General features: G+C 40.3%; 2 protein-coding genes across 2 annotated transcripts; one reads left to right on the plus strand and one right to left on the minus strand.

The window, feature by feature from the left end:
* The first annotated feature begins 4,212 nt into the window (after positions 1-4,212).
* Positions 4,213-30,347, plus strand: Spata9 (spermatogenesis associated 9). Its single transcript, XM_051182767.1, has 5 exons — positions 4,213-4,371; positions 4,535-4,623; positions 10,881-11,108; positions 22,894-22,989; positions 29,945-30,347. Exons 1-5 carry the CDS (start codon positions 4,311-4,313, stop codon positions 30,254-30,256), a joined length of 786 nt encoding a protein of 261 aa, XP_051038724.1. The 5' UTR covers positions 4,213-4,310; the 3' UTR covers positions 30,257-30,347.
* A 3,703-nt stretch (positions 30,348-34,050) lies between these two features.
* Positions 34,051-36,190, minus strand: Rfesd (Rieske Fe-S domain containing). The gene is made up of 3 exons (XM_051182769.1): positions 35,989-36,190; positions 35,858-35,892; positions 34,051-34,356 (listed from the first exon to the last, which is right to left on the minus strand). The coding sequence occupies exons 1-3, from the start codon at positions 36,158-36,160 to the stop codon at positions 34,093-34,095; spliced, it is 471 nt and encodes a 156-aa protein (XP_051038726.1). The 5' UTR covers positions 36,161-36,190; the 3' UTR covers positions 34,051-34,092.
* Between the last annotated feature and the right edge of the window lie 35,899 nt (positions 36,191-72,089).

A 72,089-nucleotide genomic window follows, 5' to 3' on the forward strand; every position in this document is an offset into this window, starting at 1 on the left:
TGTGTGTGTGTGAACACATGCGTGCATGCATACATATACATGCAAGAACAATTAGTGGAAAAAGAGGTCATTAATTTGAAGGAGAGAGGGGCAGGGTATGTAGGACGGTTAGAAGGGAGGAAGGGGGAGGAAGAAATATTGCAACTGTATCATAATCTAAAACAAAACAAAGAAATTGTTCAGTATTAAATTATTGAAAAAATTGATAGCAGTGGGAACAATTTATTTAAATTAGAAACAAGCTTGTTTTGCTTATCAATCCCAGTTCCTGAACCCTCCCCCCTCCCTTCTTCCCCCCCACCAACCTCCATCCCATCCCCTTTCTGCTCCCCAGGGAGGGTGAGGCCTTCCTGCTCCATCAAACCCACCTCTGCCTTCCTCTTCTTAGTAACACCCCCCCCATACTACCAATTTGCTTGGGAGATCTTGTCCCTTTCCCCCTCCCCAGGGGACCATGTATATCTCTCTGAGGGTCCTCCTTGTTTCCTAGCTTTCCTGGTGGTGTGGATTGTAGGCTGATAATCCTTTGTTCTATGTAAGAACCTTAAAAAATATTGGTGTGGGATGTTTTGATTGCATGTATTTAAATGTGTCCTGTGTTCTGGTGCCCTTGGAGTCCAGAAGAAGGTCTTGGGTCTCCTGCAATTGGAATTCTGAATGACTCTGAGCCACCACATGAGTGCTAGGATTCAAACCCAAACCCCTTGTAAAGCAACTAGTGCTCTTAACTGCTAAGCTCTCATTCCACCCCATGACTCTCGTTTTAAATCAGAGAATTGTTTTATAACATATGCAGTTCACCTTTACAGCTTCTGGCAAGCAAGAAATGAAACATTCATCTCAAAATATGAGCAAGCCATTAATGAAAGGAATCATTTTCCTAGGTTCTTAGGAAACAGAAATGCCTTGTTTCTATTTCTAATGGAATGTGAGTTCCCTTGGTACAAGGATCTCTCTTTCAACTCCTCCTCCCCTCCCCCAGTTCTGAAAACAGTGATGGTAGCTGGCACATGCTCAGTTTAAGCCACACGATTTAAGTGAAGCCCTTCTGGTATTTGCACTGATACTTGCTGAAGCACAGGAAGGCAGGTTTTATTCAGGATCCTAGTGATAGACATGGGTCAGATATTGACATGAAAATTGGCAGACACAACCTCATGTTTTCATCTGCTTTGATGACAGTGTCTTCTTTGTTCTCACTGTGAGTACAAGAGAACCTCTAAGATTCATACTTTTGTTAACTTAAAATCAGAAAAATAAAAAAGCAAGGGAAAAGTTAAGGAAAGGTATAAAAGTAAAATTTGTGGATTTTCTTAACATTTTTTAATTCAGTGATAATAGATCTTGTGGGGGAAAATCGGTGGACTATAAAAATTAAGTAATCGATCAGTTTGTTATTATTCATTTTGTTCTTTGATTAGAGACTATACATCCCTTTGTATAACTCAGATATTCATGAAAACTATGCATGTAGTTTTTCAGAAAGAACCCTTAAAGTCTGGGAAGTAGAGATTTTATAGGCCATATTCTCTGATCTAAATTCCAATCAAAAACAAGATCTCAAATGTAATTACTTGGAAATCATGGAACAGTTATAATAACCCTAGGAACAAACAGAATCAGAGGAAATTTTGAAAAGAACTCTTTTTTCAAAAATTCATAGGGATTTCCCTTTGAAGAAAAAGCTAAGAGTAAGATGACTTTATTCAAGAAAAAAAGAAGAAGACAAATATTGAAGATAAAAATAACAGAAAAGCCTGATATAGTTCTATGGAGCCCCATGGCAACATACTTAAAACCCTTGCAGTAGAGGAGTTCCTAGAGAAATAAAAATCAACAAAACTACCCAAGAAAATGTAAACACATATTGCCATGTATGAATGCAAAAGCTGGAAACTGAATTTTAATGGAAATATAAAGAAAACAGAGAAGTTAAAGCAGTTCTAAATAGTTCAGTGTTATTGTTCCAGACACTACTGCAAAATACGAGACACGGGAATTTGTATTCACAAAACGTGGCACTATTCTGTTAAATAATGAGACAGCCGTGGACCAACGTAGATGCAGACACATTTGTGAAATGTTTAAGTCACACCTTACCCAATAAAGTGGAGCAGGGTGTCGAAGGACCATTCATGAAAAAAGTGTCAGTACTAGGTAGGCCAGGACAGTTTCTCTTTTAAGACTAGCAAGTTGAGGAAGAAAGTGATCACATCCACTGATGATGAATGAAAGCAGAGAAAGCTCAACTAAGCTCAACATTGATTTCCAGGAAAAACAAAACAACAACCAAAAAACAAAAAAACAAAACAAAAAAAAAATCCAACAACAACACCAAAACCAAGGCCTGGAGGGTCATAGACGGAAACTAAATACGGTGGAGATCATTTCGGTTACCATTTGTCCTAGGTTTAAATGTGATAAATGCATGAGAAATGTTTTTGGTTTTGGTGAGTTAATTCTCTGGGATGCCTGGGGAAGTGTTCTGATGAGAAGAAACTTCCACAAACCAACTGTGATCTTAGGAAATACAAGTGAAGGCAGCTGCTGGGAGTGAGCAGAACACTAGGGACATCAGAGACAAGGTAGGCTGCTGGGTGCTCCTCGGAGGAAGACTCTGGCAGCCAAGTGTCCAGACTGGGCAAAGAAAGCATCTCACTCTGACTCCCGGATTACACTGTTAGTCATCAGTGAGTAAGGTTTCCTGTAGTTCTTGCCAATTGTTCTTGTTACCTCACTGGCAACAGGTCTTATGTGTGTATGTTCTTACTTTTCCTTCTTCTAGAGCACACTTGATATTTACTGTCTTTGTATATAGTTTTGTATCAAGCCTAAATCTTCTCTTTAGACTAAAAGGGGAATTGTAGTGAGCTATCCAGGAACCCTTCCCCCCTTCCCGGGAGCGGACAGGAAATAGGGAAACTGCAATCGATTCCAGAATAGCTGGGGAGGAGGGGAGAGCAGCGAAGATGCCCCACCCTGGGTGAAACCCAATTCCCCAGGTCCCATGAGAATCCTTTATTCCACTCTGACACCAGAATATTGTGTGGGAAAATAAGATTCTGGGACACAATATATGCTGATTAATGTTTATTCAGGGAGAAATCACTTATACCAGAAACAGATGACTGCTGTGGGTTCCCGCTCCAAGGATGCTCCCGGATACTCTCTGTCTCCAACCAGGAAGTAAGAGAGCGAGCTGGGATCCAGGACCCCAGACCTAGACCCCACCTGTCCCTAAGCCCCAATGGGTGTGGTCATGCAGATGGAGTAGATATCTCACTACAGTTTTCCTTCTGGTAATGCAATGCACTTTTCAAATGTGAACACATACTTACGAATTAAGGCCATGAGGGAGGAAAGAGGATGCTATTTGGCTAGAAGTGGGCATGTGTAGTGGGTTAAGGGCTGAGAAAAGTATGATAGCAGGGATCTTCCAATGAGCTCTTCCACAGTTTCTATAAACAAGCTTCCGTTGGCCACAGCCTCAAGTTCTTTGAGGACAACCATCAAGCTACTATTAAGTAAAACAAGACTGATTTTTAACTCATCCGCACTAACAATCAAATTGACCTGTTATTTAGTTCTTCCTTTGTATGGTGAGTGAGGGGCAATGATTTCCTAGGTGTGCAAAATCTAATGAAGACAAAGTTTTGCCTGATATGACCTATTGATCTCATCATTTGGGTAAAGATGAATGTATTCAGACGACTTTCCAAATTAATGGCTGTGTGTGCATGTGTACATGTGTTCGTACGTGAGTTTGTGCATGTGTGCATGTATATGTGTGCCTGTGTGTATGTATGTGTGTGTGTGCTCTAGTGTGCATGCCTTCGTGTGCATGTGTGTGCATTTGTGTGTGTGTGGGTGTGGGTGGGTGGGTGTGTGCATCCATGAGTGAGTGTGTGTGTGTGTGTGTGTGTGTGTGTGTGTATGTGTGTGTGTGTTTGATTCTATCTAAAGTATTTCTTTTAAACTATATTCCAACTGCCTTCAAAGAGAGCTTTGTTCTCAGGTGATCCATCAATTCAAGTCTCATTATAGAGTTTAGGACAAACTCATTTTGTATTATGGGAGTTCCTGGTGTGATTCCATTTTCAAGCTCCTCCCTCCTCTCCTCTTGCCTCCAAACACATTCTTCTTCCTCCCACCTCCATGGTTATTTCTGAAGGTTCTATAACAAGTTCTCAAAGGCCCCATTGTGTAGTAACAAAGAACTCCAGCAGTGAGGGTCAGGTTCTGTCCTTGCCTACAGTCCTGACTAGAAGGATCCTTATCCAGGCCTGGGACTTGATAAACTCTCAGGAACCATGGAAGTCAGGCCTATCGGCTGGATTTGTGGGCAGGTGCTGAAGAACTTCTCTGGAAGACGTATGACTAGACTAATCTTACTGTAAATTGGGATATGGGCATGGGAACAACGGGGGACAAATGTTATTGGAGTCCCTATGTTCCCAGTTACCCCAGAGGTGGGCCAGTGTCCCACACTTCTGTGAATGTCACAGGCTATTTTTCCTAACATTCCTTTTCTCAGTTGAGGGACTCCAGAAGGCAATGATGGACCTTATAGATGAGTTTAAAGATGAACTCCCTGGCATCCTAAGATTATCACAGTCTAACCAGGTAATGAGATTCATAAGCTTCAGTAGGAAGACAAAATATGTAATTTTTTGTATCATGTAAATCATTAATGCTGATATCAGTAAGTGAAGCTTAAGAAAATATAATTTTTCCTCAGAAAAAACAATTTCCAATTTTATTTACTGGGAGGAGTCCTTGGGCAGCAGAGAGATAGACAAAGAAGTGACTGAGATAGGTCAATTAAGATTAGATCGAAAGTCTGAAAGTCTTTCATAGAAGACTGACTATGTAGTTTCTTTAAGATTTGCTTAATGTAAAATTAGAAAAGTCGATAGAAATGCATAAGTAAAATATAAGGCAATTAAGAGATTACACACACTTAACTGAGATAAACTAGCCCTGAAAAGATAGTGTTATACTGTGGAGAGAAACTACTGATGTCTACCACGTAAACAAAGTACACATGCACTGTGTTTCTAAAGCCTCTGTTTCATAAAAGATTTGAAGGAGATAAAGTATTGGACTTCGAGGCAGAGGGATAGAGGGAATTCTGAAGAGAAGATGTTTATGCCCGTGAACACAGCTGTATGTGCATATATCACATACACAAAGGAGAAAAAAGGTATTTATCTAGAGATGTTTTCTTAAGAGAGGCAGAATTTCCAGTAAGATTCTGTTACAAACGGTTGCCAAGAGCACTGGGGATATAAAGAATGAGTGTAGTATTCAGGGAATCATAAAACTGATAATGTGGGATGACAAGGCTATGCAGAGGTTAAGGAATGGTTGGAAGAATAATGGCTTTTAAGTAGATAGGGGACTCTGTGGACAACATGAAGAGAGATAGGATATAATAAAATTATGTTAGTAGTCTTGATTCAAGGAAAGTAACACATTGTGTTCAATCCATGTAGTTGAGCTGTAAATTGAAAGCTACTTAGCTTCTTATTCTGACTGTAGACTTAAAAGAAAATAAGCCCTCTCTGTTGGGGTCTAGACTTGGAAGGAGGGTGATGTGAAGTGTGGGGTCCCAGATGAGCAGTTGGCCAGCACACAGTTTGTTCAGCTGAACAGGACAGACTAAGCCTTGAAAACCCCAGAGGGAAGGCCAAATGCCAGAATTCCAGACCTTCCATGCGGAGTCCAAATACCTCCCCTCTTTGCATTCCTCCTGGACTTGGCACAAAATATTTTGAAATTCTGGGAACTTTTCTTGGCCATACTCGGGAGTTCTAAGAGTAGAGATGGACAGTGTCCAGTGGATCTAGCATCTAAGTGCTTAAAGTGGATGGTAGTGCAATAATTATTGAAAAAACCTCAAGGGGAATCCTAGAGGCAAGAGACATGCCAGAAATACCCTCTTTCTTTTCCAAAATGGGCTTCCTCCATTGCCAAAATATAAGACATTGAGATTAAAAAAAAAAACTGTAATTTTTTTTATATGCCTTCCACCTTGCTCTGTCTTCTGGTGGCATTATCACAGATTTTAAAACCATGATTTGCATTCAGGTAGATGGCTGCCTCCTTCCTAAAGAGAGCTCTATCCTGTTCCCAACACCTTGAATTTATTTACTTCCGAGAGTCTTGGGCCACTTAGGGACGAGGACAACGATGGCTCTGGCCCATTTGGAAATCCACTGCTGTTTTCTAGCCATTCCCTTTGCTGACTCAGTTACACAAACCCATTCATGTATGAGATGTACAAAGCATAGGCTGTGTATAGAATGAGAAGAACCCTCATAAGAAAGTACTTACCCAGTGTAGATAATCCCTTACTGAGACTTGATTCTAACTTGTGTCAAGTTGACAACTGAAACTAGCTATTGTAGAGAGGAAGGATTTTAGCCTCTTCTGCCACTAAGGACACAGAATCTGCCTCCCACTGACTTCTATCCTTCCAGGAGGCTTAGAAAGTACAATCTGTGAGTGAAGCACTTAGGTACCACCTCAAGGGGACGAAAGCAGATGAACACTGGGATTCTAACCTGCTTCCCACTAAAAACATGCCTTAAGTCTAGGCATGTAGGCATGCCTGTAGGGGATTGTCTTAATTAAATTAATTGACAGGTCAACATCTTCCCCACTACAGACAGCACCATTCCCTAGGCAGTAAGTCTTGAACTATGTGAATCAGAAAAATTGGGTTGTGCACAGCAAGCAAGAATATATGTGTTCATTTCTCTCTGTTCTCAATTATGGATATGAGATGACTAACTGAAGTTCCTAGCTTGTCCTTACCACAGTGTTTGGCCTACTATAACCTAGAAGTGTAAGTTTAAGTAAAACTACTTTTCTCCAAAGGGAAAAAAAAAAAGTACTTACCAACCCCACCCCCACTCCCTGTACCTCAGTACTTATCCACCCCCCACAACCTCCTAACCCCCCACAACCTCCTAACCCCCCACAACCTCCTAACCCCCCACAACCTCCTAACCCCCACAACCTCCTAACCCCCCACAACCTCCTAACCCCCCACAACCTCCTAACCCCCCACAACCTCCTAACCCCCCACAACCTCCTAACCCCCCACAACCTCCTGACCCCCCACAACCTCCTAGCTCTGGTTTTGTCTGGATTTGACAGAATTTCACCTTTCACAAAACAGTCTTGATTCAATTCCCTAAGTATTGAGAAAACAAGGAAGAGAAGATGGTAAGGTCGGAAGGTAGAGCCAGTCTTCACAGGGCTTGTATGTACTTTGCTTCCAGACAGAGTTCAGCATCAACTGAGCCAATGTAAGATGTCATCTTTCAGGTCTTAGCTGGATATTTCTGGTTTATTTGCTGTTGAAATAGTGAAAATAAGCAAAATTGGGAGAAGGGAACTGTGTAAGTGGCTAATCCACTAACCTAGAGAAGAGATGGTATATCTTAGTACAATAGAGTAGGGGTGAGGGGTGACATTCTGGGACTATTCAAAGGAAGAATTGAGTAGGCTTACTGGCAGGCTGGTTTTATCGGTGGAGGATAGTAAGTGCTGTGGTAACAGAATTGCAAATTCTTCATTAAAACTGCTGACAACAGAAATGGGAAGGACTCAAGCGGGGAGGGGAATATGTATTCAAACGGCAAATATGGAGCAGGGTTCCAGAACCCATTTTACTGACAAAAAGCAAAGTTTCCTTTGGTAAGCGACCTTTGCAGCTCTGGGTGCTTGGGTAGGACTTTTAATTCTTTGCCTCAACTGTGCAGATGATGATGAGCAGTGCACAAAGGGGCATCCATGTTCCCCTGGCAACCAGATGCTTAGGGCCAAGAGTCAAAGAGAAAACCAGCAGAAAAGCATGAAGAGAGCTTCATTTGGGGTCACCATTGAAACTCCCGCCCCCACACACGATTTGATTGAAACAACAAACAGACACATAGCACAGGCAGTAGAAAAAAGGAGAAAAAACCCTGGCAGTCGAGAATGAAAAACCTTTCAATTGTTTTCCTATTAGAATAGTTAAGAAACTTACTGAAAGTAATAGTGCTTTGAAATCATCACAAACATCTCAGTCTACCTGAGGAATGTAGGCTCCTCCTGGCAGCTTGTTCACAGAGTGCAGGAGAGAAACACACACACACACACACACACACACACACACACACACACACACACCCACCCACCCACCCACCACCTTGGTTTGCTGTCTTCCATCAGCTCCTGGCAGGCAGGAAGCATGCCTTCTTGGGAAAGAGCCAGTTCCATGGTTTGTGGGAGGCAAGATAAAAGTGGTCAGGAGCATTGCATGATCGGAAGTAATGTGTGCTTGAAGATTATTTGCAGAAGTTTTTGTTTGTTTCTGCTTTGTTTTATTTTAAAGAAAGCATTTTCAAAGGCATGCAGGGCGCTCATGATCAAATTGTAACAACTAAGCATTAGAGGGAAACAAAGACCACAGTCATGAAGACACAGGTGAACAGAGAGACAGTCAGGATGTCTTGATGCCAGCTAAATATGCTTGCATTGCAATGCAGGCTTACATGAAATAATATTGTTTCCAACAAACATGTTTTCATCAACCTAAATTATCTGAACCCGACATGAGATGACCAAATTATCAATGATAATTAACCATATTTTTATTAAAAGACAAAAAAAGCAGAAAGAAAATGTAGAAGAGGGGCTGGATGGGTTGGTCTGTCTGGTGGAATGAACAGACGCAGGTAGAGATAACTAGTGACTGCAAGCCATGGCCTGGTGAAGAACTTGAAGCCTGATGGTGTGCGCCCATAATCCTAGCACTGGGGAGGCTGAGGAAGGAAGGAGAGTCTGGACTTTGAGACCATTTGGAATTTGTGGCCAGTTTGGCTTAGACAGCAAGACTGTGCCTCAGAACAATCAGAAGAAAGTAAAGGATCCTATAAATTCATTTAGAAAATAAGAAATCTGCAGAAGGTTAACATTTCACAACCGCCAACATGGTAGATTCCCCAAACACTGAAGACTCAAACAAGGAGATAGTTTTCAAGTTGGAACTTCACATGTCCCATGCCAGTTTGTTCTGGCAATGTGGCTGACTACTCTTAATAATAATTACAGTGAGGGGGGGAAGATTGTAGCTAAATTTCAATCACAAGTAAAAGCAAACCAGTGCCAGTTCCACACGGAGGAAGAGCTTGGAAGGGTCAGCGTAGCATAGTCACAAGAGAACGAGAGAAATGTAGCAACTGGGGCTTCAGTACTACAGGCAGCGTGGCTGCTCCTAGCTTCTTCAACCACACCCAGGGAAGAAAATGACATCAAGTGACTATAACTGTGTGCTGGTTTGATGGCGTTGTTTTTAGATTGCAGTTTAGGTTATCAGTTTAGCAGTCTAGATAGCATTATCTATTGTTGCTACTGTCTGGGAGGCCGAGACCACCCCTGGCTACTGGACCTTTCAGAAAAGTTAATAGAACAAACCACACCAGAACACCAAACACTAAAAATTAATCCTCACCAGTGGGCTAGAACAGCTTCTGGTTGTCAGCAGCAAGAAAAACACTAAAACCTGGTGATGTACATGTATTTTTAAAGTAAATATAAAAAAATGTTAGCTTTTAAGTAAACACATGATGTTCACTGAAGACAAAAGAACAAATTTAACAGATATTTTGTATGTATATATTTAGGTTTAATAAAATATTACAGAGTCAAATGCTGCTTATCTATAGCCAATGGCTAACTAATATTTTTTCCTAAGGATGGCCAGATGATCCCCAAATTGTTTAAATTAATGATGACACTAACTGTGCCTGCCTGTTGACTGTAGTACAGTTTAACCACTCTATGCACTTTCTTTGTGGTAAACTGCTGAGAAGAAACCACATGTTAAATGTTTTGATAATGCTATAGTTTTGATAGAAATTACTAGAATTTCTGAAGTTTTGAGATAGAGTTGTTTTTAAGATTACCGACTGGCATATAGGATATTTGGTTTAGTTTCCTTTACACATACTCTAACTCATGAATAAAACCCTTAAACTTTTAAAAATATTTATAACGGTTTAAATAAGTACTATTGCTTGAATAGTTCATATATTGAGTAATACTTGGATAAGAATTACTGTAATTTAGAGTGAAGCCTGGAAGTACAGGACTGTAGTCCAGAATGAGGCAGCATGATTGGGGCACACAATGAGTTCACACCCAGCCTGCACAACTTAGTGAGACCTAAGAATAAAATGGAAAAAGAGAGCTAAGACATAGCTCAGTGGTAAAGCACTTGCCTGGCATGTACAGATCCTGGGTTAAATCCCAAGTATTAGGGAAAAAGGAAAGAAGAAAGGAGGGAGGGAAGGAAGAAAATGGAAGTAAGTAAGGAAGGAAGGAAGGAAGTAAAAGAATCTTGTTTATTTCTTAAGGCAGTCTGTGAAATCAATGTAAAATTACCACAGACCACCAGGCATAGCAGCACATGCCTTCAATCGCAGCACTCAAGGCAGGTGGTGATGGGTAAATCTCTGTGAGTTCAAAGCCAATCTGGTCTACATAGAAAATTCAAGGTCAATCAGAGTGACATAGGAGGACATAGTGAGAGCCTGTTTCAACAAACAAACAAAACTCCTATATACCCAGAAGGAAATGGAACAATTCTATCTTTTGTTTAATTCAATTCTCAATATTTATTCTAAGGAAAAATTAAGGTGTTCGTACAAAAACTTTAATGGGGGGCGGTCAGTGAATTGTATAGGGCGTATTTAGGGCTAAGTACGTTTACAACATCATGTACAGCAGAGCAGTATACTCAGTTTCTGCTACAAGTAGATGCTAATAATGTATCAGCAAATCATATGTCAGATTCTTTTCGAAGCTTATTTTTTTTTTTTTTTCAGAAAAGAGATCCAGTGCAGAAAACATCTAAGGTCAGAATGGCTGTAGCTTTAGCCAAGATCAACCGGGGAACATTAATTCAAGGATTAAACAGCATATCCAGCTCTTCCAAATCAGTGGCCAAACTTCTGCAGCCACAGCTGGCATGTAGACTCTTAGAGCTGAGGAACATATCTCACCGGCTGCTGAGGGAGGTGAATGCGCCGAGTCAACCCCTGTACAGCACGCAGGCAAGTGAATGTTGCGTTTCCGTGAGCTGTAGAGCCTTTCTGAAGAATCGTAACTGACCAGAGTATTGACAATAAATGACCGTTGAGTACTCAGACCTAAATGGGACTTCTACATCACCATTTTAAGGCTCAGGGAATATCACAGAAGGGGTGGGTGGGGCTGGTCTGAAGGACAGAAGATTGGAAGAAATGCTGTGAAACTCTATCTTCTGGATATGACATGCCTGCTCGCCCATGAGTTCACAGCAATAGTGGCTACCCATACAAGGCTGAGCCTGTTGACACTCCTTCACCTACGGGGAAGGGTTCATAAGGCTATAGGCAGTTAATGTCTGCTACAGGAGGGTGAGCTATTTTTGAGTAATACAGGCCTGTGCTCATATAATCTATGCTCATACAAGCACCCAGTTAAGGTGGTGGGTCACCCCTTTCCCCCAAAGCCAAGAAAGTAGGAGGGGATTTGTTGAAGAAAAGAAGGTGTGGGGGGCAGGGGATGTAAGAGAGAAAAATGGGGATTATGATCAAAGTCCATTATATTGCACGGAATTGTGAAAGAATAACACGTTAAAACTTCTTTAATTTAAAAATAAAACTATATTAAATTTGGGATCCTTCGTGTGAAACAGATGAAGTTGGATATGAATGGTAAGAAATGAATATAGAGTAGTTTCTAGTTTAAATCTGGGGGGGAGATAATGTGGACTTTTCCTACCTTATTATTTAATTGAGCTGTATAAACTTTCCATTTCAAATAATTGAAAAAAAAAACCATAAGCATGCAAATTGACTATTTGTGTCAAGCCTGAAGGGAATTGTATAATGATTTTTCAAAGTGGTTGTGTTTTGTCCCTCCCTCCCAGAACACTGTGGTTTCCAAACTAACCCTTGGTGTGCTACTTGGACATATTTCAGTAATATTAATGTTTATTTCTAATTATGTTTTCCACATGGCCTCATGGAGGTTCTGTTATTTCTTGTTAAGGGAAGCAACTTTTAAAACTTTTCAGGCCTGACTTTGTTTTTAACTTTATGACACAGAACTCTGTATCCTTTAATCAAACATCTGGACTTGTTCTGTAGGAAAGTTGGAGTCTTTCACCACCAGCATCTCAATTCCAGGAGCACTGGCTTGAACACTTTGGCAGAAAGGAGAGAAAACCATGCTCAAATGGGGTTAAAGCAAAAGAGAAGAGTGCTAGTTTGTACAAACAGCCCAGAGTTAAGATTCCAGGCACGTGCATAGACAATGAAGCAATGGCCTACCTCCTTTTCTTTGCAAGTCTACACTCTTTTTTTTTCTACACCAGTATTACTCATAGACTATCTAGCATGACTTTTAACTGTTTGGGGGTCTCCATCCTTCCAAGTTGAAGTAATTACAACAGAAAATCAAGTCGCCGAGCCAGTGTTCCTTGGGTTCACTGGTGGAGGATGGTGTACATCCAAGTGCTTGCCTTTAGACCAGGGAAAGAAGACGGGTTCCCTGCTTCATCTCCAGAGTTGGGGTTGGAGCCCTGTGCAGGCCACATGACCTGAATGCAGAGTGGGAAGAGTAAGTTCTCAAGTAGAGTGGATGCTGGATGGCCAGAATGAACAAACATCCCATTATGGAGAAGTCCATAATTAAGTCAAGGCTTTTACATTTCTTAAAAACTCATCACATGGGAACAGAATTTATAAAAGGTTTCCTTGTGATACTTAATATCTAAGAATATAAAAAGTGTTCTTTGTTTGCTAACCAATGGATTCCGAAGTATTCTGAGCCTTGTTTCTTATCTTTATAACAGTGGAGAATAGCTGAATATTCTTAATTCTCTCTAAAATGTACTTTGAAAGCTAATGTTTTGCCTTACCCTTCTCTGAATTTTGTCAAAACCATAAGCTCAAGAATTATTTTTATCTATGAATGTTTTGCCTGCATGTATGTCTGTGTATCATGTGTGTGCCTAGTGTTCATGAAAGCCAGAAGAGGGCATCAGATGCTCTGGAACTGGAGTTACAGACAGTTGTGCTGGGACACCACAGTGACAGTTACAACTGCCATGTGGGTGCTGGGAATGGGACACCACAGTGACAGTTACAGCACCACAATGATAGTTTCAGTGGCTACATGGGTGCTGGGGACAGAATCAAGGTCCTTTGAAGAGCAGTAAATGTATTCAATGGCCGAGCCGTGCTCTAGTGTCCAAACCATAGTTTTTATGATGTGAAACGTCTTCTGAAGAATATTTCTGAAGTATTTCCTGCCAATCATTTCATCATGTTTTGCTGTGATTTTTTTTTTTTTTTTGTCTTGAGTTTCTACGAAATCCAAGGAGCTGATAATTTACATTGCTTGCTGTTGATCCACACACACATGTGGACACAGCACACGTTCATGAGCACACGGGGAGGGGGGAGATGAGAGAGAGAGGGAGAGGAAAGAGAATAGAGAGGGAGAGCTCATGTCAGGGACATAGATTGTCATTCACAGTAAAAGTATCAGCCAGAGCAATGTCCTGTTAATTCCCTACTTTTCAGTCAGATGACTGAATAACAGTGAGGGTTCTTTGTTAATTGTGCATATTTACTGTTGTACCAGGAGAGAGGAACCTTGAAATGAAGAAACGGAGCCTTTCCAGGACACTGAAACACCTGCCAGGCTTCTCTTCTGAGGGGGCGGGGTATCTATTAACCCTGGAATGTTTCTGCAGAAGAAAAAGGAGAGGGCATTGTTTTGGGTGTCCTGGGACATATTTTGGGGATTCATCTCCAGTTCTCTCCACAGAAATGCACTTGCTGTATCTCCTAAAGCTACTTGATATGCAAACATGTCTCTTGCTCAGAAGAAACAGTTTGTGCAAAGAAATCCATGGAGAGTAATATCTCTGTACTCATAAAAACTTAGTGGCAGAAAGATTCTGTCTTTGCATTCCAGCTTTTGTGTGTGCGTGTGTGCGCGAATGCATGTGTGTGTATGTGTTTATCCACGAATGAGAACAACAGAAACAAAACAAAATAACCTCCCCCCAAAAAATCTACAACGTGTTTGACTTTTGCTTTACCTGCCAATGAGACTCTGAGGTACTTCTAGATCATCTGCACTAACTTACTCTAGGAACATGTTTTGAGGCAGAGTGGCTGCTCCAGGGCTCATCTGCTGTCATTGTCTTCTTTGACATTGATTTGTAGACGACACACTTAAAAGATTTTTTTTTTTCCTTTTGGGGGCTGTCTAGTAGCTTTAAATAATTTTACCAGTGAAATAGTTCAAAACACAGAAGTAATTTAGCAGAATTCCCACATGACCATACATCCTAATGAGTTCCAGATTGCCCTCAGAATGCCCTTCATAAAAGAAACACATCCTAGCCCCTTCTTCATCTTCTTGGGAGAATGAATAACTAATGTCTGCTTCTTTTCTTTTACAAATAGTGGTTCAGTTAACACACTTATACCATCTCCCTGGCCACATGCATGAGATTGCCTGGGTACATCTCCAAGGGATTTCTTTCTTCAACTTTTACTTCAAACTTCAGAAAGATTTCCTGAGAAAATTCTGAGTCCTGAACCTGACAATAACTAATTCAATTATTGAAAATTCTTAAATAACATTTCTTCAAATATTCTTTGTCAGTTTCTGACATGCCTGTTATATTTTAATTTGTGTGTGTGTGTGTTTCTTTTAGAATAGTGTTAGAATGGACATTACGACCTCGTGTATATTAGCAAGCACCCTGTCACTGAGTTATATCCCTGCCCTCTCATTTTATTCTCTATGTGCGGCTGTCTTCCTCATGTACCCCTACCCTGCTTCTTTCCACACGGGGTCTTGTTCTGCATGTCTGGCTGGCCTAGGGCTCTCTATGTAGATTGCACTGACTGACCTCAAACTCAAAGAGATCCACCTGCCTCAGACTCCCAAGTTCTGGGATTAAAGGTATGCACTACTATGCCTGGCTCTTTGTAATGTTTTACACATCTTGCCTATGTCCAAAATGTTCCTCTACCTATTTAATGTTATCTTATACTTAACCTTTTGTGTGCATGTGTGTGTGAGAGGTTATATGTATATAGAGGTGGCCATGTGTGTATAGAGCCCAGGGGTTGAAGTCAGGAGTCTTTCTCCGCTGTGCTCCACCTTGTTGTTTTTGAGGCAGGGTCTCTCACTGAGCCTGCAGTGAGCCCCAGGATCCTCCTGTCTGCTTCCAGAGCTGGCTTTACAAGTGTGTTCCACCAAGCCTGAGTTTTAAAAATGTGGGTGCTAAGAATCCAAATGCAGGGCTCTGTGCTTGTGTGGAACGCATGTCACTGAATGGGCCATTCTTTCTTGCCTCACAATTTGAGGAGAATGCTTTCTTTCCCATTGCAAGTCTTGGAGAGTTTTCTCCCTTTGGTTGATTTCCAATTATCTTGGACATATTTACATGTACATAGTCTTTCAAATGACTATTCTTTGAAGTAGTAAGAGCTACTAAGCTATCAGGCTTTGATGGTTTGTATTGCATACTTATAAGCGTTAATTTCCAAATGTTTTATAATTGTATTTAACTGGAACTTCCCTAATAGAGTTTCATCTTAGTAAAACCCTCTGTGGCAGAGCTGTTCTGGAGGAATTCTGCTTTTGCTCCAGGGGTATATGAACAACATTGGGCCAGCCTTCAAGCTTTCTCAGTTCAGGTTTTCCTGTATCACCCTGAGAATTTTAGACACTGTTCTAAAGCGTGATCCCAAAGACAAAATTCCAATTCCAGATGGGGAGCAGCTTCCTCCCTGTTGCGGTGGTGCAGTTGTTTGAGTCTCACTTTTAGAAACTGCAGCTGCAAATCCTACCCTCCACCTTATGTCTATCCAAGCCTCACATACAGTCATGGATTGAAAGTCACCTGGAGATCCAGTAAGAGCCCAGAGAGCCTGCGATGTAAGTTCACATACTTGCTTCTCTGTTGGCTCTCTTTGTTCTTGGCACAGGGGTTTATCTTTCCTTTTTGTAGACTTAGCCTTACATGAAGTTTTGGGCATTTGATTCTAAATGGAGTTCTCAGTGGCTCTGTGTAAATGTTTACACAGTAGCTCAGCCTGACATGTTACTGGAGCCAGCTTTCCTTCTGCTCTACTTACCATCTTCTTTCACAATTTAACACAAGATGTCTAAATTTTTTCTGGGAAATAAGTGAAGTATACCTTTACCTTTTAATTAACTCAGCAAATATTAATTGAACCCTGATATATAAGATCACTAGTTTAGAGACCAGGGGTTATTTATCCTTACTCCACGGACTATGGAGCTAGGAGGTAAATATGCAGACACTGTCAGTCAAGTATAGTGAGTACATGACCAAAGGATGCAAAGTAAACCAGACTGTAGAAGCATCCAGAAGAGGCATGCAATTTCAGAGTGACCATTGTCAATTGTCTAGAAAATTCAGTATTCTAAGTGAGACTGGAAGACAGAAGAAGGAACCAGATAAGGTGGCAGGAAAATCATTGGAGGAAGAGTCCATAATGGTGGTACCCACATAAGAAAGCATGGGCTTTGAGGAAACATAAACAGTAGTGTAGTGGGATATTCATTTTGTCTCCTTCTGTGGCTTCGGCCTATTTGTTTATCCTGATCCTTATTTAACCACAATACAGTAGCATATGGTTGGAGTGATCAGATAGAAGAGAATCCTGGGGTCAGAGGTTTTAGGGTATTTGAGTGTCAGGGTGAGGAAAACACTTGAGTGACATATAATGATTAGTGGAGAGAAGGATTGTCTCCTAGAGGTAATTATATAGTAAGGAAGAAAACAACAGGCCAGATCTGAAGTCAGTGAGAGCAGAGATAGAAATATGAATATGACAGACTTTTGAAGATCCTCCATGGAAGAAGGCCTCACCCTCCATGGGGAGCAGAAAGGGGATGGTACAGGGGTTGGGGGGAGACAGGAGAGGAGGGGAGGGAGAGGGAACTGGGATTGACATGTAAAACAAGCTTGTTTCAAATTTAAAGAAGGAGGGAAAAAAAAGTATGAATGTGAACACACCAGTCCAGGTAGCCAAGGGTATAAAAGGGATGTATGAAGTGTGAAGTGAGGGAAGACCAGTGTTTCTCTGATGAGGTGTGAAGCATGGGAAGGCAGGGGTTGCTCTGATGAGGTGTGAAGCATGGAAAGGCAGGGGTTGCTCTGATGAGGTGTGAAGCATGGGAAGGCAGGGGTTGCTCTGATGAGGTGTGAAGCATGGGAAGACAAGGGTTGCTCTGATGAGGTGTGAAGCATGGGAAGGCAGGGGTTGCTCTGATGAGGTGTGAAGGATAGGAAAGGGGGTTCCTCTGATGATGTATAAAGGGTAGGAAGGGGGTTTCTCTGAAGAGGTGTGAAGGGTAGGAAGGAGGGGATGCTCTGAGGCGGTATAAAGGGTAGGAAGGGGGGGTTGTTCTGATGAGGTGTGAAGCATGGGAAGGCAGGGGTTTCTCTGATGAGGTGTGAAGTATAGGAAGGTCAGGGTGCTCTGAGGAGGTGTGAAGCATGGGAAGGCAGGGGTTGTTTTAATTAGGTGTGAAGTGTAGGAAGGTGGGGGTTTCTCTGATGAGGTGTGAAGCTAGGAAGGCCAGGGTTCCTCTCATGAGGTGTGAAGTGTAGGGTGGTGTGTATCCATGGTACTGGAGTATGTTGAGAGGTAAGAGTCATAGCACAGAGAAGATATGTTCATTCTTAATAACCCATAATAAAATTTCCCAGCTGCTTCCAGGTGAAGCTTTACGGTGGAGAATTTCAAGGGGGTTACAGCTTGAATTAATGTTCAGAGGAATAGGCTGTGTGAATGCCTGGAGGATATCACTTTATGTAAACATGGCTGTGGGAAAGTGGCCTAGTAACCAATCTGAAGTTATGTTTCATGGTCCAAACATCTGGTCTCCGATCTAAGAATGAATGATAGGAAGACACATCCTTTTGTACCTGGAACAATTTAATTGGTTCTGCCTAAGTTATCACTAACACGGAATACCAGTGAAGCAGATTACTTTCCTGTAAAGCATGGATATAGAGGAGCATTTCCACTAGGGCATCGACTATGTAACTAGACTGATATCTGAGTCCTTTGGTACAGGGAGGTCTAAGATGAAATCTACAGTAATGTTTTCCTCAAGGTGAGCAGAGAAACGATGCTAGCCCAGAGCCTCTAAAATGCCTACTTCTGGGTGTTTTGAATGGATGCTCAGATCTGTGCCATTTAAAATATATTAAAAAACATGAACTGCCTAAAGACCTGATCCATACATTACCTGAAGAATTACCAGTGGTCAGTCTGAAGTGGGCACAGAGGTTGGGAGTTAGCATCTATGTTGGCTTTCCTGTTAGAAACGTCTTTTGCACCTGATCGTATAGATGGACTGAGTCATGTTACTGCCTGAACTCTTCTTCCAGGTTTTGCAAAGCTGAGACTAGTGACAGGAGAGTACTAATGATGTTAAGCTTCAGGAATGGAGAGAGCTCTGAGTGGAGAATTCCCTGGAGCTTTCTGACACTCTAACACCAGCACTTCAGAGAGGTGCATCTGCCCAGCCTGGCTGAGCAAGCCTGCAGCTGCTCTTGCTGCAGTGACCTAGATAGTCAGCTTAGATGCTGACTCCACAGAGCTGTTGATTCTGGAAGGCCAGTCAGCATGGGGTCACAGAGCTGAAAGATCTGCCTGGGTTGAGATGAGATGACTGTTTCTATTGTGTGCAGGCATTGTGGGGGAGGTACAGAGCAAGATGTGGGCAAAACCCACAAGATGCTGACCAAACTCTTTCTGTACTGTGGAGTGCTAGCAGTCCTTATAAGTGTGGTGAGTTACAGTGCAAAGGCTTGGCAATGCAGCTTTTGCCAGCTTAGAGGAAACCTTTTTTTCCCCCTGGGCCTCCCTGTTAACAGTAGCCAGCCCATCTTCCATTTGGTCATTAGTCACAGAGGGAGAGCTTTGCCCCTGACTCTTCTGTTCTCAGCAAGGTGATGCTGAGCAACATGATGTCAAGGCTGGTAACTCTCCATCCTGCAGTTATATATAATTGAATCTTTATTTTCTCAGCTGCTGGAACATGGTTTTCTTGTGATTTGTGTAGTTATTAGTGAAAAGAAAACAGAGGTGCTTCTCTATGAGACAGTCAATTATGTGAAAGGAGTTGAGAGGTTGAAATTTGTTCATGTCTCAAACTCTATATATTGTGCATAGTAATGTAACCAAACTAAAAATATTGACATAGCATTGAAACTGTACTTTATTCAAATATGTAAACAAATGAAATTAATAAACAAAATTAAGATAAAATATTTCAAACAGACCAAGAAAATGTAAATAAAGACTTTTCCAAACATCTGCTTTTATTTTAGTTTTTCTACATGCTACTCCTGCTAAAAGGCAGAAACAAAGCAAGGTGGTTTGTAATGTATAAAGCAGGTAGTGCATGTGTCTCAGTCACTGTTTTATTGCTATGAAGAGACACCACGACTGAGGCCACTCTTACAGAGGAAAGCATTTCATTGGGGCTTGCTTTCAGTGTCAGGGGCTTAGTGTGTTATCATCATGGCAGAGCGCGTGGTGACAGACAGGTATGGTGCTGGGAAAGTAGCTGAAACCCTTATCTGCAGGTCCAAGAGAGAGAGAGAGCAACTGGGCCTGGCATGGACTTTTGGAACCTCAAAGTCCATCCCCAGTGACACACCCCCTCCAACAAGGCTACACCTCATAAAAAGTGCCACTTCCTGATGGCTAAACACTCAAATATATGAACCTGTGGGGGTCATTCTTATTCAAACCACCACAGCATGTGAGCCAAAAACTAAAGACAAAAAATGTTACTTTCTAGAAGCCATGTAAATTTTGGAGGAAGCATATTTGCTATGGGGACAATTTGTTACAGAAGCTGAAACCAGTAAGATATTGAAAACAGCAATCCTTAGGCAATATACAAAATTAATTACTCGCAAGTGTAACAGGTGCCATCCTCATAATTAATTTTGAAACTAACCATTGTAATTACCTTTAGATGTGAGAATAAATCCAGAGAAATGTGCAGTGAGGTGAAGTATGGTTTCTTTCACAGACCGAGTTTTATTTTGTTACGTGTGACTTCCTGCTCATCCCTTCCTCTGCACAGAAGAGCCTTGTTGGAGTATGTCTGCCCTTCTTTCTCCTCCACTTTTCCTGCGTGCTTGCCTTCTGTAGCCCTAAGCCACATCCAAAGGCATGCTGCCATTCATATGCTTCCAGGAAGAAAGAAAATGCAACCTTTGATTCATTTTCCAAAGACTCTTTAAGGAAGCCAAGAACTCAGAGGACATCTATGTCCTATGGTGATGATTTATTAAAGAAATAGAAAGCAGTAAGAAAGTAGTGTCTATTCCCATATATGGGAGTTGGTGAGACCGAAAGAAAGGAAGGAAGGAAGGAAGGAAGGAAGGAAGGAAGGAAGGAAACAAAGAGAGAAAAAAGACCCAGTTCACGTTACACTCTTCTTGGCCTCTTGTTTCTGCATTCCTTAAATCCCTTCCTGAGAGCCATGGCCAGTTCTGTCCTCCATTTGGAAGTGGCAGCAGTCAGCCTCAATGAAGCACCACTGAGCATAGGTGCAGTTGGGACATTTCCCTAATGCAATACCCTGTGCTTTTTCAACTGAACTTGGACAATACCAAAGACTCTAATCTCTCTAAACCTGTGTTCCTACTTCATAGATTTCTTAGAGACTAAAATAATGCTGGTAAAGCTATTAGAAGAGACCTGGCATATAAAGAGTGTTCTGTAAATATTAATGATACACAGTTGTATTATTCAAACAAAAGCTATTTCAATTTTGGTACATTTCTGTTCATTTTTCCTATAAAAAGCTAGTTGTATTTTTTATATATGAAAGATGGATAGAAGTCTTAAATTTTAAGTCAAAATATATAACAAATGTGCAAATCATTAAAAGTGTAAGTCAATGAATTTTCATAAATTGAACACTCTTTATGGTATCCACACCCTGAAAATCTCATAGATTCTTCAGTGCTGATCTCACCCCTGCGAGGAAGGAGTACATTTTTTTTTTTTTTTTGACTTCTATCATTACAAATTAGTTTGGCTCACTTTTATTTGGAGTTTAGTCATTTGCTAGGCATACAGATTTAACCTCACCTTTTCTCATGTGCCATGAGATATTAGTGCTTATCCTGACACTTAGTGCTACCTGTGCAAGCATTCTGCTAAGTACTGTAAAGAATTTTCTGGTCTTCCCAACAAGAACTTGACAGAAACCAGATCTAGCTCCATCTTCCCCTGCCCACTCAAGGGCACTCAAGCAGCACAGATGACTGGGACTAGGGGGCAGGCCGGGGTGTGGCTCTGCATTCAAGTCCACCTTTACTATTAGCAGCTATGTCGTTCCAAGAAGGGCATTCCATCCCTTTTTTCCTCAGCTCTTTGTGGAATAGTTAACAATAAAAATGCCACCTTTGTGGGGTTGTTTTAAGGAAAAAGTCAAGCCGAGTGTTTAAAAAGCACATATTTGGTATTATTGCTACCTTATTTAAGCGAGGGTCATTCTGTGTCTTCCAGGCTGGTCTGAGTGATTGTGACAATAGCCCATGCTACCCTGTCAGGTTACAAAGGGAGGACCACAATACCTGGAACATAATGCATACTCGTAAAGACCGCAGAATATATTATTAGTTAAATTATATCATTGGTTAAATTTCATTTTCCTGACCATTCTGGTATCATTGGTTATTTTTGGGTTTTTTGTTTGTTTGATGCTGTAAATAACATTTGCAAAATGAGATCTTCTTATGCTGCCCAGGCTGACCTCAAAGTGCTGTGCTAAAAGCATCCTACTGCCTGAGCCATACTCCCCACCCTCAATAGCTGGAACACACACTCCTATGTACATTTGCTGTTGTTTGGGGTTTTGATGATGCTAGGGAATAACTCAGAACTGGTGCATGCTAAGCAAGCATGCTCGCCCTGAGTTGAAGCTCCAGCCTCAGCGTTATATATCACTTTAAAAGGCCACGTATACACTATTCTTTCTAGCATGCATGCACTCTATACTGTGCAGTCCTATGACTTTATTAGCTCTAGCCTATCATGTGGACACTCACTGAAGCTGCCGTACCACTTGGGTCTTACCTCACAGCAGCATGGCTAGCTGCCACTTCACTGGGGGGAGGGAAGGAAATGCTTTCCTAAGGTGCCTGTAGGAATGATCTATCTAAACTGAAATGTTACACTGATATGTTTAAGGCAACAACACCTATTACTAGAAACTAAAAACATGTGGGAGGACAATTCATTATGAGCATAAACCCTTTAGAGCAGCAGACTGGGTATGAGCCTGAAGCCTTGCCTGGAGTTTAATGATCATCTAAGGTCAAGGCTGGCTGCAGCAGCCCCATGATTAACATTGCAAGTGGGTCATTAATCTCCAGGAAATGCTTAGCATGTTGATTGCTGTTTACTTAATTGAGGTTGTGAATAATTTAGTAAAGAATGATTACACGAATTTGGACAAAGGAAAAACTTTTTCTAATACTCGGGGGAGCACCCCCTAGCAAGTACATTTCACAGTTGTAAGCACTGAAACATTTCCAGAAATGGAAATTTCAGACTTGTGGGATTTGCTGCTGGTTTTTATTAGTAATAGGGATGTGTCTTCTTGGAGGGAGAAGCAAGAAATAATATATTTTCACTGTGCGAGAAGCCCAGATAGTTAACACAGAGACAACTTTCTTTAGATAAAATTTTAAATTCTCACGGTAACATTGGAAATTTTCACTTTAATAAACTTTTGCTGTTGTTTTTGCAGGCCAGAAAGGGTTCTTTGTTTGACATCATTTCTTTTCCAGCAAAAACTGCTTTAACTAGCATAATGTATGCTTCCTACGCAGCACTAATTTATTTGGTAAGTTAACAGCTAGATTCTAGAAACAAATGTATTTTACTCATTGTTGAAAACAGCACTGTGTATACTATGCCATCTAGTATTAGCTTTAATGTTACCAGTTAAGGCACACCATTGGCTATGCAAAATGATTTCATATTAGTTGTTTGCTTTTCTGACAAGACAAAGTAACCCCCAAGGTCCAATTTGCTTATATAAATAAAATTATTTTACTTATCTAAAGTCAATCACTATTTAAAGAAATTACATCAAATTTAGTAAATCTGATAAAATTTAGTCAAAACAGATTAACTTTTGCTTTGAGATATCTTGTTGTCTAGTTATAGCCATTGTCTCATGATGGCTTTTAGTTCAGTATTCCATTACTTGAGATCTATGACTTTGAAGAACACGGTTACTATATTTTGCTTATAAGTGCAATGCATGACATAAACTAAAAGATTGTATCAACTATATGAGTCTCCATCCATTAGCAAATATCCACATATATTTTATGAAAAACATAATACAAGAAAGGTTCTATCTTGATGAATTATCACAAAATCTACTGGTCTATTTCAATGTGTCATGAGGTAAAACATTACCAGTTACGACCAGAGCAACATCATTCCTGCCTCTCTTCCACATAAGTGACTGACATTTTGACTTGTGGGTGATTCAGCGTTTTAGATTGAATGTAGACTGAATCATAACCTACACTTTCTTCATGTCTTCTGCTGCTGCTTACACTGTCACTCTGAGATTCAGTACTTCTTACCGCTGAGTCTATTCCTATCTATTGCTGGATATATAGTGTTTCAGTGACTGCCATTCCTTTTCTCACTCAACCACTATGGGCATTTTAGATTGTTCCTACATATCTTTGTGCATGCCCTTTGTTGACATTGCTAGGTTACAGGATATGCAAACATTTATTGCTGATAGATGTTGCAAAAGAGCTCCTAAAATTGTTTTTAACAATTAAAAACCATCCTAGAAGACCGTAACAGTCCTCTATGTTACCAGTGGTGTTTGAAACTGTCAATATTTTCTATTTTAGCCATTTCTGAAGTATGTATTATAATGCTGATTTTAGTGTACATGTTCTTGATTACTGATGAGATTGAACACCATTTCATACATTAATATCCCATTTGTGAATTTCTGTTAAAATCTCCAATGCAAAGCAATGGAGGCAGCTAACCTTAGTTGAAACCTCTGAAACCTTGAACCAAAATCAATCTTTCCTTCTTTATAATGGGTTCTTTCAGTTACTTGTCAGTGATGCAAAGCTGCTTAGCTCAGCTCCTTTTGTTGCTAGATAGTGACCTTTTCATGTCTCTTTTAACCATTTTGGCATGATGCATGTTTGATGTGAATATGCATTTTCCTGCTTGGTTTCATACTTAATTTTTTAAAGAATTGTCTATGTATGACTTTGCTAGTGATATGAGTTTCTTGCAGGCAGATTTTCTTGGGTCTTGTTTGTAACCCAATCAGCTAGTTTGGAAATTTATGTGCATATTTGTGTGCTATATGTATGTGTGATATGTGTATGTATAGACACATGCATATGTGTAGTGTATTTGGTATCTTCCTTGATCGCTATTCACCCTGTTTTTTGAGACAGGGTAGTGATGGGGGATATCCCTCTGTATATATGTTTCTTTTATTGGCTGATGAATAAAACACTGTTTGGCTAATAGAGGCAGGAAGATAGGCAGGACTAGAAGATGAGAATAATTCTGGGAAAAGTAGGCAAAGAGGGATCGCAAAGGACGACATGTAGCCGAGGAAGGAGTAGCAGGTCCAGACCCTTCTCCGGTAAGATAAGACCATGTGGAAATATACAGACTAATAGAAATGGGTTAATAACTAGGAGAGAGATAGCCAATAAGAAGTCCTAGTCATCAGTCAACAGTTTATAAATCCATAGAGCATGTCTGTGTGCTTATTTGGAGCTGAAGGTAGGTGGGACTTGATGAGAAGGAAAATCCAGCAACAGGGTATCTCACTGAATCTAGACTCATCAGTCTAGCTAGGCTGACTTGCAAAAAACTCCAGGGATTCTCTTGGTTCTCCTCACTCCTCACCAACCAGTGTTCATGTTCTACCTGTATACTGGCATGCTTACTTCTATGAGTACATAAGGCATATGTTTCTATGTATATATAAGGCATGCAAACTTTTCATTTGTATTTGGTTCTAAACTCTCCTTGCACTGGGAACATATGGGAAGTTCTCTGTTATTATTTCACCAAATAAGCTTCTCCATCTCTTTCATGACTTGGCTCTTTCATCAATACTGGATATTCATACACTTAGCCTTCTAATAATGCCCCCACTTACCATTTATACTGTTCACAGCTTGTTTTTTCTGACTATCTGAATGTACTGATTTGTTCACTCTGTCCTCAGTATGCCTTCCAGTTGACCTTGTTTATTGCTAAGACTTGAGTTTGGTTCCTTTTCTGGGTTTCATCTTATTGCCTATATTAGTTTCCTTATTTCATTCAGCTGGCCATTTGTATTCTATTCAAACTCAGTCATCATTTTGAAAAACAATCTTTTGAATTCTTTGGCATACATATGCTTCAGTATCATCTTTGGACTCACGTATAAACTTTCAGGAGTCACGCTGTCTTGTTTTAGTCATAGCTCTTGTGTTTCTCATTCGGATGTACATCTGTCAGACCAGACATCTATTCTCGTGCTATATGAGGGTTAGTAAGAAGCCCTTTCCTCTTTTTTTCCTTTGCTTTCTTGACACAAGGTTTCTCTGTGTAGACCTGGCTGTCCAAGAACTTGCTTTATAGAGGCTGGCCTTGAACTAAGAGAGATCCTCCTGCCTCTGCCTCCCAAGTACTGGGATTAAAGGAGTGCACCACTAATGCCTGGCTAAAAGCATTTTCTTGCGAGTTCTGAATGATGGATCACCTAAAGGGATGAAAATAATCAACAGTCACAACAGGAAAGCAAGTCTTCTGGACATAGAAAATAAACAAAACAGCAATGTCATCACCAATACCAATAGGAAAGAGTCAGAAATATAGATTAAAGAACTAAAAACAGTAGGACAGAAATCTTAAACTTCAATTAAAATGAAAAATAATGTTAGACACAAGAAACAAACAAATGATGTAAAGAGAGGAAGAAACCACTACAAGTTTCCTCTTAGTTGAAGTTCATGAATTGAGCAAGTTTCTATCTCCATCCTCTAATAACACTGTGATCTGCTAAATGTGATTGGTGGGAAAGTGGGGGTAGCAGGATGAAGATGAGGCCTGTGGTCAATACATTTGCAGCAAACAGACTAGTGCTGTATAAAGGCTGAGCTTTGCCTTGCCCTGTCCTGCTGTGCCCTGCATTTCCTACCTGCTTGGTCAATGATATGTCTATGGCATAGCAGTATTTGCCTCACAGGCTTTCTGTATGCAAGCCAAGGAGCCATGATGAGTGCTAACAGGGCTGAGTGGGCACTCATCTCTTAAAATTTGGTTCTACACATACACCAGCAGTCTTTGATGATTGAGTGCTTCATACTCCAGATGCCCAGGCAAACATCCAAATCAAAGCGTATCTTCAGATGCCCCATAGAGTATGGGCAGCAAACAGACTACTGACCTCACTTAACAGGCTGTGACAGGGAGAGGAAACTCTGGGAAGTGAATGATCTACTGACCTTTCCACTGACCACTGTGTCCCCACAGCTTGCACTTCCTGCTGCTTAAACGTCTCAATGACTGGCAGAACTAACCCTTTCCTTGACTGTCACACCTTGTCACTGCTGTGAAATCCTCAGGGACTCTGATCTTTGACCTCTCTGGAATCTGAGATCCAAAGTAGCTTAGTCCTTAACAGTGTGTCCTTCTCAGTGGGTCCTTTCTGAGAAACCCTGAGAAGGAGTGGACACTGAGACACCTTCAGAACAAATCACAGCACTGGACATGTAAGGCCTGTAGGAACTGTGGATTTCTCCCACTGTACAGACAGTCTGATGAATCGCTGGGACTGTGTGCACTCTGGCGTACGGGTGTTTGGGCATGAACAAGAGCCCCTCAGCCCCACTCGGGGGCAGGCTGGAGTTTCAGGGTTTTGTGCTTTCCTCTGAGTTGCCCTGGTGTGCTTTCAGTTCTCCCTTCACTGCTGTCCTTCAGCCTTCCCTCTGCCACTGCCCTGTCTTTACTCACTTGCAGAGTCACGCAAAGAACTTCTCTTCCACCATCTAGCTACAGAAGGCATCAGAGTAGTCCTTCTCAGTTTAGTTCCAGCTCTGGTTTTCTTGAAAGGGTTGAGGCCTCAGGTTGCTCTCCTGCCTCCCGTCTTACATGTTCCTCACTGTAAAGCACAGCAACACACGCATTTCCCTTATTCTCTTGAACTTTGACACTACCCCCCTTTGCCATGTTTGCTGGGATTATAGCTATCACAAGCATGCCTGGTTTATGCATTGCTCAAAGCCAAACCTGAGGCTTCCATGCACACCACTCAAGAACCCTACTAAGTGAGCCGAGTTATATTACCAGCTTTCTCTGTTCAATCTAGAATCAGCTGTCAATTTATGTACACACATACGTTTGGATTTTAATTTGCAGTATATTAAACTTAAAGATTGTGGGAAAAGTTTAATGCTACTGTGTGTTGCAATATGATAAAAGTTAATAAAGTATATAAGAACTATGATGAAATCATAAAAATTAAGAGAACTTTAAGAATGCCAAAGTAAACAGAGGATATGCCATGTTCACAGCCTAGCAAAACTTACTCTGCCAGTTATAAAGACATTTTATGAAGCTCCCATGATTCACAGAGCAAAACTGGCCCAAGAATAGGCAAAGCAGCTAGACACAGAGAGCTATAAATAGACCTACATACAACATAACTTATGGACATTATGACAATAATGTTCTAAGACAATCCAAAAAGGATTTTCCTGATAAGTAGGGGTAAAACAATTGGGTATCATTGAGGTAACTATTTTTTCTTACCTCATATCAATTCCACGTAGATTATAAATCTGAGAAAGGCAAAATAATAATGCTTCCAGGATATAACAGATGAGAATGTTCTCATGACTTTGGGTATAGGTTCATTAAACAGGAAAAAAAAAACAAAACAAAACAAAAAAAAAACAAAAAACCCATACAATTTAAAGGAAAGCATTAATAAGTTGATCTATATAAGAATTAAGAAATTGTACTTTATCAACATATGAAAAGACAAGTCAGAAGAATATGAACAAACAAGAATATCCTGAAATATATTTTCCAAAGCAAAATAACTTGAGAGTTAGACACCTCTCAGAAAAACAAATGACACATCATGAGGCTGAGACAGCATGTCAGTGAAGGAAGGTGGCAGAGGCTGTTCACATAATGACAGACAAGAAGCTAGGGGAGGAGACGGGCACAGGGCAAAATAAAGCCCCTAGAATATGCCTCCAATGAGATATTTACTGTAGGTAGAACACACGAACTAACATTACCAGCATACCCCAAAGTAGGTCCATCACCTGGGGACCAAGCCTGTGAGGAACCTTTCACAACCAAGCTGTAAGTGGAACAATCCACTGAGGATACATAATGACCATAACCAATGTATGCATTGAAAATTGAATCACTCAGTGTTATTAAACAAATTCTACACAATATACAAGGAGAGATAAGATTACAATACAATTGTGGTGGCTCCAGTAACCCTACAGTCATCAACATGAAGCATTATCATCAACAAATATCAACAAACATTAGAGCCAGGCGGTGGTGGCACACGCCTTTAATCCCAGCACTCAGGAGTCAGAGGCAGGCAGAGCTAGTTCCAGGACAGCCTCCAAAGCCACAGAGAAACACAGTGAAAACACCAAGGGGTAGGGGTGGTGAGAAAGAAGCATTAGAGTTAAATACACTACAGGTCAGTGGATTTAACAAATATCTATACACTATTCCATACAACAGTAGCAAAATACTACTTTTCAATACATATTTTAGCTGATAATGCAAACTTTACAAATAAAAAATTAGAAAGGAAGAAAATGAAGGGAAAGGAAGACTACAAACCAATATAATCTTTGATAACCCTTGATTATCTTTGAAATTAATTAGATGCAAAAATCCTTAATATGGTACTTGCAAACTACACTCAGAAATATATATTAAAAACATCATCCAACATGATTAAGTCAGTTTCATTTCAGGGATGCTAGATGGTTCTGTATTTGTAAACTAATGCATTTAATACAGTATATAAACAGAAGAAAAAAAGCCAGCGTCATCATCTGTGTCAATGCTAAAGAATCCTTTGAAATGAAATTATATTGTCTGAAAAGTTAAAAGAATGGAACTTTAGGTCAACCTGTTAAAAAGTACAAATGGCAGAGAAAGAAAAGTACAGTATGTTTTGTCTCATTGTGTGGAACTAGCACGATTTTTGAAAAGGTCTAAACTAGTGGAAGGGACTATTAGAGAAGGCAAGGGACGGGTGAGAGGGTAAAGAAAGAGGGGGCAGAATTAAGATGCAATATATACATTATGAAAATAGCACAATGAAATAAATTAGCATGCTACTGTAATAAAATTCTATTAGAAATTCAAAGTGCTTTGAAATCCAAAGGAGAGAAAGAAAATGCTCAGAGTATTTGCTGTCCAACACCTCATCTTCAGGCAGTCCTTCTAAGATAAACTAGTTCCCTGTAGCTTAGTGGAATATGCTGCTGTCCTTCACTACTTGTCTCATTAGTAATTCAGACAGAATAAGTTGAATGAATAAACTTGTTTACTTCTCACTTCTGAGGTTATTTTCATGTGTATTTTGTTTAAACACTTTTCCATATTTAGGATAAGGAATCAATCTATAGCTTGTCATGTGTCAGGGTTTCCTCAAAGGAAAGGCAACATGTTACTGACTTTTTGTCTGTGGTAGTTAGTACCTTAAAAAGAAACATTACTTCTTAACATTTTTTTTTTTTTAATTGATATAGGCAGTCAGTGTTAATGCTGTGCTGGCGAAGATAAAGAACATTTTTCAAGAAGAAGAATCCATAAGGCAGAATAGAGAGAATGAAAATTTTAGAAAAGCCTTTTCTGAACCCGCGCTTCCAGAGCCCAACTTTTCTGAAGGTGAAATCAAAGCAAAACCTTACAGGTCATTGCCAGAGAAGCCAGACAACCTTTTAGACCACCCCAAGCCTCCTGCCAACAAGCAGAGCAACAAGATCCAAGTTCTACATTCTGTGTTTGACCAGTTAGCTGAATTGAATGAAAGAGAAATCCAGACACAAAGACCACTTTAGAGAGCTCAACAGTCATCCATCCATGGGTACATTTCATCAGACAAAACCAAAACACCAGTTTACATATGCTGAATGCTCTCTTAAAAGGGGGTAGAACAGGGAAAACTATGACATCATTCTCTTGTATTTATATGGCATAGAGAATAAAATGAATCTTAATGTACAATACATGTGATGACCCAGTATATTTGTTTTTCATATGTATATGTGCAGGTACCTATCTACATAGGCCAGAAGAAAGTATCAAATCTGAAATGGATGCTGGGAACCAAACACAGGTCCTCTGGAAGAACACAACATACTCTTAACCACTGAGCCATCTTCCCTGCCTTTACTATGCAATGTTTTTAATGAATTCATATTTTGTTAGAGTTTACAGTTTATAATATTGGTGTGGTCATAATTCATTTATATTTTTGATTAAGAACAGGTCCGAATGCTTACCCAGAAAGGAAAATTTCATAACTATAGGCTGTATATTTATAACTAAAGGCTATACAGTTTGAGGCTGGAGAGATGGCTTAAGAGTTTGGAGTGGCCAGATTTGGTTCTTAGCAACCACATGGCAGCTCACAACTGATTGTAACTGTGGTCCCTGGGGAGCCACTGCACTCTGGCTTCTGTAGGGCCCAGAGGAAGTGTAGTACAAATACAAATAGGCAGACAACTTAAAAAAAAAAAAAAAAAAAAAGCTACACGTTCAAAGGTAGTGAAAAGTCTGTATCTTTCTATTTGCAGGCAGTATAGCAAGTCTCCCTACTGATTTTATAACTCACTTGTGAAGTTAGGAACGACTTGACATTCAGATACCATAAATTTACAAAACAAAATGTTGGTTGCAAATCTGATGAGACAGGATGTGGTAAGGTGATGGAGTTCAGCCATAGCCCTGTTCTGGCTCTGAATTCCTTGCCTCAGGCTCACACCACCGAACCTGACGAAGTGGTCACTTTTAGTTCCAAATTTAAAGACAAAAATTTAGAACAAGATTCCATATTGCTCATTACTGCCTTGGTTCCTGACAGATGTCCTAGTTTTTGCCCAAAGGAACAACTTTAGTTTCTTTCAGGCACTTTATATTCTAACACATTCAAGAAATAGGCTGGTCTGAACTCCCGGCAGAGGTGGCACATTTTCTGAACGTAGTAACTGTTGCTCTCAACATTGAGAAAGTCCAACTAAAACGAGTAAGAAATCTCTTTTGTCATGTAACCCATATCCCCAAAGAAAAGGAAATATACTAATACACAGCAATAGGTCCAAGCACTTGTGAGTTACTGCTGTGGATGCTGGGAACTGAACTGCAGTATCTTCTGCCAACAGCAGCAGATGCTCTTAACCCCTGTGCCATCTCTCCAGCCCCTCACTCATTTCCCTCTTTTTTTTTTCCTTTAAACATTTTTCATTATTTTGCATATCAATCCCAGTTCCCTCTCCCTCCCATTCCCCCTCACTCCCACCCCTATGCCATTCCCCATCCACTCCAAAGGGAGGGTGAGGCCTTCCAAGAGGGATCATCTAAATCTGTCAAGTCATTTGGAGTAGGGCCTAGACCCTCCCTCCTGCCTCTAGGCTAAGGGAGTACCCCTCCATGGGGAATGCGCTAGCAAAGTCCTTTCAAGCACCAGGGATACATCCTGGCTCCACTGTTAGAGGTCCCTTAGACTGTCCAGCCCTTCTAACTGAGACCCACGTTTAGGGGGTCTGGGTCAGTCCTACCTTGGTTTCCCAGCTATCAGTCTGGGGTCCATGAGCTCTCCCTTGTTCAGCTCAGCTGTCTCTGTGGGTTTCTGCAGCCTGATCTTGACCCCTTTGCTCATCACTCCTCCCTCTCTGCAACTGGATTCCAGGAGTTCAACTCAGTGTTTAGCTGTGGGTCTCTGCTTCTGTTTCCATCAGCTACTGGATGAAGGTTCTAGGATGGTATATAAGGTAGTCATCAGTCTCATTATTGGGGAAGAGCATTTAAGGTAGCCTCTCCACTATAGCTTAGATTGTTAGTTGGGGTCATCCTTGGAGGTCTCTGGACGTTTCCCTAGTGCCAGATTTCTCTTTAAACCTATAATGGCTCCCTCTATTATGGTATCGCTTTTCTTGCTCTCCTCTGTTCTTTCTCTGACTCAATCTTCCTGCTCCCTCACGTTCTCCTCTCCCCTTCTTTTTCTCTTAGCTCCCTCTCCTCTCAAAGCCTCCCCTCACTCCTAATATGCTCAGGAGATCTTGTTCCTTTCCCCTTCTGTGGGAGACCTTGCATGACTCTCTTAGGGTTCACCTTGTATCCCTCACTTGTTTTTTACAATAACCAAGTAAGAGTCCAGGTAAAGTTGCATGTTAAGAACTAGGTTTAGACATTTAATATAGCCTACATCATGAAGATTACTATGCTTTCAAACTTAGATTTGTAAGCCTTCACTAAAAAATCATAACCTACCCATCCTTTCTGGCCCCATTTACACCTACATTTTACTGAGTACTAAGTTTTGCATGACAGATACCCAGGGTGTTTCTCTAAATCCTGAATAACAAGTATGATGTGGGTTCCAGGCAGCCAGAACAGCACTGGCCACAAATTACTGGCATAGTAAAACCAGGGTAAACCAAGTGACCATAAACCTGCTTGTAAACGCTGAGGAGCAAAACATTACACATTTATAGAAAACTGTACACACACTCAATGGTCTCTAAAATTCTTTTAAACATTTATTTTCCAGTCGCATATAGGCAATGTACTTTGGTTCATTGAATATAAGTCTGTGCATCTGTCTTGGTTAGGACATCACTGTGTGTGGCTTTTTTACTTCTGAACTGGCTCAGATGAGAGACAAGTCATGTCAGGCTTTATTGGGTTTTCTCATCTAGCACCCTCCCTCTTTGTAGGGTCTCACTATGTAGCACTGAATGCCTGGACCAGGCTGTGTAGACCAGGCTGGCCTCAAACTCACAGAGATCCGCCTGCCTCTGCCTCAGAATGCTGGGATTAAAGGTGTGTGCCAACACACCTAGCTTTAAGTTTCTCATTTTTAAGTTCAACATATACATTGGCCTCATTGGAAGCAATTTTAACTTACAAACATCTGGTGAACATTTGTAAGCAAAAGTATACAACTAAAGTTTGAGGATCTCAGTATATCTAAATTTTATCTTTAAAACTGTAAATACCATACACACAGGAGGTAGGTAATCTGTGGACAAAGCGATGTACGAACAACAGAAGAATGTTGGGAACTGCTGGGATGAGTAATGGAGGGTCATTCTGTTAACTGTTAGCTTTGAATGTATAAAGACTTTCCCAAATGAAACCTGATGTATTTAAAAGGGATCTTTTCACACTTAAATTTTCTCCTGTTACATTTTGTTTCATCTGTATGACTGTGCACATCCTTCTTAAACTGACCATCTCAAGCCTCTAATTACAGATTCCAATCAGTTCAGAGAGGGATAGAATGTATTCTGTCCACCTTGTTGGTGGCCTTGAAATCACACTAAAGTAAATGTGCTTTCAAACCTCTCAGGTCTAAGACTTTAAAAAATGCTTGCTTTTATTTTATCTATGCATATATGACATGTGCTTGCAGGTGCCCACAGAGGCCAGAAGAGGGCATCAGATTCCCTGAAGCAGGAGTCACAGGTGACTGTGAGCCACTTGGTGTGAGTGTGAGGAACCAAACTCAGGCCCTCTGGAAGAATAGCAAGAGCTCTGAGCCCCTAACAAAACCTGTGACTTCTAAAGTCACTTGTATACCTGTGATGGAATCAATTCATCTTTGGTACTGAAACAAAATAATTTTAAAATATTTTCAAACATACACACATTTTTTGCTGCCATATATTTTTTATCAGGAAGAACTCTGAATTACTTTGAATTCTCCAGTGGCATAATAGTCAGAGTCACATTTAAAAGGTTCCTTTGAAAGCGTCACATAAATATTGCCATTATCCACCGTCACCCTGTGAGTCCTTTGCTTCACTCCTTTGGAGCACCACTGAGGCCTCGCTGATGGGTCTTTAGGGTTTACAGACTGGTATAATCCTTCTCCTGTTGCCAAAGTGATTTTGTATTTATGCCAGGGACAAACTATACATGACTGTCCATTGAAATCCTAGAAGGGAAAAACAACAGATTTAATAATCTTGACACTTCAAGTGCTTATGACAGATCTCAGATTTAGTGAAGACTCTAATTCAGGAGAACCACACCAGTTGGAGCTGCATGCACTCAGGAGCTGACTCTAGAGGATCCTGAGCTTGATGCCAGCCTGGACTACACAATGAGCCTTTGTCTCACAAACAGAGGAGCCTGCCAATGACAGAGCTCTGCTGGTTGAAGATGCCTTCCACTATGGCTGATGATGTGAGTTCAATCCCAGGAACCCACATGATGGACGAGGAGAACCACCTCCACTGTTACTCTTTGTTCATAGGGATAGTCCCCATGCTCAAATAAGTAAATAAACATCACAAATGAACAAAGAAGGCAGTGCCCCCCCTCCTAATTACAAGTTATTCAGCACAAGCAAAATGAGAACAATCAAGCTGTTTCTGTAGCTGACTAGAACTCAGAGAGCACCAGCAGAAGAGAACTGGCTGGCCCAAGACCACACTGCCTCGTAGCCAGAGGTTATCTACATTAATGTCATTTCCTTGACAGCAAAAGGGCAGGGCTGCTAGTACTTCCCTAGGAATTTCCACTAGCTTCTAGAAGAACTGTAAGGCCTGGGAGTTATTAAAGGCATGAGTGCAAATGCTACTGGAAACTGGGATCCCAACTTTTAAACCCTCTTAATGAAGGGATGCCAGGCATCACGGAGTATGCACCCTGTACACCAGAATCAGAAATGCTAACTTGTGTTCCCATAGAAGTTTCAGCAAATAATCACATTTTCCTAACTTAAACACATGCCCTTTGACATAAGGAACAGGAACAGACATGGTTAGCAGTCAAATAAGTATACAGAGAGTGAAACTGAGGCTTGTAGTTTACAACAGGTAAAGTAGACAAAACAACCCCAAACAAACAGAAGACAGAAATTAGATAACTAGTTTTAGAGTACAAGAAAGCAAAGGAAATTCCCCAAATTCTCCAGGTAATATTTTAAATATGTTTTCTCTCAAACATTTAGAAACACGTTTATTATATTGAAAACATATACTCATAAAATTCAAAGCATACAATATAGCAATAAAAAGTGAATCTATTGGAAATTTGATCTCATTGGAACTACTCTATTTGCCCTTAATACTCAAAAATACATTGTTACCATCCCTCCATACCAGCACACACAGGACTGCTTCAGTAATTTAATGGATACATAATGTTCCACAGAATGGCTATGTTATAATGTATTTAATGAGGTGGTTTTAAATCTTCCTGTACATAATCAAAATTTGTGCAATTATATCCATAGGGTAGACATCCCAGTATATTTGTTAGGTCAAAAGACATTTATTATTTATCAGGAAAAATGTTTTCTTTATATTATAGGGTATATCTTTAAAGTACTAAAGTGGAATTAAATATAAATTCTTAATCTTTGAATAAGGAATAAAGTAATGACAAAGGAACAATCTGAATTTGCTTAGAGTAAATTTAATTTTGCATACCTCAATTTCTCCCAAGTGTAAGGGTCCTCCAGAATCTGAAAAGGAATTGATATTATATCTAATCACTAAACTGAATTTTAATAGTTTTGTGATGAACAAGTACAAATTATAGAAATGAAAAGAAATCTTACGGTAGCAGCGAATGTCCATAGCATAATATTCTCCTTTGTGGTAGAAAATGACCACTTCTCTATCATGGACAACAGCCGTCATTCTTTCTGACTTTCTAATATCATCTTCTCTGCCAACACAGACAGAAGTGTACTTCTTTTCTTCATCTTGTTTAGAGATTCCAGGGTCCATGCTATCTAGTGAAGAAAGAAGGAAGAAAAGAGGAGAAAGAATGTGAGGAGAAGAGAGGAGAGGGAGGGAAGGGAGGAAAGACAGAAACATTGGATGTGCTCCTCTCAAGTTTGGACACGGCCTAGAGATAATATTGAGTTGTCTAGATTTTTTGAAACTAATGAATGCATTTTTCTACAGCTGTGTAGAATGTTGTTATTTATTAGTTATTATTTGCTCTTTGTATTCTTTTGGTCTTTGGGGAGCCTGCCACCCAGCTCCCAAATAATCACATGGAGTCTTATCACTTACAAATGCACAGCTTTAGCTTGGCTTATTTTTAGCCAGCTTTGCATAACTTCAATTATCCCATCTACTTTTTGCTTTTACCTTTCTATATGCCCTTTTAACTTCTTACTCCATGGATTGCTTTGCAGTTGGGTGGCTGGCCCCTGGAGTCGTCCTCTCTTCTCTTTCTCTCGATCCTTGATCTTCTCTTCCCAGATTTCTCCTACTTATTCTCTCTGACTGCCAGCCCCATCTTTCTCCTGACTGGCTGTTGGCTATTCAGTTCTTTATTAGACCAATCAGGTGTTTTAGACAGGCAAAGTAACAAAGCTTCACAGAGTTAAATAAACGCAACATAAAAGAATGCAACACATCTTTGCATCATTAAACAAATGTCCCACAGAACAAACAAATATAATACATCTTCCAACTAATATTCTAAACAATAGAATGTTTGTAAATGACAGATTATCATTCATATTTACTTTGATTTTGGGGCCCAACACTGACAAACCAAGAAAAACTCCCCACTGCCACCAGGGAAGACATGGTTATTTTCAATACTTCAGATGGAAAATTTGGAGAGGAGGAAAGAGCATAAAGCTCCACTGCACTTTCATATCCCATCAAATTCAATACTAAAGAATATCCAATTGTTCTCTACACTGTTTCTGTTAAAGGAATCCCTAGCTTCTTGGGTGCCTGGCTGAAGTGGCTCAATGTTGGGGTCTCAGGAGCCTTGTGTGACCTCACAAGGCAAGCTTACACCTAACAGAAGATGTTAAGGTGGGGTCCAGAAGGTTACCAGGACTGTTTTTTGGGGGCAGAGCTACTTCAATTCCTTTATTGTGTGATAAAATTAAAGGCTTATGACTGATGACGGAGGCAAAAGTGTCATGGTAACATTTAATCACAATCATTTACAGCACTGACAGAGAAGCTTCTTAAGGAATGGCTTTAATGGCCATCTTTAAAAGCCACCAGAGTTACAAATGAGGCTATCTTCAGATTCTCCTTCCAAGTTTTCTCATTAGAGATGATCATTTTACAAATACTTTCTGATCAATGACTATGTGATTGGCACTTCAGGACTTAGGACATGCAAGCTTTCTGTCCTCTCAAGGACTGTGTTCTACATGGCAAGATTGACATCAAACGAATATATAAATAATGACATGATGAAATTACTCTGGATGATGTGGCAGAAAGTGACAGGGTAAAGAACAGACTGTAGAGTAACTGAAATAATCAAATTGAAACCCCTGCAATAAAATGAGTCAGACATTCGAAGCACTGGTGGAGAGAATTCCACACTGAAAAAAGAGGGAGAGAAAAGACTTAGCTAACTCGAGGAACAAATGAACAAACAAACAAACAAACAACCCTGGAAAATAATAAGCAAGCCTGGTTAACACGTGGCTACAAGGGGAGGGTAGCTAGTCTAGGGGCATTGTTTCCATGTCTCCCTTTAAAAAGCACTCCAGGCTTGCTGGAAAACAGATGGTAGTAAGACAGGTCTGAAAACTCAAGGGAACAGAAAGCTGCTACCGAGAAGCACCAGAGCCAGGGTGACTTGGCCAGAGTGTTTCTGAAGTGGAAGAAAAGCAACAAGGTCTAAGCCCATCCCCAAAGCATGTCCCATTCTGAGGACAAGTGGAAAACAGGAAGACAGGAAAAACCAGCACAGCACCTAGTGACTGCTAACCAAACAAAGCGACTCATTCTTCCCTATCATCCACCTCATATGGCAGGTAAGTAATAGTCAGAGAAAAATAAAAACGGCCACTGGGTAAAATTACTAAATGATACATGAAAAACCTGAGGCTTCCCAGGAAACTTCTGTTCTAAAAGCACAAACTATCCTGCTCCCTTGTGTAAACCAACTTACTTTTTACACCCTAACTCTCCTAAAAACTAAATATTAGTGATTAACTAAGTAAAAGCTTATGGCTGTAATATAATCATTACAACTTTCTTTTGCCTGCATTTTGAAGTTTTATCTTGTATTCACTCTTTGGGCCAAATGCAGAGACCAAAAAATGAAGAAAGAAATCAGGACTAAAAAAAAAAAAAAAAAAAAAACTCATGTCTGATCAGCCCTTAAGACTACCCATTCCGTAACACTGTGTAATACTCAGCAGATGTTTTGAAAATGGGAAGCCACACAACCAGATGAATACAGGGCATGCTTGTTTTTAGGACAGGTCTCATGTATGTCAGGCTGGCTCCACGCTCCTGATCTTCCTGCCTCCATCTCCCCAGTGCTACTATTACAGCCTTGGTGACCACAACAGGTTTATGCAGTGCTGAAGATCAAATCCAGGGCTCTGTGCATGCCCTTCAGGCGCTCTCCCAACTGAGCTGCATCTCTAGCAGCAGATGCTGTATGTGTGTGTGTTTTCAATACCCAAACAATTCTTTGGTTATCCTAAAAGACCTCAATGGATATTTACCTCACACACAGCCTTCCAAATCAAAATAAAATAATTCTAAGAGTTTGTAGCAATCCTCAGTTTTACATAAGATATCTGCCTCCCCTCTTTGGTTCTCTCTTTTAAAAACTAATTTATGTGTATGGGTATATTGTCTGCACATGTGTCTGTGAACCACATGTCCATGCTTGGCTGGTGCCTGAGAAAGTCAGAAGACGTCATCAGATCTCCTGGAAACCTGAGTTACAAGGACTGCATGCCGTCACATTTGTGCTGAAAATCGAACGTGGGTCCTCTAGAAGAGCAGCCACTGCTCTTGAACCTCTAAGCCATTGCTTTAGCCACTTTCAGTTCTATCTTAATGATTTGTTATGAGTGTGAGGTTTACAACTTTGCCTTATGCTAAAGAATTATATAAAAAAGGGAAATGAAGTGAATAAAAATGTCCCACATTATCAGTAGAAACTCAATTCGGTTAAACACACTAAGTGTACTGTGAAATACTCTTGTATTAAAAACATACAGGTGTCTACAACTGGAAATACTATGAATCACGTATCAACTTCAAATACTCCAACTGTAGGAAGATAACCCTTACTACCTTCTAAACTACACTGGTACAATCATAAGGAGTTGCTATACCTTTATTTGCCCAAACATATGGGATCCATTTCAGCCTGAGTAAGGATATATGAGTGTGCGTGTGTGTGTGTGTGTGTGTGTGTGTGTGTGTGTGTGTATGTATGTATGTATGTATGTATGTACCCGTATATGAAACTTATTTAAAGCAGAGCTTGGACCTAGATGCAATGACTCCAACCCATAAACTTCACGACTTATTTTAAAAGCAAGTTTATAAAAACAGGAGAGTGAGTTAGGGATTAAGCCTCCCCCAGTTTATCAGAAGTGAGCTTTAGAAGAGGAAATTTGCCAGCTATAGTAACAAAGGGAGTGCTAACCCTGCAGAGGTAGGACATGTGATAAGATCACATGCCTGAGCTATAAAACCTGTTGATATCCTGGCGTCTCCCTTTCCCTGGGTTCTGGGGCAACCTGGCCCTGTTCCTGCTCCCCAATCTTCTCCTTTTCCTGCCCCATAGTGGCTTCTCCTCAGCACCTGCCTGCCACTCTATGCCTGCTCTCTCCTAAGCCTGCACCTTGACTTCTCCTGGCTGGGAGCAGGGGCTCTCTAACCCTTTGGCTCCCTTCCCATCCGTGGACTTCTCTTTTCTGGGCAACCTTCTTTGAGGGCTCAAAGGCTGCCAAAGGTTGCATGCCGCATAATGCATGTGTTAGGTGGCTGCAAGAGGACTCTGTATGCAGAAACCATGTGGAACTGGGGCCATGCGGATCTGGGCCAACAGCAGCTCCATGACTCCAGTTTCACTGGCCCCAACTGCTGAGCCTCCTTATAAACCAATCCCTTTCCCTTTATAAGCTAGTGCCTCCCGCCTGTTCTCTCTCGCTCTTTAATTTCTGCTCCCGATGGGTTAACACCTACCCCTCCCTTCACTCCCTTTCCCAGTAAACTCCATGTGGGTTTGTTGTGTTTGGAGGACCGTGTTCATCAACCAAAGCTGCAGCAAAGAACAACAGAACCTACACGCACAGAGGGAGAAGTGTGTACACTGATGGGAGAGGCAAGAGCTTTCGCTCAGTGAATAAAAGTGACCCTGGTTAAGTCTAGGAAACTCCTAGTCTGCAGTCAACCCATACTCTCCATAAGCGAATGGGGCTGGGATGCAGCTCAGTGATAAAGCACTTGCTCACTAGCCCATGCCAGGAATTCTAGGCCTAGTGGGGGCTTAATGGCATTTAACTGTTATTTGAAAAACTAAGACATACGCTTATGTTTTAAAAAAAAATCCTACAATAGAACAGCAAAAAGTAATTTTAACAAAAAGCAAGGGGCCAGCTGTGGTAGCACACATCTTTAATTTCAGCACTCACTCAGGAGGCAGAGACAGGTGGTTTTCTTTGAGTTCAAGGTCAGCCTGGTCTACATAGTGAGTTCCAGACCAGCCAGGGCTATAAAGTGAGACCCTGTCTTAAAGGAAATAAAAAGGTAAAGGGGCCCATTACCATAATTTTTTCTGGGTTATTTATGGATGACAGGAAGCTGGAACAATGTATCTTTCTGTTCATCTGGTTTTGCTTGATTTGGTTAAACATACAAATTTCTAGTGGGAAGATTTACCTTCAGAGCTGAACCGGCAGCAGCCTTATCAGATTTCATGGAAAGAACACAAAGGAACCAAATCCTAAGAAAACAGGAAACAAACAAGTAGAGAAAAGGGAAATAGGCTGAAGTAAAAGGAAAGAAATACTAAATTTGCAACACATATACCCCTTAAAGTAAGGTGCAGAATATATGAAGAACACCTATGGACAGTTAAGTAAACGTCAAATAAGCAAAGAAGATATGACCAAACAGTTCACAGACAAGGAATTCCAAGTGGCCGTAGTCACATGTGAAGACGCTTAACCTCATTAGGAAAATAAAATGCAATGCAAAGCCCAAGCTGGAATATTTCCACCCAGCGGACTAGCAAAAAGTTATAGACGGTTGGCAAGAATATGGCATAATTACTAGTGATGACATACAACTAATGCCAGTGCAGCTTGGTGTCACCAAAGCCATGGCCCAATATCCCACTTTCCCACTTAAGACACTCCAGAATGACCACATCAGCAAAGGACAAGAAACAACATAGCCCATTAGTAGCAGGATAGATAATTTGTATATTCATTCAATGGAATGTTGCATAGCAGTAGAAACTGACTCATTATTAAAATATGGCAAGTAAGCTTTCATTTTTTTTATCATGTGCAAAAAGCACATAAAACCAAATAACATGTTATTCATGAACACATGCTTTTTAAGAATTTTTATTATTATTTTACTTCATGTCTGCATATATGTCTTTACACTGTATGATGTCAGGTGCCCTAGGAGGCTGCCATTAGAATCCCTAGAACTGGAGTTATGGACAGTTTTAGGTCAACATGTAGCTGCTGGGAATCAACTCCAGGTCCTCTGGAAGAGCAGCAAGTACTTTTAACTGCTGAGCCATCTCTCCAGCCCCCATGAATGTATGTTTATAGGATAAACTTACAGAAAACAGCAAGAGAGTAAAAACATTCTTAAAAGCCTCAAAAATTGTTGTTAGTTCTTATGAAATTATTCTTTCTAGTATTTAAGTTGAATATTACTTTGTCTTTGTTGTATCCTTACAGCATTTGCTTGCACACAGATCAAGAATGAACCACTTGAGAATTTTGTATATCTTATGTCAAAACCTAGGACCAGATAAGAAGTTACCCCTACAAAAATAAATAGCAAAATGCAATAGACTCGAACTAACTCCACCTCACCTGACAACCACATAAAACCAGACACAGCCTCCCTCAAATTTCAGTGTTTGCCTCCAACCAAGAGAAACTGGAGTGCATTTTGAAGGGGCTGATAAGGAATAGAGAGGGCTCTAAGTGATAACAGTTTCAGAGAATTAGGATTACAGCCTTGCATATGCTTAGGAAAGTATCTTTCAAATAATAGTTTTCTTTATGCATCCTACATGCTACTATTATGATATGTGATAATTATTTAAAATTAACCCCCATGTTGTTCTTAATTAAATACTGTGTATATCACGATCCATTTAGACAATGAATCCGTATGTTCACTTTTAAGAATTTAATTTTGTCACTCTGATAAACTATTCATGCACACCTACATATTTCTTCTATTTTAAAAACAGAATCTTTTTTAAAAGTGTAGCTTTTTTACACTAACAGATAAAAATGTGTATATATTTATAGTCTACATGATGATCTGAAGTATACATGCATGTGGAATTACTAAATCTAGCTAATTAATGATTTACCACACATAAAATAACATGTTGTGATGAGAACATTTTTCATGAACTTAGCTTTTTCAAGAATACAAAAAGATGTGTACAACAGAAGATAACAGATCCTTTACCTAAATAAAAGGAAGTGGGAAGTTTGACAGCCACCTAATTTAAGCAGTACATGACTTCCTTCTTTAAAAAATTCAGTTGTTTTTTTCCTCAGTTCTTTTTCAAAAATGGTGTTTTGTTATTTTGTTGATCCCTAAAATTAGGTGTCTAAATGTGAGACTTGTAAAAATAAAATTACACATTAAGTGGATGTCCCCATCAGTTGCGGATACCTTTCCAACATAGATAATTCATTCAAGTATATATCACCGGGCACAGAAGACATGAAAGTAAAGGTACTCACGTGTCACTCCTCTTGAGCAATGACTAAGGCACTCTTTCTAAAGCGTGGGGACTTGGCCCGCACACTATCTTAATGCTTATCTCCGGAGTAACACACTTGCTTTTCGGCTCAGGGAGGGGAAATGCTCTACTCAGTTTTCTATCAGTTCAGATGACTATAAAAATACATAGGACCAGCTGCAGTTGGTAGTGGCTGCTTGCTTTGCATGTAAAGAAAGGTTCATTACTCCTCGCAAAACTGAGGATTCGTGCACCAATATGTTGTTTGGTATAACTTTCGTGTACCTAGCAGCCAGCGATTTATGAAAACATGTGGCCTGAAAGGTCACCTTGAGAGCCACAAAAAAGGCGGCTCAACAGAAATGTATAGAGACCTTTCTATAGGCGGTACGTGCACGCATCGGGAAAGCTGGGTCCGAATTTACATCTGGGAAGGCTAAGGGACGAGACTGTGTCCGCAGACAGGTGAGGGACAACCCCTGCCCGCTTTAATGAAGTCGTGCAGCTGCGCAGATGACCGCCCGCGCCCGGTATTGAAGGTGGCGGACGAGAAGGTTCTCCTGGCTCTGAAAGCCCGGAACACACGGGCTTCGGGGCTGTGCTGCCTGTGCCAGGCCGTCTTCGCAGGGGGTGGGGACCCAAACCGCTGCAACACAACCTCTGCGTTCACGGCCGTGTTTATCGGCTCAGAAGACGGCGGCGGCTGCCGGACTGACTGAGCGGCGCCCGGGACGGGGACGCGCGGCCGCGTGCGCCTCCAGCCTTCGCTTTCAGAGTGACGACGCCCGCCGCTTGTCAGGCTCAACAGCTCACGGACGCCCTTTCCGGAGGGGGAGTCACTACCGACCGGCGCCCAGAGGGACTGAACCCGACAGGCCGGAAGCAGCGCCCCGGAAAGCCCCGCCCCGCTTCCATCCCGGCACCGCGAGAACCCAACTTAGAACGCTTGTGTCCTCGGCTCCGCGGCCAAGCTTCCTGTCCCGCGTGAGCACAGTCTGGGGGGGGGGGGGCAGGGGCGGGGCTGGCCACGTGGTCGGAAGTACTGGTTCCCAGGGCTTCCTCCGAGCCTCTGGGGTTACTTCCCTAGCTCTGGCCCTTTATGGGTGGGTACCATGCTGACAGCCAGCCTACCCTGCTCTTCCCACAGAGTGATTTTTTTTTTTAATTTAAAAAAAGTTTTTTTTAAAAAAATTTATCCAAAATTTAAATGCACTCAGCAATCTCATGCCTAAGGATGTAAATATTGGCAGAAGCACATGCGTATAGGATTGTTTATAATAATGCCAACCAGCTCAGGCATGGTTGGATAAAATACTATACAAATATACAAAAACTTTACAGCCCTCTACTGCACGCCCAAAGGTCCAATTGCATGAAAGACACAGCATATAGGTGCCTATGCGTAATACGTTCTTTTTTAGCACAAATAAGTTATTGCTTGAGATGCACATAGGCAGGTATAGGGGAAAGGGGATAGCCAAAGAAACACCCTGACCAGAACCAAAGAAATGCACCCTGACCCTGAAACCAGTGCCAAAGAAACACACTTTGTCCCTGGAATCAGAGCCAGTGAAAGAAATATACCCAGGCCCTAAATCGAGAGCCAAGGGCTAAAAAGGACCAGTGAAAGAAACACACTTTGGCCCTGAAACTAGAGCCAAATCTGTCCCTGAACCTGAGCAGAAAACCAACCAATCCCTGAGCATGAGATCTAGCCTTCCTAAATTTGGGATTGAAATCTGACCAATCCCTATCCTGGAAATCTCCCAGGAAAAACTGCCCCCTAAGAATCCCTATATAAACCCTGCGTCTGTTCAGCTTGTGACTGTCCTTCCACCTGGCAGAGACTCCTATCTCCTGGATCCTTCCCTCCCAATAAATCTCTTGAATGCAGAGCAGGGCTGTAACACTTTCGCCAGGGAAACCTCCCCCTAGCAAAGCAGACTTGTTACACTACAGCAGACCTGAGCCAAATTGTAATGCCTTTGCCTAGAAGCCCTCCCGTCACTGGACAGAGCTGTTACACTGGGGAAGCCTTTCCCTGGAACAGAGCTGTAAGCTGCTACTCCTGCTGTAACCTGTGGTATTCTTTGGCTCCCCAGTGCCAGAATACCTTTCCATCCAAGCTGTAACACTCAGTATTCTGTGGCTCCTGAGTTTCAGAATCCCTGTCCATCCGATCAGTCATAATGCTTACAGCAGGAATGCATGTATATTTTTTTTTAAATAAGTTTTTAAAAAATAATGGTTTTAAGGGAAGACAGTATTTTCACTTTCATTTTCAAACTATTACCCTTTTTGCATTTACTTATATTAAAACAACACCCTAAGAATTCCTAGCCGGGCGGTGGTTCCTCACATCTTTAATCCCAGCACTCAGGAAGCAGAGGCAGGTGGATCTCTGAGTTCGAGGCCACCCTGGTCTACAGAGCGAGTTCCAGGACAGCTAGGGCTACACAGAGAAAGCCTGTCTTGGGGGGAAAAAATCCTCATATTTATGCTCAGAGGCAGAAGCTAAATGAGTGACAGGGTTTCAAAAGTTCTTTGTAAACTGGCCCATGGCAAGTACTTGTAGAGCCTGCTACTGTAGGACTGAGGTAGATCACTTGAGCCCAAGTTTAAGGCAGCCTACAACCCTGTTTTTAAAAAACAAGCAAACACAAACAGTGAGATCGTTCATGGAATAAAGGCTCCTGCAAGGCTGTCAACTGAAGTTCTAGCACCCAAACCCATGTAATGATCAAAGAACTGAATCCACCGAGTTTTACACTGACCTCAACACAGACATGCATGTGCCCACTCCCACAGAATAATACAGACTTTAGAAACCAATGATGCTTTGATGCAATAGGCCAAAACCTTGGCTAGGCTTTAGATTTGCCTAGGAATTAAAAAAAAAAAAATCTTGTGCCTAGTCTGTTCTCCAGATCAATGAAGTAAAATCTTAAGTTATTCAACATACTTTCACTTCCAAAATAATTCTGCTGAAAATCTAAGGCTGAATACTACAACCTGTTATACTATCATAATGATTCTGTACTTTCAGTGTCCCAAAGGACTTGGGAACCTGAAACTTGGGAGTATTGTTCATACCCAGTGTATTGCATGCATTTTTTTCCCTTTTAAGACAAAGTTTTGCTGTGTTGTCTAGGTTGGTCTCAAATTTGTGAACTCAAATGACTCTCTCAAATCACCCTTGAGGTCTCTCAAATCAACCACCTACAAGTGTGCCACCATGTTTTGCTTATAAATATATTATTTATAAGCAATAAGTGAACCACAAAGAAGCCTAGGAGAACATCTCAGTGTTACATTCCCTAATTATTATGTCCACTCTATAGTTTTAGGATGACTAATAAGATTTTACAGAACAGTGTTCCTTCTGATCATTTCATTCACTGACCAAATACGGGTTATCTAGTTTTGATGTATCACTTATACAGTCATAATAAAAATTGAAATTAATATGTGCATTGTCTATTGGCTGTCTTCGTTTTTTTAAAAACATTTATTTTATGTATGTGTGTGTGCGTACCTGAGAGTGTGTATGTACACCGCATGCATATAGGGGCCCTTAGAGGTCAGAAGAGGGCATTAGAGCCTCTGAAACTGTTATTTCAAGTGTTTGTAAGCCAGCATGTGTGTGCTTGGAACTGAACCTGAGTCTTCTGCAATAGCAGTAACTGTGCCTGATGAGTACATCATCTCTCCAGCCCATGTCCCAAATTATGTTCTTGGAATAGGGAGCACATAAGCGGTGTCCAGCATCTGTTACCAAATGATTAAATAGGGGTTTCAATTAGAAATGAATTTTTCTTTTGCTGAGCATAACCTGACATCAATTTTTTTGTTTACTTTATGTGTATGAGTATTTTGCTTACATGTATGTCTGTGTGTCACAAATGTGTTCATTACCTGAGGAGGCCAGAGGAGGACATTTAATCACTTGAGACTGTAGTTAGATAGTTGTGAGCTGCCATGTCGGTGCTGAGAATTGAAACCCAGGTCCTCTAAAAGAGCAGTGAGTGCTCATAACCACGGAGCCATTGCTTTAGCCCATAATCTGACACTTTTTAAAGAAATAAATACTTAGACCCATTGGCCTTCAATGTGGTCCAATTCAATACTCCAGTAAACACATACACAGAATAAAAGAGAAATTTTTCTTTTGTCTTTCTCAAAATAATAATGCAGTAAGTCATTTGATAATATCAAATGCTTGGAAAGCTCTAATGTACAGTGAATAAATCACCTCTTTCTACTTCTCAGGTGCACACACATGCACACACACAAAATCATGTATGCATCATCATGTCCATTAGGTCAAAGAGTCCTTATGTCTATGTAAAAGTCTATACAGCTAAGTAGAATCCACACCAACTGCTCCTTCTAAGTGCTATCTGTGACCATATCAGGCACTTTCTACTTTTCTTCTTGGAAATGATTTTATTTTTTCCATCTCCAGGTTTTGTTGTTGCCCCTCCAGTGTTTCTCAGTTCAGTCTACTAGTGACACCCAGTGGTACTTGTGAAACTAGAACACACAAGCTTTTCCTCCATACTCCTGGCACTCAAGGACTATTTCAAAGGTCTCCTGACACTTGGGAAGTCCAAGTCCTCCATACTGAGTAGCAGGCTGCTTTAAAGCAGATTTTCCAGGTACCATACTCTTTCCCTTAGAGAAATTAAAATTAGTTCATTAGGATATGAGCTACCAGAGGCTGAGTGCTACTAGTTTTCACTACAGGGAGGTTTGAAGAATATTCACCAGTCTGGATTTCCTGCATCCTTAAAACAGAAAATGTTGATTGAGTGCTCTTATTAGACTACTGTGATGCAAACCACAAAAACAAACCAGGGTATATGTCTTAGTTTTCTATTCAGTGAAAAACACCATGACCAAGGCACATTCTAAAGGAAACCATTTAATTTGGCTTACACTTGCAGAGGTTAGGGTCCATGATGGCAGAGCAAATATGTGGTAGCAGAGGATGTGTGTGTGTGTGTGTGTGTGTGTGTGTGTGTGTGTGTGTGGACAGAGAGAGACAGAGACAGAGAAAGAAAGAGAGAGAGAGAACATTGGAAATATCACAAGGCTTTGGAAACCTCAAAGGCAACCCACCCAGTGACACACCTTCAACATGGCCATACCTTCTAAACCTTCCCAAGAAGTTCCAACAATTGGGAATCAAGTATTAAAATACATGAGTCTGTGGGGCCATTCTCCTTCAAACCACCACAGTCTCTCTCTCTCTCTCTCTCTCTCTCTCTCTCTCTCTCTCTCTCTCTCTCTCTCTCATTCTTCTTTTGATTTTGTCTATGTTATTAGGGCTCAAACCCCAGGCTTCACATACACTAGGCAACTAACTATATCACTTTTAAACTGATTTTAGCCCATTCACAAAGCTTTCTTTTTTCATTTAAATTTGAAACAAGCACATTTTACATGTCAATCCCAGTTCCCTCTCCCACACCTCTTTCCCTCCAACCCCCATCCCATCCAGTTCCTGCTCCCAAGGGAGGGTGAGGCCTTCCATGGGAAGTCTTCAAAGGCTGTCATATCATTTGGAGCAGGGCATAGATCCTCCCCTATGTGTCTAGGCTGAGGGAGTATCCCTCTATGTGGATTGGGCTCCCAAAGTCCATTCATATACTAGGGATAAATATTGCTCCACTACCAGAGGCTCCATACACTGCCCAGTCCTCCTAACTGACACATACATTCAGAGGGTCTGAATCAGTCCTTTGCTAGTTTCCCAGCTATCATACCGGGGTCCATGAGCTCCCCCTTGTTCAGGTCAGCTGTTTTTGTGGGTTTCTCCAGCCTGATCTTGACCCCTTTGCTCATCACTCTTCCCTCACTGCAACTGGATTTCAGGAGTTAGGTTCAGTGTTTAGATGTGGGTGTCTGCTTCTGCTTCTATTAGCTACTGGATGAAGGCTCTAGGATAGCATATAAGGTAGTCATCAACCTCATTATAGGGGAAGGGCATTAAAGGTATCCTCTCCTTTATTGCTTAGATTGTTATTTGGGGTCATCCTTGTAGATCTCTGAACATTTCCTTAGTTCCAGATTTCTCTTTAAACCTATAATGGATCCATCTATTATGGTATCTCTTTTCTTATTCTCCTCTAGTCTTTCCCTGACTCAATCTTCCTGCTCCCTCATGTTCTCCTCTCCCCTCCTCTACTTCCCTTCTCTTTCTCCTAACTCCTTATCGCCACCCCCATGATCCCAATTAACTCAGGAGATCTTGTCCCCTTCTCCGGGGGACCAAGTATGTCTCTCTTAGGGTCCTCCTTGTTTCCTCGCTTTTCTGGCGTTGTGCATTGTAGGCTGGTAATCCTTTGCTCTATTTCTAAAATCCATATATGAGTGAGAACATACCATATTCATCTTTTTTTCACTGGGTTACCTCACTCAGGATGGTTTCTTCTAGTTCCATCCATTTGCCTTTGACTTTCAAGATTCTAATGCCCCCCCCCCCCCACTGAATAGTACTCCATTGTGTAGCTGTACCACATTTTCTCTATCCATTCATCAGTTAAGGGGCATTTAGGTTGCTTCCAGGTTCTGGCTATTACAAATAATGCTGCTACGAACATAGTTGAACAGATGTCCTTGTTGTGTGAATGTGCATCTTTTGGGTATATCCAGTAGAATTGCTGGATCTTGTGGTAGACAGATTCCCACTTTCCTGAGGAAAAACCATACTGATTTCCAAAGTAATTGTATGAATTTGCATTTCCACGAGTAATGGAGGAGTGTTCCCCTTTCTCCACATCCTCTCCAGCATGAATTGTCTTTGGTGTTTTTTATTTTAGCCATTCTGACAGGAGTAAGATGGTATCTCAGAGTTATTTTGATATGTATTTCCCTGATAGCTAAGGATGTTGAGCACTTTCTTAAGTGTCTTTTAGCCATTTTAGATTCCTCTACTGAGAATTCTCTATTTAGTTCTGTATCCCACTTTTTAATTGGATTATTTGCTGTTTTTGTAAATAGCTCCTTGAGTTCCCTGTGTATTTTGGAAATTAGCCCTCTGTCAAATGTGCGGTTGGTGAAAATCCTTTCCCATTCTGTGTGCTGCTGTTTGGTCTTGCCAACTGTGTCCTTTGCCTTACAGAAGCTTCTCAGATTGAGGAGGTCCCATTTATTAATTGTTGATCTCAGTGTCTGTGCTACTGGTGTTATGTTCAGAAGTGGTCTCTTGTGCCAATTCATTCAAGGGTACCACACACTTTCTCTTCTAAGAGGTTCAATGTGGCTGGATTTATGTTGAGTTCTTTGATCCATTTGGAATTAAGTTTTGTGCATTTCAATAGATGTGAATCTATTTGTAGTCTTCTACACACCAGCATCCAGTTATTCCAGCACCATTTATTGAAGATGCTTTCTTTTTTCCATTGTATAATTTTACTTTCTTTGTCAAAAATCAGGTGTGTGGGTAAATATCAGGGATTTCAATTCCATTGGTCTACCTTTCTATTTTTGTGCCAATACCAACTTGTTTTCAGGACTATAGCTCTATAATAGAGCTTGAAGTCAGGGATTGTGATGCCTCCTGAAGTTCCTTTATTGTACAGGGTTTTGGCTATCCTGGGTCTTTTATTTTTCCGTATAAAATTGAGTATTGTTCTTTCAAGGTCTGTGAAGAATTGTGTTGGGGTTTTGATGGGGATTGCATTGAATCTGTAGATTGCTTTTGGCAGGATTGCCATTTTTACTATGTTTATCCTACCTACCCAAGAGCATGTGATATCTTTCCATTTTTTTGGTATCTTCTTTAATTTCTTTCTTTAAGGACTCAAAATTCTTATTATATCGGTCTTTGATTTGTTTCGTTAGCATTACCCCAAGATATTTTATTTTGTTTGTGGCTATTGTAAAGAGTGATGTTTCACTGATTTCTTTCTTTGCCCCTTTATTGTCTGCATATTGTAGAGCTACTGAATTTTTTAGTTAATCTTGTATCCTGCCACTTTGCTAAAGGTGTTTATCAGCTGTAGGAGATAACTGGTAGTTTTTTGGATCACTTATGTAAACTAAACTATCATACCATCTGCAAATAGTGAAAGTTTGACTTCTTCCTTTCCTTTATCTCCTTTTGCTGTCTAATTGTTCTCACTAGTAATTCAAGTACAATACTGAAGAGATATGGAGAGAGTGGACAGCCTTGTCTTGAGAGACCAAAAAGTGAAGTTAAATGAAGGATGGTCTGACCTGGAAAGCTAACCAATATCTGTTCCTTGGAATTTGCTAGCTTCCTCTCACCCGGCCCTGAGATGACAAGAATTCACACTGCCCCTCCTTTCTGCCCCTCCTTTCCTGTGAGTCAACAGGTGGTAAATAGGGTCCTTAGGAAACAAAGAGATAGCTATAACTCTGGTTTGCCCAGACAAGATTAATTAGCACACCCTGAGGCCCTAAGGTTTGTTGACCCTAATAGCAGACCATCCGGCCTCCAAGGGTCACATACTCAATGGACAGAGGGTCCCACCCCTCCCTAAGCTAGTGTGTTTGCCTTTAAAAACACCTGGGCCCAGGGGAGGGGGCTTCTCTAGCCTGCACGCTGAAGGAGCCCATTTGCGCAAACGTTTCCTGTTCATTAAAGCCTCTTGCGTTTTGCAGCAACTGGACTGGACATTGAGTTCTTGGGGTATCGACCAAACCTGGAAGACTCCTCATTCTGAGGGTCTTACAGTCTTGCTCCTGATTTTAGAAGAATCATATTGAGTTTCTCTCCATTTAGTTTGATGTTGGCTGTTGCTTTGCTGTATACTGCTTTTATTATGTTTACGTATGTTTCTGTTATCCCTGATGTTTCCAAGACCTTTATCATTAAGGGGTGTTTGATTTTGTTACAGGTTTTTTTTTCATGTGGTTTTTCTTTTTCAGTTTGTTTATATAGAGGATGTCATTAATGGATTTTCGTATCTTGAACCATCTCTGCATCCCAGGGATGAAGCCTACTTAGTCATGGTGGATGATTTCTCAGATGTGTTCTTGGATTAGATTTGCAAGTATTTTATTGAGTATTTTTGCAACAATATTCATGAGGGACATTGGTCTGTAGTTCGCTTTCTTAGCTGTGTCTTTGTGTGGCTTGGGTACCAAAGTAATTATAGCCTCATAAAAAGAGTTTGGCAATGACCCTTCTGTTTCTATTGTATGGAACAATTTGAGGAGTATTGGTACTAGCTTTTCTTTGAATTTCTGGTAGGATTCTGCACTGAAACCATCTGGCTCTAATCTTTTTTTTTTTTTTTTTTTTTTCTGGAGGCTTTAGATAACTGCTTCTATTTCATTGGGGTTATAGGTCTATTTAAATTGCTTATCTGTTCTTGATTTAATTTTGGTAAGTGATATTAATTGAGAAAATTGTTCATTTCCTTATTTTCTAATTTTGTGGAGTACAGGTTTCCTCATTGTCTGTTGTTATGTCCCCCTTTTCATTTCTGATTTTCTTAATTTGTATGTTCTCTCTCTCTCTGCCTTTTGGTTAGTTTGGATAAAGGTTTGTCTATCTTGTTGATTTTCTCAAAGAACAAACTCTTTGTTATATTGATTCTTTGTATTATTTTCCTAGTTTCTACTTTATTGATTTCAGCCCTCTATTTGATTATTTCCTGGCATCTACTCCCCAGGGATGAGTTGGCTCCTTTTTATTCTAGAGCTTTCTTTCAGTTGTGCTGTTAATTCTCTAATGTGACTAGTTTTTCTGTGTTCACATAGTCTCCTGGAAGCTGAACATGAGGTTGACCAAAACTCCAGTCCAGAAGCTATCCTGGTGAACAACCTTGAAGGATCTCTGGATCTTCATCTTGGGAAAGAGTTGTAGCTGTTACACTCTTAATGATGCCATTAGTTTTTAGACCCTGTGTACCCACCCACCATCTTAATTTTATCTCCCTTTATTCACTGTCAATCCATATTCAAATGGTCCTGCTGCAATCTAATTCCCACTAAGTTCCCATGGTGCCCCTCCAAGGCCTACCATCAACCCTAAAGCCAACTATGATGGGAGATGCCATTCTGTAATATGTTTCTCTTATTGGTAAATAAGTAAAGCACTGTTGGCCAATAGGAAAGCAAGAAAGGCGGGACTAGGAGACGAGGAGGAGAGAGGAAGGAGTAGGGAGTAGATCAAGATGGAATATAGAGAGAGAAGAATGCCAGCCCCTCTCTCCGGTAAGATCAGACCACTTAGATTAATAGAAATGGGTTAATATTTAAGACAGAGCTAGCCGATAAGAAACTAGTAACTGACCAACAGAATTATATCTAATACAGTGTCTTTGTGTGTTATTTGGGGCTGGTGCAATAGTGGGTCCAAGCTGCCCGGAAAAAACCTACTCATAACAAAATGGTGTCTAACACAGACCTGAGAACTTCCACTTAAAACTTGATAAAAGCTTAAAAAGGGATTTTAGAAACAAAAGAACAAAGACAAGCACGACTTTTTGGTAGCAGCATTTTTTCTCAGTTGGATTCTATTTTGCTAGAGACAAGCAAAGATTTGTTTGGCTCCTTTAAGGGAGTTTCCTGACTCAGTATAAGCAGCAAAAAACCTGCACAGCTTTTAAGAATGCTGCTAACAATTGAATCGTTTGTACAAGAGCTGGCTGTTACGAGTAGGTTTCTCATGCCAATCTTTTCCCACTGCTGCGCCAGCCCCAAATAACACACAGAGACTCTGTATTAGATATAATTCTGTTGGCCTGTTACTAGTTTCTTATCATTAGCTCTGTCTTAATTATGAACACATTTTTATTATTCTAAGTATTTCTGTGTGGTCTTACCTTACCAGAGAGAGAAGGCCAGCGGTTCGGCTATCTCCAGTTTCTCCATCTTGACTCCTCTTTACTACTTCCTCGAATCTTCCTTGTCTCCTAGTCCTGTCTATCTTGCTTTCCTATTGGCCAACAGTGCTTTATTCATTAACCAGTATGAGAAACATATTTAGAGAATGACATCTCCCATCATCTCCTCTTTTCTGTCTAAATAAAGAGAAGGGTTTTAACCTTAACATATCAAAATATATCATACAACAGTTATAAAATAAGAATAACAGTTAGTAATATTTAGTCCATTAACATTTAATAACATTTAAGAAAATATTCCATCATCTATTATATCTTTGTGAGTCGAAAGTTCTATATGTATCTTATCTTTAATCCTAACTAAGGCAAACTATAACCATAACTATATGTCTTTAACTCCATCAAAGACCATAGAAGGATAATATATGTTTCTTATACTGGTTAATGAATAAAGCACTGTTGGCCAATAGGAAAGCAAGATAGGCGGGACTAGGAGACAAGGAGGATTCAGGGATGTAGTAAAAAGGAGTCAGCATATAGAGACTGGAGAGAACAGAGGTCCAGGCCCACTCTCTGGTATGTTAATTGGGGCTGGCACCCTGGTGGGTCCAGGCCAGCAGGAAAAACCTACTCCTAACAGCTGGCAATGACAGTGACCACATCTCCAAGCTGGCAGCATGCTGCTGAATGGCAGCGTAGACCAAGGCAGTGAGCATAGCTCTCAGTTCTGGTGGTAAACGTATCCCGCCATCTTTGATAGACTGTGACTAATACAGCTATGGCTTTCATTTTGGCAATGTTGTTGTTTACCAGATACTTGAGGCAAGAAAAACAAAAATATAGATTTACAGTAAAGACAGATTCAGATTAAGAAAAACTTCTAAAGGTCTACAGTGTGTTTTAAAATATACATAGGCCTGGGAGAGAAAAAGAATAAAATGGTTTTAAAAAGAAAGAGAGTAGTTTAGTGTGGTGGCACACGCCTTTAATCTCAGCACTTGGAAGACAGAGGCAAGCAGATCTCTGTGATTTCAAAGTAAACCTGCTATACAGAGTTAATTCCTGGACAGACAAAAGTTACACAGAGAAACCCTGTCTCAAAAAATTAACAAATAAAAATAAAAAATAGAGTAATAAAAAAAAAGCCACTTAAAGATGGGAAGCACAAAAAGAGTGTGGATACTATATACAGTTCTGTTATCTTTGTATCATTTGACTGCTGAGGAAATAACAATAACTGTTAAAAGAAATGCTGCTGGACCAATCCAATTTATATATTTTAAAAATGCTTTGACTTCAAAATTTAAGTCTAAGGACAGGTTACTAGGGAAAAGGATTTGTAAGGATTTGTATTTTTGTTTCCACAGAAAATGAAAAGCTGTGGATTCCTTCCAGACTAACATCAAGCCAGACACCCTGAAACAGCGTTTCAGATGATCCAACATTCAAAACAGTTGGGACAAGGCAGCCTTACAGACTATAGCCAAGATTTCTGCGTCTTCTTAGTATCCCCATGACAGCGCTCCCTACTAGCAGGAAGCAGTTTGGAAAGAATGACACCCAAATTCCCAAATATTGTTTATAAATGTTTGTTTTAATTTAAATGGGGTTGGTTGTAAATGGTTAATGACCGCAACCAATCACTTTTGAAAGGTAAAAAGGGGATTATGGTATAGATATGAATACTTTGTTTTGAAATAGATTTTCATTTATTGATACAAATTTAAGGTCAAATTTGTGATGTGTATATGTCTCCTCTTGTTTAGGTATTGTGTTTGCATAGTTCATTTAACAATGTAATGTATAATTTAGTACAAATTATAGATAATTACCTATGAGAGTCAAAACTTAGAGTTAAGTTAGGCTTTCAAGATGTATTTAAGGTGTATTTGAGATGGTTAGGCATTCTTTAAACCTTTCTAAAGACCTACAAAATATGGCATTTATAATAGCTTAGGGTTTTTCTTGACAGTTAGGCATAACTGCTCCTGGCAATAACACCTGCATCAGAAAGGAAGATGCATCAAAGAAACTCGTTATGGGGTTTGCTTCCAATATGGCAAGACTAGCCATTTGGGCAACATACTGCTCTTGTCTGGACTGTTTGACTTTATGCTGTATAAACTGGACATGCAAGACCCACAGAAAAGTGAATGCTTATACATGATGGACATTGCTACAGAGTTCCTGCTTCATGGAAGTGTCTGCCAGACATTCTGCAAGACACAGAGAAAAATGACTGACAAACTGCCAATATAGGCGGACAGTTTAAAGTTTCCTGCTATGCTGAGGAGTCTGCCAGACATGCTATGGCCTATGGGCTGAAGATGGAAGATTACAGAACTTCGGGTGACTTACCAGGCAGTGAGTTGTCTTTGTCATTTCTGGACTTTATATATTATCCTTCTGTGGTCTTTGAAGGAGTTGAAAGCAAATAGTTATGGTTATAGGTTTCCTTAGTTAGGATTAAAGATAAGTTACATATAAGACTTTAGACTCACAAAGATAGGATAGATGATGAAATATTTTCTTTAAATCTTACTAAATGTTAATGGACTAAATATTATTAACTGTGATTCTATAACTGTTGTGTGGTATTTTTTGCTATGCTAAGGTTAAAATCCTTCATTTTATTTTAGACAGAAAAGAGGAGATGATGGGAGATGTCATTCTGTAATATGTTTCTCTTATTGGTAAATGAATAAAGCACTGTTGGCCAATAGGAAAGCAAGATAGGCAGGACTAGGAGAAAAGGAGGAGAGAGGAAGGAGTAGGGAGGAGATCCAAGATGGAATACGGAGAGAGAAGAATGCCAGCCCCTCTCTCTGGTAAGATAAGACCACTTAGATTAATAGAAATGGGTTAATATTTAAGACAGAGCTAGCCGATAAGAAACTAGTAACTGGCCAACAGAATTATATCTAATACAGTGTCTCTGTGTGTTATTTGGGTCTGGCCCACTAGTGGGCCCAGGCTGGCAAGGAAAAACCATACTGCTAACACAACTATACCCCAATTTCAACCCATCACCTAAGTAATTCCAGTCTCAACTCTTGAGGTGAAGATGTTTTAGAGGCCACTGAAGATGAACCCCCTCTCCTATGGGCAGTTTTAGACACTAATCTACTTCCCTGGTAACAACTGCCCTCCTCCCATTTAAGGTACAATATGAAAAGATGGAGACATTAGGACTTTATTGAGGCCCATGAAGGGAAAGATATTTACTCACCGTCAGAAGGATGGATTCTGAGTTCTACCTCCAGCCCAAGGGTGAGGCATTACATTCTGATCTGCTCTGAAGACAGGACTTGACTTGGAGAGTGATTGGGTGGGGACTGCCCATTCATCACTGCCCAGAAGACTGCCCTACAGCAAATCTGATTCACCTGAGGACATGTCAAGGCCATGGAAGGAGTAATTATGTACTTAATAAGAAAATGTACTTTTATTTCCCCAAAGTCCCTTTCCAATAAACCTGGTCAGATAGCTTCTGCTATATAGCACTGTTAAGCTTGCCCCTTTCTGAATTCTAACTCAAAAAACAGTAGCCTTTTCATTTCTTTCTTCTCTTCTTCTTCAGCCAAAGCATGCTTTCCTGGCACCCTGGGTTTGCTTACTCTTTGAATCTTTCTTGCTTCTGCCATGTTGCTGTTGACTTTTTTGGACTCTTGATGAAAAAGGGCATGCTTTTCTCTCAGCTGCTGAGATTTAGAATTTGTATGCCATGTTGATTTTCTCCCAAACCCCAATAAAATGGTCCTTGAGCTTCCTTCTGGGCCCATTTAAAAATTCTTTTCTTAATAAAACTAGAAATCCAGATAGGGAACCCTGATTTCTCAGCAATACAAATTCCTCAGCATTTTCATGACATTTGTGACTTGGATAACTTTTTCTGCCTCCTTCTCCTCTTTTTGAGATAAGCACTAATCTGTGTGCCTCTGCCTCTAAGTACTGAGATAAAAGGTGTGAGCTGCTATTCCCAGCAATATTGACATTTTTAATGTCGCCCAATTTGAGTTTGCCTGATGTTTCCTCCTAGTTGGCTAGCAAAAACAGTGATGAGCTTTGCATCCTGTGTAGTGATGCAGTATTCTTTTTCATCTCCTTAGAGTTTGCAGCATTATACTACATGATATTGTCATCTAACCTGCCAGGCTACTGTGTCTGTTGGGAGCCACTGCAGTTCTCCTCCCCAGGTTACCCAGTTAAGGTAGTGTCTACCCAACCTTTTCTCATCTTCTGGTTTTAGAACTGAACTGTTTAAGAAGAAAAAGAGAGAAAGAAACAATAGTGTTGTGGAATATTTTAATGAAAAGATGTATTGCATTTATTTATGTTGCAGAATATTTAACTATGCAAAGATTTGTTGCATTTGTTTAACTATGTAAAGATGTGTTGCTGTTTTACTAGAAACCCAGAAAGGGAACCTCATTTCCCAGCCACACAAATATCTCAGTGTTTTCTTGACATTTATGATTTGGATGACTTTTTCTCCCTTCTCCTCATCCTTTTAAGAACTGATCTGTGTGCCTCTGCCTCTTAAAGTACTGCCTAAAACACCTGATTGGTCTAATAAAAAGATGAATGGCCAATAGCAAGGGAGGAGGTTTAGCTGGCTTTCCAGGCAGGTTGAATAAATAGGAGGAAGAATTTAGGCTTCAGGAAGAAAGAAAAAGAAATGCCAGGGAGATGCCAGGCGCTGGCCAGACAGACATGGAGAAAACAGGAAAGTAGGATATACAGAATGAAAGAAAAATGAGGCAAAACATAAATGAACAGAAACATGTTAAATAAAGTTAAAAGAGCTAGTGAGCAAAATTTAAGCTAAGGCTGAGCATTCATAATCAATATCTCCATGTTCTTATTTGGGACCTGGCCCAAAGAAAATTTCAACTACATATTTTTGTAAAATGTGTGAAAGTAGTAACTTAATTTCAAGAGATCAGATTCATTGCCTCTTTCCTTTTGTCATTCATTTTTGGGTTCAGTCTAAATCGGGGCAGTTGAATCTGAAATAAATGTAGTTCTTAGTTAGTAGGATATATTTGTATGGTTTATAGATTTCAAGAATACTTCTACTGTTCCTTAAAATGACTTGTCTTGTGTGCCCACACTAAGGTGAAAGCCAGGGTTATACCAACATGGGAATGTGGAAGTGTGTTGGTGAGATGGCTTAGTAGGTAAAGTGTTGATTGCCAAGCCTGGTGAACTGAATTTTGTACCCTCAACTGACTTGGTGAAAGTAGAGAGCCAACTCCTGACAGTTGTCCTCTGCTCTCCACAGATGGCCCATGGCATACTGTGTAAGTGCCCCCCTACCTCCCCTGATAAGTCGATATAAAGGAGAGAAAGATAAAAAAAAAAGTTTCAGGATGGCCAGTCCCTTTAAAAATACAGTATGAGGTCAAAAGATTGTTTCTGAGCAAAACAATAAGACAAAGTGTATGAATTGTAATTAGATTTGAGTTCAAAGGAAAAAAATTATCTTTCAGTTATACTGACAACAACATAGAACATTTGACTGTGGACTGAGTATAAGTTAGTAGGAACAATTCTTGCCAATTTCCTTAAGTGAGATCATGCTTTTGGAGTTATGTAAGAATGTCCTAGCAGCTGTTTACTCGGCAGAGGCAGAGCATAGTGAGATGAGATCATGATGCCTGCAAGCGCTCTTCAGTTTATCCCTGCCACTGACATGCACACAAAAGCAAACAGCAAATGCTAACAACTCCTGAAGTTCAGTGGTGAATATGTGGGTGTTCTTTTGTATTATCCTTGCAGTGTTTTTTTATACTTTATAATGAAAAGTTTTAAAAGGAGCAAAGTATCTTTAACCTAATGTTCCAAGCATGTGACTATGAAACACACTATATCACTGCTGTAGAGTGTACTCTAGAATGTGCTTGTGTAGAGACAAGTTGTTAGGAGTAAGGTTTTTCCGCCCACCACTGGTCGTGTCCCATCGCTGCAGCGCCAGCCCCAAATAACACACAGAGACTCTGTATTAGATATAACGCTGTTGGCCAGTTACTAGTTTCTTATCGGCTAGCTCTGTCTTAATGATTAACCCATTTCTATTAATTTAAATATTTCCATGTGGTCTCATCTTACTGGGGAGTGGGGCCAGCGTCTGGTCTCCCCAGTCTCTCCATGCTGATTCGTCTTTGCTACTTCCCAGTCCCACCTATCTTGCTTTCCTATTGGCCAACGGTGCTTTATTCATTAACCAGTATGAGAAACATATTTAGAGAATGACATCTCCCATCATCTCCTCTTTTCTGTCTAAATAAAGAGAAGGGTTTTAACCTTAACATATCAAAATATATCATACAACAGTTATAAAATAAGAATAACAGTTAGTAATATTTAGTCCATTAACATTTAATAACATTTAAGAAAATATTCCATCATCTATTATATCTTTGTGAGTCGAAAGTTCTATATGTATCTTATCTTTAATCCTAACTAAGGCAAACTATAACCATAACTATTTGTCTTCAACTCCCTCAAAGACCACAGAAGGATAATCTATAAACTCTAGAAATGACAGAGACAACTACCCTGGTCAGTCACCCAAAGTTCTTCTGTAATGTTCTATCTTCAGCCTAGAGGCCATATGTCTGGCAGACTCCATTTGTATTGGTAGTTTGTCAGTCATTTTTCTCTGTGTTCTGCAGACTGTCTGGCAGACTTTTTCATGAAGCAGGAACTCTGTAGCAATGTCCATCCTGTATCAGCAGGCATTTTCCTGTGGGTCCTGTATGTTCAGTTTATACAGCATAAAGTCAAAAAGTCCAGACAAGAGCAGTATCTTGCTCAAATGGCTAGTCTTGCCATATTGAAATCAAACTTTATAACATGTTTTTTCGATGTCCATTTTCCTTTTTGACGCAGATGGTATTGCTAGGAGCATTTATGTCTCACTGTCAAGAAAAACCCTAAACCATTTTAAATGCCATATTTTGTAGGTCTTTGAAAGGTTTGAAGAATGCCTATTTATCTCAAATACATGTCTGTATATCTAGAAATCTTAACTAACTTAACTATAAGATCTGACTATCACAGGCACTATCCATGGTCTTATTGAATTATACATTACATTTCTAAATGAGCTATATAAACACAATACCTAAACAAAAGGAGAAATATGCATATCACAAAATTGACCTTAAATTGCATCAATAAATGAAAATCCATTCCAAAACAAATATTGGTTTTGATCATTAACCATTTATAACCAACCCCATTTAAAGGAAAGCAAACATTTATAAACAATATTTGGGAATTTGGGTGTCATTCTTTCCAAACTGCTTCCTGCTGGTAGGGGGTGCTGTCAGAGGGATCCTAAGAAGATGCAGATATCTTGGCTGTAGTCTGTAAGTTGTTTTGAATGTTGGATCACCAGCAACTCTATTTCAGGGGGTCTGGCTTGATCAAACCACATTAGTCTGGAAGGAATCCACAGCTTTTTTTTTCCTGTGGAAACAAAAATAGAAATCCTTTTCCCCAGTCACTTGTCCTCGAATTTAAATTTTGGAGTCAAAGCATTTTTAAAATATATAAATTGAATTAATCCAGCAGCATTTTCTTTAACAGTTGTTACTTGCTCATTCTTTTTTTTATTTATGATTTTTTTATTTAATTTTATATAACAAAGTCCAATTAAATGAAAACAAACATTTATACACAATATTTGGGAATTTGGGTGTCGTTCTTTCCAAACTACTTCCTGCTGGTAAGGGGCGCTGTCTTGGGGGATTCGAAGAAGATTCAGATACCCTAGCTGTAGTCTGTAGGGCTGTTTTGTCCAGCTGTTTTGAATGTAGGATCAGCTTGTACTCTGTTTCAGGTGGTCTGGCGTGATCAAACCACATTAGTCTGGAAGGAATCCACATCTTTTCATTTTCTGTGGAAACAAAAATAGAAATCCTTTTCCCCAGTAACTTGTTCTTCAAGTTAAATTTTGGAGTCAAAGCATTTTTTTTTAAATTTATTATTTTACATGTCGATCCCAGTTCCCTCTCCCTCCCTCCCTCCCTCCCTCCCTCCCTCCCCTCCAGCCCTCCCTCCCACCTTCCCTTCCTTTTACCCTCTCTGCCCCCTCACATGCACTCTAAACACCCTCCCCTCCCATCCCCCCCACCACAATTCCATATGTAGGGGAATGCCATCCAGTTGGGGTCATGTAGATGTGACAGGTCCTGTGAAGTAGGGACTAGGGCTTCTCTCCTGTCTCTAGAATAAGGCAGTTATCCCTCCATGGGGGATATGTTTGCAAAGTCCTTTTGTGCACCAGGGATACATCCTGGCTCCACTGTCTGAGGTCTCTTAGACTGCTCAGACCTTCTGGCTGAGACCCATATTCAGGGGGCCGGAGTCAGTCCCCTGCTGGCTTCTCAGCTATCAGTCAAGTGGCCCTTAGCTCCTCCTTGTTCAGGTAAGCTGTCTCTATGTGCTTCTACCGCATGGTCTTGTCCTCTCCATCTGCTTCTGGGTTCTAGTTCGACTCAGTGTTTATGTATGGGTGTTTGCTCCTATTTTCAACAGGCATTAGTTGAGGGCTCCATGGAGAAGTTAGTTGTTGATCTCACTCTCCGGGAAGGGCATTTATGATAGCCTTTCCACGGAAGCTGAGATTGTTAGTTGGGAGCAGTCTTGTAGTTCCCTCGACCTTTCTTTGTGTTCAACTTTGTCTTCAAACCAATATTGGCTCCCTCTTTTATGTTCTCTCTCTCTGTCTCTGTCTCTCTCTCTCTTTCCTATCTTCCATTCCTAACCAGGCTCAATCCTCCTGGTCGCACATGCCTTCCTTTCCTCCCCCTCATTTTCTCCTACTTCTCTCTCCATTCGCTGTCCTCCCCCACTTTACCTGAGCTCTGGGGGACTTGTCCCTTCCCAGTTCTGTGAGGGATTATTATATGACTCTCTTAGAATACACCTTGTATCCTAGTTCCTCTGGTGATGTGAATTATAGGCTGGTGATCATTTGATCTAGTTCTAAAATCCATATATGAGTGAGTACATACTGTGTTCCTCTTTTTGTGACTGGGTTACCTCATTCAGGATGGTTTCTTCAAGTGCCATCCACTTGCCTGCGAATTTCAAGATACCATTATTTTTTTCTGCAGAGTAGTATTCCATTGTGTAGATGTGCCACATCTTCATTAACCATTCTTCAATTGAGGAGCATCTAGGTTGCTTCCAGGTTCTTGCTATTACAAATAGTGCTGCTATGAACATAGTTGAACAGATGTCTTTGTTGCATGGATGTGACTCCTTTGGGTATATGCCTAAGAGGGGGATTGCCGGTCCTGTGGTAAACTAATTCCCATTTTCCTGAGGAACTGCCATACTGATCTCCAAAATGGCTGTATGAGTTTGCACTCCCACCAGCAGTAGCAGTGGAGGAGTGTTCCACTTTCTCCACATCCTCTCCAACATAAGTCATCACTGGTGTTTCTAATTTTAGCCAATCTGGCAGGGGTAAGATGGTATCTCTAAGTTGTTTTGATTTGCAGTTCCCTGATAGCTAAGGATGTGGAGCATTTTCTTAAGTGTCTTTCAGCCTTTTTGATTTCCTCTGTTGAGAATTCTTTCTTCAGTTCTGTACCCCATTTTTTAATAGGGTTATTTGGTGTTTTGTTGACTAGTTTCTTGAGTTCTTTGTATATTTTGGAGATCAGCCCTTTGTCGGATATAGGATTGGTGAAAATCTTTTCCCAGTCTGTGGGCTGCCGTTTGGTCTTGTCAACTGTGTCCTTTGCCTTACAGAAGCTTCTAAGTTTGAAGAGGTCCCATTTATTAATTGTTTCTTTCAGTGTCTGTGCCCCTGGAGTTATGTTCAAGAAGTGGTCTCCTATACCAATTTGTTCAAGGGTACCTCCTAGTTTCTCTTCTAAGAGGTTCAATGTGGCTGAATTGATGTTGAGGTCTTTGATCCATTTGGACTTGAGTTTTGTGCATGGCGACAGACATGGGTCTATCTGCAGTCTTCTACACACCCTCATCCAATTGTGCCAGCACCATTTGTTGAAGATGCTGTCCTCACCCCATTGTATAATTTTAGCTGTTTTGTCGAAAATCAGGTGTTCATAGGTGCGTGGATTAATATCAGGATTTTCAATTCGATTCCATTGGTCTACCTGTCTATTTTTATGCCAATACCAGGCTGTTTTCAGAACTATAGCTCTGTAGTAGAGCTTAAAGTTAGGAATGGCGATGCCTCCTGAAGTTCTTTTATTGTATAGGGTTGTTTTGGCTATCCTGGATCTTTTGTTTTTCCATATAAAGTTGATTATTATCCTTTCAAGGTCGGTGAAGGATTGTGGTGGGATTTTAATGGGGATTGCATTGAATCTGTAGGTTGCTTTTGGTAAGATTGCCATTTTTACTATGTTTATCCTACCTATCCAAGAGCATGGGAGATCTTTCCATTTTCTGGTATCTTCTTTAATTTCTTTCTTTAGAGTCACAAAGTTCTTATTATATAGGCCTTTTACTTGTTTGGTAAGCATTACACCAAGATACTTTATGTTGCTTGTGGCTATTGTAAAGGGTGATGTTTCTCTGATTTCTTTCTCTGCCTCTTTGTCATCTGAAAAAAATAGGGCTACTGATTTTTTTGAGTTCATCTTGTATCCTGCTAGTATGCTGAAGGTGTTTATCAGCTGTAGAAGTTCCCTGGTAGAGTTTATTGGGTCGCTTATGTAAACTATCATATCATCTGCAAATAGAGACAGTTTGACTTCTTCCTTTCCAATTTGGATGCCCTTGATCTCCTTTGTTGTCTTAAAGCATTAGCTAGAACATCTAGTACGATATTGAAGAGATATGGAGAGAGAGGACAGCCTTTTCTTGTTCCTGATTTTAGAGGAATTGGCTTAAGTTTCTCTCCATTCAGTTTGATGTTGGCAGTTGGTTTGCTGTATATTGCTCTTATTATGTTTAGGTATGTTCCTGTTATCCCTGACCTCTCTAATACCTTTATCATGAAAGGGTGTTGAATTTTGTCGAAGACTTTTTCCGCATCTAGGGAGATAATCATATGGTTTTTCCTTTCAGTTTGTTTATATGGTGGATCATGTTGATAGATTTTCGTATGTTAAACCATCCCTGCAATCCAGGGATGAAGCCTACTTGGTCATGGTGGATGATTTCTCTGATGTATTCTTGAATTCGGTTTGCCAGTATTTTATTGAGTATTTTTTCATCGATGTTCATCAGGGATATTGGTCTGTAGTTTTCTTTATTGTTGTGTCTTTGTGAGGTTTGGGTACCAAAGTTATTGTGGCCTCATAAAAAGAGTTTGGCAATAAACCTTCTGTTTCTATCTTGTGGAACAGTTTGAGGAGTAGTGGTATTAGTTCTTCCTTGAATGGCTGGTAGAATTCTGCACTGAATCCATCTGGCCCTGGACTTTTTTTTCGTTGGAAGGCTTTTGATGACTGCTTCTATTTCATTGCGGGTTATAGGTCTATTTAAGTTGTTTGTCTGTTCTTGATTTAATTTTGGTAAGTGATAGTTATCCAGAAACTTGTCCATTTCCTTTGAATTTTCAATTTTTGTGGAATACAGTTTTTCAAAGTATGACCTGAAAATTGTCTGGATTTCCTCTGTGTCTGTTGTTATGTTCCCCATTTTGTTTCTGATTTTGTTAATTTGCATGTTCTGTCTCTGCTTTTTCGTTAATTTGGATAAAGGTTTGTCTATCTTGTTGATTTTCTCAAAAAACCAACTCTTTGTTGCATTGATTTTTTGTATTGTTTTCCTGGTTTCTATTTTGTTGATTTCAGCCCTCAAGTTGATTATTTCCTGGCGTCTACTCCTATGGGGTGAATCGCTTCTCTCTGTTCTAATGTTTTCAGTTGGGCTGTTAATTCTTTTATGTGACTATCCTCTGTTTTCTTCACATGGGCACTTAGTGCAATGAACTTCCCTCATAGCACTGCTTTCAAGGTGTCCCATAAGTTTGGGTATGTTGTATCCTCATTCTCGTTGAATATTAGAAAGTCTTTAATTTCTTTCTTTATTTCTTCTTTGACCCAAGAGTGGTGCAATTGCACATTGTTAAGTTTCCATGAGTTTGCAGGTTTTCTGCTATTTGTGTTGTTGTTGAATTCCAATTTTAAAGCATGGTGGTCCGATAAGATACAGGGAACTATTCCTATTCTCTTGTATCTGTTGAGGTTTGTTATGTCTCCTAGTATGTGGTCGATTTTAGAGAAGGTTCCATGTGGAGCAGAGAAGAAGGTATATTCTTTTGTCTTTGGATGGAATGTTCTATAGATGTCTGTTAACCCCAGTTGAGACATAACTTCTGTTAATTCTTTTGTTTCTTTGTTGAGTTTCTGATTTGTGGTCCTGTCTAGTGTTGAGAGTGGTGTATTGAAGTCTCCCACTATAAGTGTGTGAGGTTTTATATGAGCTTTGAGTTTTAGTACTGTTTCTTTTACGAATGTGGGTGACTTTGTATTAGGGGCATAGATGTTCAGAACTGAGACTTTGTGTTGATGGATTTCTCCTGAGATGAATACGAAATGACCGTTTTCATCTCTTTTGACTAATTTTGGTTTGAAGTCTAACTTGTTAGATATTAGGATAGCTACGCCTGCTTGCTTCTTATTTCCCTTTTCCCAACCCTTTACCCTGAGGTAATGTCTATCTTTGGAGCTAAGATGTGTTTCTTGTATGCAGCAGAAGGATGGATTCTGTCTTCGTATCCATTCTGTTAGCCTGTGTCTTTTTATAGGTGAGTTAAGACCATTAATGTTGAGGGTGAGTAAGGACCATTGATTGTTGATGCTTGTTTGATTTAGTTTGTTGTTGGCAGTGGTATTGTGAATATATTTGTTCTGCTTCACCCTAGGTTTCTGGTGTAGTTGGATTATCTGTTGCCTACATTTTTGTGGGCGTAATTACCTTCCCTGGGTTGGAGTTTTCCTTCCAATACTTTCTGTAGGGCTGGATTTGTAGATACATATTGGGAAAATCTGGTTTTGTCATTAAATATCTTGTTCTCTCCATCTATATTGATTGAGAGTTTTGCTGGATATAATAGCCTAGGCTGGCATCCGTGTTCTCTTAATACTTTTAGAACATCTATCCAGGACCTTCTGGCCTTGAGGGTTTCCATGGAGAAGTCAGGTGTAATTTTGATAGGTCTGCCTTTATATGTTACCTGTCCTTTTTCCTTCGCTGCTCTTAATATTCTTTCTTTATTCTGTATGCTAGGTGTTTTGATTATTATATGTCGAGGGGTCTTTTTTCTTTGGTCCAGCCTATTTGGGGTTCGGTATGCTTCTTGTACTTTCATGGGCATGTCCTTCTTCAGATTTGGAAAGTTTTCCTCGATGATTTTGTTGAATATGTTTTCAGCACCTTTGAGCTGGGCTTCCTCACCTTCGTCTATGCCTATTATTCTTAGGTTTGGCCTTTTCATGGTGTCCCACTTTTCCTGGATGTTTTGTGTTAAGGATTTGTTGGATTTATGATTTTCTTTGGTCGATGAATCTATTTCTTCTAGTTTATCTTCTGCGCCTGAGATTCTCTCTTCCATCTCTTGAATTCTATTGGTTATGCTTGTGTCCGTGGTTTCCGATTTTTTGCCCAGCTTTTCAATTCCCAGCCTTCCTTCCGTTTGTGTTGCCTTTATTTTCTAAATTTCAGTTTTCAAGTCTTGAACCGTTTCCTTCACCTGGTTAATTGTTTTTTCTTGGCTTTCTGTACTTTCCTTAAGGAATTTGTTCATTTCTTCCACTTTTTTGTTTGTTTTTTCCTCCATTTCTTTAAGGGATTTTCTCACATCGTCTTTGAGGGCCTCTATCATTTTTATGATGGTGATTTTTAAGTCGTACCCTTCTGCTTCCTCTGCTTTGTTGTTGTGTTCCATTCTAGTTGGTGTAGATTCCCTAGATTCTGGTGGTGTCATGTTTGTCTTTCTGTTGTTAGGTGTTCTCTTGTATTGCCTTCTTCCCATAGTTTCTTCCAGTAGGTGTTGGTGGTGTCTCTTCCCTCTCTCTATGGTACTTCCCCAATGGGCTTATGTGGATCTGAGATTCAATATCTGTAGCTCTGTGTGGTCCAAGCTCTCTAGGAGGTTTCTCCGCAGACAGGGATCCAGGGATGGGGTCAAGGATGAGGATCCAGAAGAAGATGCCAGCAGGTACTCACAGTGGTCCTCTGGCCAATAGCCGACAGAAGAGGACGAGGGCTGAGCTTGAATTTGAGAAGGTTTTGCAGTGGGATCTCACTGGAAACTGGTGCTCTCCCGCTGAGACCTGGTTCTTTGGCAGAGGCTGGGATTTGGGGGTCAAGGATCTTGCCTGCAGGAACTCCGAGTGGACCCGCAGAGATAGGCGGATCTCTGGGAGGGGCTCGGGACTCCAGAGGACTGGAGGCAGGGTCAGAGACCAAGCTGGTGGAAATTACGAAATTACAGGTGGTCCTGTGTGGATAGTCAGGTCTCCTTTGTTCGGAGTTGCTCCAAGATGTCTCCGAAGTAGGGAGGACTGTTGGCTCCACCCTCTGTCCCAGTGCTCAACCAGAGTGGCAGGACCGTAGGTGGGGTAGGGCACAGGGTAGGGGGGGTAGGCTGGAGGTGGGGATGGGTGGGGGTGTATCAGAGCTCCAAGGGTGCTCTCGATGGGGACCGGAGACAGCTTACTTGCTCATTCTATAACCAATCTCCTTTACCACCATGCAGTAACCCTAAAGGTATAAATAGGAATGAAATATGGCAAATGGATGTGTTTCATTTTGCAGAATTTGGAAAATTGAAATGTACATCACACTATAGATACATTTTAAGGGTTTCAATGGGCCACTGTTCTGAGCTCTGAAAAGGCTGATTCTGTTATCACACACCTATTAGAGGTAATGGCCATTATGGGCATACCTGCACAAATAAAAACTGACAATGCTCCGGCATATGTCTCCAGCAAATTGAAACAGTTCTTTGAGTATTGTAACATAAAGCACATAACTTGCACACCACACAATCCTACAGGACAAGCAGTAGTTGAGAGATCCAATTGTACTTTAAAAGAAATACTCCATAAACAGGCAGGAGGAACCAAGAAACCCAAACACAGATTACATAATGCTTTATTAACATTAAACTTTCTTAATGCTGATGAAAAAGGAAAAACAGCTGCAAAAAGACACTGGACAATAGAAAAAAACTTTTGAACTAAATCAGCTAGTGTACTTCAAGGATGTATTGACCTCAGAATGGAAACCAGGATATGTGTTATGTTGGGGTAGGAGTTTTGCATTTGTATCTACAGGAGAAGAAACATTATGGATACCATCTAAGTTAATCAAGATCCGAGTTGAACAAAAAACATCTTACCGAAGAGAAATGACAAATCATCCAACAAATTAGGTTCCATGAAATGTGTGGAGACCTCTCAAAAGTAGGGGAAATGTTCTGTTCTTGTTCTTACAGGAAAACAGAGAAAACCTATCTTCAAACAGCCAAAAGACACTGAACATGTAGGCCCCTACAGAAGAGAAGACAGCTCTCCAGAAACAATCACTTAATGAAGAGCAATCTGATATATGGTAAAAATATTTAATTCTAGTTAACTATTTCTATACACAAATCTATTTCTCTTTACTATCTAGTAATCCTGTAGTCCCAATTCATGTAAACCAATGCTGGCTTTGGAGTTGGATTTCGCTTTCCTTCTCTAAATTCAAGCATGTTGTTAAGATTTAATTCACGGTTTCTGCCTTAAATCAAGAAGCCAATTTTTGTAAGGTAGAAGAAAAGAAAATCTGGGGACTCATTCGCTTATACACAATTTTCTGTCTGAAATCCTAATTTTCTCGTATACATTTTAATGCTTATTGTTGCCTTTCCCTAATACATACCCTAAAACTTGAAAATTCTACTTAAATATTGATGTTTAAGTTTTCCACAAGGAATAATAACAATTCCTAACAGCAATCTTTGAACTCTCCGGAAAGAAGATGGGGCCCTAAGTCATCGTTTCCACTTGACTCAATCTGATGCATCTGGACTACAAACATCACCCTAAAACTGGTTTGAGACTGTTTTGCTTGAGACAACTCATGACTATGTAGCTGTAATGGTGAACCTTCTTATTACACCCTGGCCAGAGTTTCAAATTGAACTACAATCAAGCATTTCCTGTCACACAATGACTAGCTACATATGTCACAGCTAGTCCTGTTGAGAAATTTGGTTGCTAAAAATTTTCTTCCTACAGGATCCCATGGGGCAATTATCGCCCCATTTCAGCAGGAAGTAATCTTGAGATAATGATGCCCCCTTTCCCTACTCTTGGAATTTGGGGATAATATTCATCTTCTTTGGGTTGGTTTTAGTTACTTAGGGTTGGGCATGGAAGGTGATGCTTAGATTTGGGTTTATGTTTTGAACAGAAATAGGGTATGGTTGGGAAAGGTATGGTTTAGATGGGATATAGGTAGATTAGCCTATCTTCTTGTGAATTATTTAGTAAGAGTGAGATAATAGTATTGTACAGCTTACATTGTTATATATTCTTATTTGTGGTAAGCTATGTAAGATTAAGTTTATATTTCCCTTCCTGGAAGAATGGTATATTATATTTTGTCATATTGTGCAAAATCTTTCTACTTATGATGTTTTATGCACATTATTCTTACCATATTCTATGCATATATACTTTTGCTTGTGTTCCAGACATTTTGTATATTGATACAGTTTGGGATATTTATCATGCTGCCCTTTATAGTTCTACCTCTTGTCTAGACATTTCTACTCTACCTCTATTTTAGGAATTTATATGTATGTATGTGTACATAGTTATATTGTTTAGGTACTTGTCCCTGCTTTACTCAGGGAAGTTTCAATCAGTTTTTTAGCTAAGTTCCTGAGTATCACAGATTATCTTCCTCATGTTTCCTTTACCTATGAGATTAATCAGACATAGATGCTTAATCTTCAATCACTTCATAGACATGCAGAACATGGCATTTAAATGTTTTAATATTAGTACTCCGTTGACACAAGACACTGTTGCTCCTGACAGCACCATGCACTTTTCTGAAAATATGTTGGACACTGTTGTTGCTCCGGCTGGAGTCCATTCTCGCCTCAGCTAATGGCCTCTTGGGCAAAGAACTGCCCCCATTTTACCACTGATTTGGACATACAGTCCTATGTGCTTTCAGGAGACAAATATAGAAGACTACTGAACCTTGCCAAGTCAGGGTGAAACAGCCTTTCTACCTCCCTGCTGTTGTTGTGGTCTATCAAGTTCTCTTGGCCTTAGTCAAAACTGGGTGTACCAACGTGGCTGTGAGACCTTGGGTGACTGTCCAAGTAGTTTACTGTTTCTGTCCTCGCTGCACCTTTTGGAAGTTGCCCATCTGTACTTCCTGTCTACCCTAGTATCGTTATCTTCCTTCTCAGGTCTTGATGAGGTTGAAGATTAAACTATCACAACTATTATTCTCTCTTCCTAGTTAGATATATTAGGTACTAGACTTAAATTTTCCAGCTTAGGACAACTCTATTGTAAACTCTGTTATGCCTTCACCCTAGGACTAGATATGCAGGTAGTTTTGTTCTCGATTTTCCTTTTCTTAGAGCACACTTGTTATTCACTGTTTTGTATATAGTTTTGTATCGAGCCTAAATATTTTCTTTAGACTAAAAGGGGAATTGTGAATGCAGTTAACACAGTGATCAGAAGCTTGCACAGTGAATGTCTAGTATTCATGCCCAGATCCTTTATTCTTGAGAATAGAGATACAGGACAGTTCTCCCAGAAGGCTCAGGAAGACCAAATGTCTAGCATTGCTCCCACCCATCCTAAAAAAAGAATGTGCACATGACTCAGATTTTGTTACATGTCCAAGTGAGTAAGGCTGGGCCTGTGATTTTTGCTGGTCTTAAGTAAAATGAGACAATCTCTTTCCATTGGCAGCATTGGACTGGTAGTATGTTATTGGAAAGCGCCTAGTTGTCATGGGGACAGAGTCTCAGAATGAGGCAGCCTAGAGAGAGTAAGAGCTGAGAGATTAAAGAGCTGTTTCTGGTGACATATTTTGTGCAACTGGATCCAGCTCTTCCCCAAACTTTTTTGTGTTCTTGGACTTCCTAATCTCAAGGACTTTTTAGCTTAAT

Source organism: Phodopus roborovskii, unplaced genomic scaffold (genome assembly GCF_943737965.1).
Source record: "Phodopus roborovskii unplaced genomic scaffold, PHOROB, whole genome shotgun sequence".
Classification (NCBI taxonomy): Eukaryota; Metazoa; Chordata; class Mammalia; order Rodentia; family Cricetidae; genus Phodopus; species Phodopus roborovskii.

Coding starts and splice junctions, on each gene's coding strand:
- Spata9 (XM_051182767.1), top strand. CDS start 4,311: ATGGAAGTCAGGCCTATCGGCTGGATTTGTGGGCAGGTGCTGAAGAAC. Junction 4,624..10,880: donor GATTATCACAGTCTAACCAG/GTAATGAGATTC, acceptor TTTTTTTTTCAG/AAAAGAGATCCAGTGCAGAA. Junction 11,109..22,893: donor AACCCCTGTACAGCACGCAG/GCAAGTGAATGT, acceptor TTGTTTTTGCAG/GCCAGAAAGGGTTCTTTGTT.
- Rfesd (XM_051182769.1), bottom strand. CDS start 36,160: ATGGACCCTGGAATCTCTAAACAAGATGAAGAAAAGAAGTACACTTCT. Junction 35,893..35,988: donor TATGGACATTCGCTGCTACC/GTAAGATTTCTT, acceptor ATTCCTTTTCAG/ATTCTGGAGGACCCTTACAC. Junction 34,357..35,857: donor TACACTTGGGAGAAATTGAG/GTATGCAAAATT, acceptor TTTCCCTTCTAG/GATTTCAATGGACAGTCATG.